Source organism: Megascapheus bottae, chromosome 6, assembly GCF_031878675.1.
Source record: "Megascapheus bottae isolate mThoBot1 chromosome 6, mThoBot2.hap1, whole genome shotgun sequence".
In the NCBI taxonomy this organism is placed as follows: Eukaryota; Metazoa; Chordata; class Mammalia; order Rodentia; family Geomyidae; genus Megascapheus; species Megascapheus bottae.
In genome coordinates, this window is record NC_143514.1 from 60,720,997 (window position 1) to 60,781,944 (window position 60,948).

The 60,948-nt window shown below is 46.6% G+C and overlaps 3 protein-coding genes, 1 long non-coding RNA gene and 1 pseudogene across 10 annotated transcripts in view; 3 read left to right on the forward strand and 2 right to left on the reverse strand.

Moving 5' to 3' along the window:
- LOC150062069 (uncharacterized) overlaps nt 1–1,859 on the forward strand; it is a 1,963-nt gene extending 104 nt beyond the window's left edge. Inside the window, exons 1-2 of the long non-coding RNA XR_016535863.1 lie at nt 1–765; nt 1,516–1,859. The exon at nt 1–765 is cut by the window's left edge and continues 104 nt beyond it. This is a non-coding gene — a long non-coding RNA (uncharacterized LOC150062069). The remainder of the gene's footprint in view (nt 766–1,515) is intronic.
- Nucleotides 1,860–10,190: 8,331 nt separating this feature from the next.
- Nucleotides 10,191–22,160, reverse strand: Utp11 (UTP11 small subunit processome component). Of its 3 annotated transcripts, none has more exons than XM_090335178.1 (8): nt 21,980–22,156; nt 18,157–18,218; nt 16,205–16,307; nt 15,492–15,605; nt 14,868–14,961; nt 14,639–14,769; nt 11,172–11,282; nt 10,191–10,452 (listed from the first exon to the last, which is right to left on the reverse strand). In XM_090335178.1, exons 1-8 carry the CDS (start codon nt 22,040–22,042, stop codon nt 10,369–10,371), a joined length of 762 nt encoding a protein of 253 aa, XP_090191304.1. In that variant the 5' UTR covers nt 22,043–22,156; the 3' UTR covers nt 10,191–10,368. The 3 variants fall into 3 exon arrangements, with proteins under 3 accessions (XP_090191304.1, XP_090191306.1, XP_090191305.1); XM_090335180.1 differs by lacking the exon at nt 21,980–22,156 and adding an exon at nt 21,645–21,825; XM_090335179.1 differs by lacking the exon at nt 15,492–15,605 and having other exon boundaries at nt 21,980–22,160.
- Nucleotides 22,161–26,543: 4,383 nt separating this feature from the next.
- Fhl3 (four and a half LIM domains 3) lies at nt 26,544–35,119 on the forward strand. 5 transcript variants are annotated; one of them, XR_016535864.1, is made up of 7 exons: nt 27,586–27,887; nt 32,314–32,489; nt 32,592–32,766; nt 33,796–33,965; nt 34,055–34,241; nt 34,345–34,655; nt 35,035–35,119. XR_016535864.1 is itself a non-coding variant. In XM_090333799.1 (6 exons), the coding sequence occupies exons 2-6, from the start codon at nt 32,334–32,336 to the stop codon at nt 34,497–34,499; spliced, it is 843 nt and encodes a 280-aa protein (XP_090189925.1). In that variant the 5' UTR covers nt 26,544–26,598; nt 32,314–32,333; the 3' UTR covers nt 34,500–35,119. The 5 variants fall into 5 exon arrangements, 4 of the variants coding, with proteins under 4 accessions (XP_090189925.1, XP_090189926.1, XP_090189924.1 ...); XM_090333799.1 differs by lacking the exon at nt 27,586–27,887 and adding an exon at nt 26,544–26,598 and having other exon boundaries at nt 34,345–35,119; XM_090333800.1 differs by lacking the exon at nt 27,586–27,887 and adding an exon at nt 27,032–27,218 and having other exon boundaries at nt 34,345–35,119.
- A 4,190-nt stretch (nt 35,120–39,309) lies between these two features.
- Nucleotides 39,310–60,739, forward strand: Sf3a3 (splicing factor 3a subunit 3). The gene is made up of 17 exons (XM_090335181.1): nt 39,310–40,142; nt 40,388–40,435; nt 41,666–41,718; nt 41,826–41,931; nt 45,030–45,102; nt 45,690–45,781; nt 46,807–46,889; nt 49,850–49,988; nt 51,222–51,290; nt 52,036–52,103; nt 52,249–52,356; nt 53,007–53,076; nt 55,954–56,118; nt 56,214–56,324; nt 56,789–56,879; nt 59,520–59,575; nt 60,431–60,739. Exons 1-17 carry the CDS (start codon nt 40,047–40,049, stop codon nt 60,506–60,508), a joined length of 1,506 nt encoding a protein of 501 aa, XP_090191307.1. The 5' UTR covers nt 39,310–40,046; the 3' UTR covers nt 60,509–60,739.
- On the reverse strand, nt 48,762–49,258 carry LOC150062073 (large ribosomal subunit protein uL24 pseudogene; annotated as a pseudogene).
- Nucleotides 60,740–60,948: the final 209 nt, after the last annotated feature.

Below are 60,948 nucleotides of genomic sequence, written 5' to 3' on the forward strand. Positions count from 1 at the left end.
TTCTGTCAAGACTAAAAGAGATGCCCGGCCATCCACCATTCTAGAAACTCAGCCTCAACTTTGAATCCCAGTTCTAACTTAACAGACTTAGCCTGATTGAATCCCATTCCCCAACCCAACCTATAGGGTCATACCAAGCCTCCAGCTCAGTCTAGGCCTCATCCCTTCTGGCTCATTGCTAAGGCTTATTCCTATACTGCCTCCCCCAGTGTCCATGGAGATTCCTAAGACTACATCTGGGGAGCCAAAATAGGGAAGAGAAGGAAAAGAGATGAGATGGTCCAGCAACATTCCCTAACCAAGTCATTGAAAGCTGTAATCTGAGAGATGTCCAGAGAAACTATGAAGCACATGTGCTGTTCCTTCTCGCTCAGCCTCTAGGGTGAACATCTGCCATCTCACCCCATCCCACCCCCCAAGACTGAGAAGGTAGCTTCCCTCCACATGTGCTTAGTATACAGGTGGCCCTATTGGAGAAAAAAAAATCTGTAGGACTTTAAGTAGGGGAGGCCGATCCAAAAACCTTCACAAGATGTTTATAATGAGGTGTGAAAAAGGTGAGTTCCATGGAGCTGAGTTAGAGGCTGCTTTCCAAAATACTCTAGCAAGTCACTTGGGCTGGCTTGTTCATCTATGAGGCCCTACACCTCAACCCCCTGGAGAGGTCAAGGGAAGATTGTCTCAAGGGAAGATTGTCTTTTTGCCATAGCCACTTAGCACTTTGGGAAGAAGGAAGAAAGACACAAACCCATTTAAGGATCACAGGTGTGTTTTTGTATCTAATTCACGTATACATGTATGTATGTACACACACATGCCTTACTTCCTCAATGGCCATTTTTAGTTATTTCATTGATTAAAATATTTATACAACTTCCAAAGCCTTTTTCCTTCTGTAAATAAATAAATAAATAAATAATGGCCAGAAGTTTGGCCTACTGGTAGAGTACTTGCCTAGCATGCATGAAGACCCAGGTTTGATTCCTCGGTATCACATATATAGAAAAGCCAGAAGTGGTGCTGTGGCTCCAATGGTCGAGAGCCAGCCTTGAGAAAGCCCAAGGACAGTGTTCAGGCCCTGAGTTCAAGCCCCAGGACTGGCAAAAAAAGAAGAAAAAGAAAAATTGAGACAGGGTTTCGCTTTGTAGGATAGCCTGAAATTCTCCCTCCATGTATTTTTTTCTTTTCATTTTGGTGCCAGTATTAGAACTTGAATTCAGGGCCTGTCCGTTAGCTTTTTTGCTCAAGACTGATGCCCTACCACTTGAGCTACAACTCCACTTTCAGCTTTCTGCTGATATACTGGAGATAAAGAGTGTCAAGGATTTTCTTGCCGTGGTCAGTTTTGAACTGCAGTCCTCAGATCTCAGCCTCCTGAGTAGCTAGGATTACAGGCGTGAGCCACTGGCACCTAGATTAGCCTAAACTCTTGACCTTCCTGTCTTAGTCTCTGGAGTACTGGGATTGCAGCATGCATCACCCTGTCTGACTTCTCCTTTTTGCTTTTGAAAATAGGATCAAAGGTCTGTCACCTTGAAGGTCATGGTTACAGCTTCAGCTTGAGCAGGAAAGTGTGATATCATCTCCAATCACTAGAGAATGATACAAGTCAAAGAACAAAGAAGAGGAGGGGACACTGGCCACCACATGAGCACCATGTGCAGAGACACACATTCTCATTCCTGGTGTCATCCCCGCAATGGAAGAAACAAGATCTTTATTCCTGTTTGGGAAAAACCCCTATAGGGGATTTCTTCTCATCCTGCCTTTCATCCTGTGTGTCTCGCTTCTTACACTTATAAAGATGTGCACAACTGTGCACAAAAACACACAATAAACACATAAATACTGACATATAATGGAGCAAAGGGGAAAGATGAAAAGTAGGTGGACGACAGGGTACATGTGGCCAGAGGGCAGTTCCTCGGGTGGGGTGGCAGGGTGCCCAGAGTACTGAGTGGGCAGGAGACTTCATGGCTTCCTCTCTTCCCTAGCCAATGACCAAAGGTCAGCCCAGGCAGTTTAGCCATGTGCAGTCCACCCACATCCCTAATCAGGTCATGTGAGATGAGGACCAACACACCATTGTCTTCCAGAGCCAGCCTGTGCTAAACTGAGCAAACCCCCTTCCAGCCCAGGCTTAGGCTGGTAGCTCTCCAGAACTTGATCACTTCCTAGTGGATCCCTCAGCCTTTACCTAGAGGACAAGAGGAGCAAGACTCGGGTGGATGGCATCTCTCTTCAGGACTTCACATCTTCTTCTGATAAATGGGGAGAGTTGCTGACAATGCCTAGCTGGGGACTGAAAACAAAGGACGGAGAACCCTTTCTCTCCTGTTCCCTGAGAGGCACATATGCCACCAGGCCACCCCCCCCCTCCATTCCCCAACTGCTCTAGGGGGAAAGAGTGAAGCAGAGAAGGCCAAATCGCACCCTGAAGGTCATCTTGCACGTCAGAACTGGGAGGGGCCCCAGAGCCCCTTGCGCCCTGGCTCTCAGCCTGGACCACAACACAGGCTCCATTGACTCCTGTGCACCCTCTTTTCCAAGATGCTCACAAAGCTGTGGGCTTAGGGCTCCTGCCCACAGGCTCTTGAATCCCAGAGGACCTACCCAACAAAGGAGGCCAGGATTGGTTGGCACACATTCCCAAGGGGCTGGCCTGTGCTGCACCTGAATAAAGAATCTTCTCTGTCTAGACCAAAGGCCCTCATAGACAGCCACTAAGCCCTTTCCTACAGAGCCTGGAACAGAGTAAAATGGAGACCCAAATCTCATATGTAAAGAAATAAGAACATCCCCACACCTGGTACCTGCCACTGAGAGTTGGGGCAAAGCCATTCTGACTCACCCTCTGTCTCCTACCAGGGAGTCAGAGAGGGAAGAAGGCTGTGCCTGGGGGAGGGGGCCTGGAGAAAGCAGGGCTGAGAAGCTCCAACCCCTCTGGGGGCTCCAGTAAGGGGAGGGCTGCCCCAGCAGGATGACAGAGAGATGATTAAACCCACAGAGAAGATTGATAAGGGAGCTAAACAGCTGCAACTCTGCAAGGTGGGCTGGGGACAAATCTCATCTTGTCCTGGCGGTGCTCAAAGCACTGGGGGGCTGGGCTAGCCTGGCTGAGCTTGTGACCTACACAAACTCCAGAGCAGGAAGGGGAGGGAGGGGGGGAGGGGGGAAACAGCACCCTGGAAGACTGCTCCTCCCTTCTCCCCCTCAGTGACCAGCCCTCATTCTTGCCACCCTTGAGAGCCCCCACATTCTTGACACCTGGGGGCAGCATGCCCCTTCTCACTGGTGCCCCCTCCAGTCACAGCATCTCTGTCTTAGCTCTGATTCTTGGTCTTATTAGATGTGATTTCTAGGGGAAACGCTGAGTCAGACTCCCCAGACAGAGATAGTAGGAGAGGGGTTCAGGGGAGACTGCCTGACAGGACCTCAGCTTCAAGAATGAGCAGGGAGTTCTTCTCCACTCTTTCTTCAGCTTTCCTGGGGCTTGGATCCTCACCCAGGACTCTGAACATTGGAATCCATTTTTGAACTCCCACACAACCTTTGGGCCTTAGTCCTCTCTGTCTCTGCCTCCTCTTGGGTAAGTTTGAGAGAAAGGCCCAGGAATCCTGAAACCTGGAAGTGAGGTGGTTCTGCTGGTGCCCATGTCCTCAGATGGGCAGGCTCAAGGCTCCAAAGGCAGAGGTAGGAAAAAATGCATTGCTGGGGTCCCAGCCCCCTACTTTACAGAAGACAACACAGTGTTCTCGTACAGATTCAAAGGCCCATGAACACAGGAAAGCACACATTTCTGCTTCCACCTTGTGCGGAAGATCACACAGGGCAGGTCCCTCTCTGCTCCCTGGGTCTCTGACTCCCTGGCAGGGAGGAACTGGGCATTGTTGCCAAAAATAAACGTTCCCTCTCCCGCTCCCTGGCTCCCGGCTCCCGCTCATTAAGATGCGTGGCGTTTGGCTGCAGTCCCACACCTTGCAGCTCATTATAAATATGCAGTCGCTGCTGGCGCTACCCCAATCATCTCTGCAATCAGAGCTTTTAATTAGGTTAATTAAATTGTATCAAATCTCGCAGGGACGCAGTTCACTGATGCTGATGAGGCAGCCAAAACAGACCCCAGCTCCTCCGCTAATGAAGGCCGCTGCCTGGCGGAGTGGTGAGGGAGCAGGAGCGCATAATAAACGGGCGTGTCCTCTGGGAGGAGCTGCTGCCCAGGCCCAGCTCTGGGGACCTGCAGAGGGTCTGCAGCTAGCAGGCCAGGCTGCAGCCCTCAACAGAGACTCCTACCTTAGGGACTATTCCCTTTTGTGGAGAACAGGATGACATCAAGACCCTGGGCAGGAAGGCAGTGTTAGAGCCCCAGGCACCTGCCACCCAAACTGAAATGTGTCCCCAAGATCACTGGTTTCCCTCTGGGGTCTTCTCCTTCCCTCTCTCCTAGAATGGCTTAAACAAGGCCAGGACTTGGCCTTTTGTACACACTCAGCCTTGTCACTGGCCCTCTTGGTTGTCTGATTAGCCAGAGGCCAGGCTGACACTAGATAGCCCATCCAGCCACTGCTGGCCTAGTCTCCATCTGCTGGGAAGACCATCTGCCCCTGGCAGGGGGTGGCTTATAATGCTACCAGCCAGTAACAGGAGGGGGTGCTACACCCCCCCCCCCAGCCTCCATGTGCCAGATGGATCCTGTATTTCCCTACCTACCACTTTACCTACAGAGCCTTTTCTCAGGGACACTTGTCCCAGACCCCCTGGGATCAAATTAGCTAGGGAACTGGCAGTCCCTTACTGTTCTCCCTCAGCTGACTGTCCCGCCCCCTGAAATCTATCACTGGGTACTACAGACAGCAGGGGTCCTACAAAAGTCCTTCCTGCAGGGAGGTAGGAGTTGCTACCTCCAAAGGGGCTTTCCTTAACACAGCCTGGCACCAGACCCTTCCTCTTAACCCTGCAGACTCTAGTCCCAGTGACAAAGCATGAAGAAATGGGGGGATTTTAACAGTTTCAGGACAAGTTGTTTCTGCTGTAAAAGCTGGGGGAAGTTTTTGGTATGGAAAGGGTTTTTACTTATTTTTTTCTTTTTCCACCCAGTAAGTGAAAACCTGAAACCTGAAACCAACCCCCCACATTTGTCACCTTGCAGAGAAGGCTTTGGGGTACTGGGAGAAAGCTGTAAATGAGTCAGGCAGGTTCAAGGGGGGGTGGGGAAGTGGGGGCTGCCTCTAGGCACTAGTTTCATTAACACTGATCTGAGCATGGCCATCAGGTGACAGATGATAGGGGACAGGAAAGGGCTTCCTTCCATCATTCTCTTACCTCTAAACACAGCAATGTCCTGTCTAGAAGTAGATAGGTCCTTGGTTCTGTTCTAGACCAGGCTTTTACCATGGCACAGAAAGAGAAGACTACAGATTCAGTGACTGCCCTGCACCAGTGTGTTCCTCACATGAGAGGAAACTGCCATTGCTCTGTCACTAACTAGAGCCGTGCAGGAGAGTGGATCAGGAGAGCTGACACAGCTGTGACAGGACCGCTCAACTATGATGAGGATGGACCAGGAACACAGAGCAGGGAGATTCCTTATTAAGGCAGTCTGAAGAAACAGGATAGTTTTCCTCTGACCAGGATAGTTTAAAAGAACAAGCACAAACATGAACTGGGTAGCCTCTTGTAGTTTTCTAAGTCTCAGAAATGGACTTCAATATACTTTACCTATTTATCATTTATTTATTCGCAATGCTGGGGATGGAACCCAGAGCCATGCACACGCTCCCTACGTGCTCTACCATAAAGCCACATGTCCAGTCATGTGCTTTGGAGCAAGCTCTGCTTCTCCTCATCTCACTGCTGCTCTCATCCTTCCCCACACATTCTGCTACAGACCCAGGAGCTTGTGGGAGTTCTGCCAGCAGGGAGGCCCATGACCTAGCAGCAAGAGAGAGAGAGTACACCCTTTGACCCCTTTGGGCAGCTACACGAGCCCAAGAAACCTGCCAGCTCAGCCTCAAGATGGGATTTCAGGGCCACCCCCCAATTCTACCACTCTGCTACTGCTTCAGGCTACGACTCCCACCCAAGGTTCTACCCACCCTTCCCCAACACCCAGTGCACAAGGCTCCAGGAACTGGCAAGCTGAGGGCTTGAGGAGGAAGGAGCCCAGCACCACACACCTACTTGCCTCACTGCTTCAAGTCCCAACAGGCCCTGGCCTCGCCAGCCCCCACAGGCAGGAGCAGCAGCCTGCATCTGTTGGCTGCCTTCCCTGCTGGAAGACGTGCAGCTCTAATTGTTCAGTGACCCACAGCCAGAAAGCAGCTCAGGGAGAGAACAAGCCACAAACATTCCACACTGCATGGAGGGGACCCCTACCACGTCCTGTAGAATCACCACTAGGGAAACCAAGGCTCTGACACAACTCCAAAGCAGACTAATGCTCCCTACACCATCCTCACCAGGTATAGGAAGGCAAAACTCACATTAATCACACTCAGGGAGAAGAAACTATTTCTTCAGGAGGGGTTTTCAAGGATGCATGGGTAGCTAGCTCACACTTATAATCCCAGCTACTCAAGAAACAGAGTTGAGATCATGGTTTGAGGACAGACAGAATAAAAAGTGAGGCCCTCTCTCCCCTCATTTCAAAATGTCAGTTGGGTATGGTGGTGCAAGCCTATGATCCCAACTACAGGGGAGGACACAGGTTAGGAAGTTTGTGGTTCAGGCTGGTTTCAGGCCAAACCCAAGACCCTGCCTGGAAAAAAAAAAAAAAAAAAAAAAGCAAAATTGGCTGGGGATGTGGTTCAAGTATAAAGAACTTACCTGCCTAGCAAGCACAAGGTTCTGAGTTCAAGCCCGGTATTATTCAGAGTAATAAAAAATAATAATAATGATACAAAGACCCCCCCTCCCCCCCTACACAGAGCTTCAGACAACACTGTGTCACAGTAGGTACCAGCTTTTCCGTGAGAACCAGTCCAGGAAAGGGGCAGCAGCTCCACCTGCTGGGGGCCTTTCCCAGCCTGTCACCAGGAACCAGTTCCTTCTACATAATAAAAGATTTTGTTTTATTCAAGAACAAAGTGAGAACTTAGCAAATGCTTCTGCTTGGTCAAAAAGATCCAAAAATATGAACATGAACTAAAGACTGAACCAGGGACTCAGGACAGTGATCGTCCTGGGCAGTCTCAGTGGTTCCACAGGTACCATGGGTAGCCCATGGAACTGTGCTTTGGAGACTTGGCTTATGCAGGATCCCTTAACCAGTGCCAATCCAAGAGAAGGTTCCCATTTCTGCAGTCTGTCTATAGCCCTTTGGCACAGCCAGTTATATGCCATGAATGACCCACACCACCCCGAGGCTGGAAAGGTAAGCACTAAGAAAACTCTCCCCAATGACCCAGAAATCTAGGGTCCCATTGAACCAAAGCATCAAAGCTGAAATCTATTCTCAGAACCCTTGAGGCAAAGCCTGTCAGGTATTACTTAGAATCCTTGGGCCTGAGGCAACCCTCTGTGTCAAAGCAATTCAGACACCTAGCCTCATTCTCTTGCTTCTGATTACCCCCAGGCTGAAACTCTTTTCAGGAGAGGTACTAGGATGGACTCTCTAGCTCCTTTTGGTGTGCACATGCATGTCCATTTGTGTCTGCATGCCAGATGTGTACCTATACCCATGCCTGCTTATGAGTCTCTGATTGGTGCCTTGTCTATCTGTGAAAGTGAGAGCCTAAGAGAACCTTTAAGTAGATGTAGATGTACACTTCATGAGAAGGCATTCAGGCATATTCCCAATCCTCTCCCACCCTCCTACCCAGCAATGGCAAGAACCAGAGCCGTGATAGACAGTTGTGGATCCAGAAACACATTCCTTGGCATCTAAGACAACAGAACCACTTTGATCAAAAACCACTTGAAAAGCCTCAACCTTCCCTTTCCCTTTGGCTTCTTGGAGCCTCCCGGGCCCTAACATCTCTGACGAGTCCGGGACTCCAATTAGGACTGACTGAGCTCAGGCACCTCTCCACAGTGGAGTGCATCTCCTTTTTCAAAGTAAAAGTTGCTCATTTCTGCTCCCCTACCCTTTATTTTCAGAACACAAGATATGAAATACAGTGTATCACCCTGAGGAAACAGGCTTTCATTTTAAGTTTTATACAGAAATCTAGCAGTCATGAGCACTTAATAAGTATTAACACTAATTCTTTCCAAAAGAAAATTCTTCATATCCATGTACAGCTGTTCCTCCTCCAGAGGGGAGGTGCAAGTAAGCTTCCCAGAACTGTTTTCCCTGTTCTCCCACACTTGCTCTAAGCATGCTCAGTCCTGTTCTGACTGGCCTTGGCCTACCATCCCTATAAGGAAGGGAAGGGTGGAACCCTGGGAAGAGAAAGAAGCAGCCCGGTAGAGTCTGGGGTCTGTATTCTCAAATGAGGCCATTTAGTTTTGGAACTAGCAGTTGGCAGGAAAAGTGTTCTGTGTTGTTTCGTTTTTGTGCTTGAATTCAGGCCTCACACTTTCACTTGGCTTTCTCCACTCAAGGATTGTGCTGTCACTTGAACCACACCTACACGTCTGGCTTTTTGATGATTACAGATAAGAGTCTCACAGAATTTCCGGTCTGGCCTGGCTTCAAACCATGATAAAGACCTTAACCTTCTAAGTAATTAGGATTACAGGTATAAGCCACTGGTGTCCAGTCTGTTATTTTTGTCAGTTGTGGGACTTGAACTCTGGGCCTGAGCATTGTCTCTGAGCTCTTCAGCTCAAGGCTACCGCCCTACCCCTTGAGCCACAGCTCCATTTCCAGTTTTCTGGTAGTTGAGATAAGAGTCTCAGGGACTTTAGCACCCAGGCTGGCTTTGAACTGCAATCGTCACATCTCAGTCTCCAGAGTAGCTAGAATTACAGGTGAGAGCCACCATACCCAGTTCTCTGTTCTGTTGGGGGGGGGGGGTTTGTTGTTGTTTTTTTCAGTGGGTCATGGGGTTTGAACTCTGGGTCTGGGTGCTGTCCCTGAGCTCTACAGCTCAAGGCTACCACCCCACTCCTGGGCCAGGGCACTGTCCCTGAGCTCTACAGCTCAAGGCTACTGCCCTGCCCCTAGAACCACAGCCCCACTTCCCGATTTCTGGTGATTAATTGGAGGTAAGAGTCTCAAGGTCTTCTGTGCCCAGGCTGCTTTGAACCTTGATCCTCAGATGCAGTGTCCTGAGTAGCTGGGATTACAGGTGTGAGTCACTGCCCCCAGCTCTCTGGCTCTCTGTTCTGATTGATGTCAGCTTCATTGATAAAAGAATAGGTGTGTCTAGTCCTAGAGTGTGGCTTAGTGAGTTTGATTCCTCAGTTCCACTTACATCCATACATACCTACATAGAAGCCAGAAGTAGTGTTGTAACTCAAGTGGTAGAGCATTAGCCTTAAGAAGGCTCAAGGACAGTGCCTACACCCTGAGTTCAGGCCCCATTAACTGGCAAAAAAAAAAAAAAGAAAAGGTATGTTCTATGAATTCCTAGTTCCATGAGTTTGTATCTTCAGATGTAAAAGAACAAGTTGAGCACCAAAGACTCATGCCTATAACCCTACTCAGGAGACAAAGATCAGAAAGACTATGATTTGAGGCCAGCCTGGGCATAAAAGTTCACTAGGTGCCATCTCCAAAACAGCCAATTGCAAACAAGGTTGGAGCTACAGCTAAATGGTAGAGCACCAACTAGCAGATCGCAAATCCTCATTCAAACCCTGGTATTACCAAAAAGAAAGAGAGAGAAAAAAATTATCCCTGGATAAAGGATTCTGAATAAATGGTGAATAAATTCAGTCTACCCACTGAATAGAACACCAATTACTAAAAACCATTATTTTAATTTCCACTATGAGCATATATTACTTTTGAAAAAGTCAGATATGTATCACAATGGGAAAGAGCTGATCTAATTAAAAACTAGGCTATAAAATATAACTGTAATTACAACTACAAAACACAAAAATACTAACAAAACCTGATGCCTAGCTTTACAAATGGAGGAAATAAAGCAAATTGTGCATAGTTGTTGTTCAGCTCATAGCTTTAGCTCCTAAAATCCGATAAATATTTGTTGCTCGTATAAGGATTGGGATTAAATATGAATTTTAAAAACTTTAGATGTTGTACACAGAAACAAGACTGATTTCTTAATCCACAACAATGCCATGGGGGAAAGTACTTTAATGTTCATAGAAAGGCATCGACTACCAGACTGACAAGAAACCATGCTCACAAACAGAAAATCCACACATTTGGACTAATGGAATCTGAAGTTACTTCAAAAACAACGTATTGCTGATGTGGAATGATACGGCTATTTTATGCTATTTTATAACACTTCAACGTTTTCGACAATGCTGAAATCTATAAATAGCTGGGGAGTTTACTGTTTCTTTCTTCACCTTCACCTTCTGAGTTTTATCCTGTAAAAGTAAAAAGATGATCAGTAAACAGAAAGAGAAAGCTTGTGAGACAGGAAAGCTGAAAAGTTTCCTCAGAAAAAGCCTTTAAGGTATCTCTTAAAATTGAGAAGACATGGAGCTCTCCTGCCCTGGGCAGCCAGTCTATGCAATGACTCGCCAGAACATCCAGACAGTACTGTACTGGGTATGTATAGCCTGCAGATCAACCTAGGAGAGTGCTCAAATAACTGTTGCATTTAAAATTCTAATTCTCATTCTCTCACGGAACCCCAGTTGAGAAAGGCTGACCTCAATGATCTGCAAGGCTAAAGAATTTGACATTTAGAAGAGTAATAATATGAAAGAGGCATCTTCTACTCCTTAGCTCTGCTATTTAACTACACAATGTTGTCTATTTTTAAACACCAATGAGTGACATGCACTGTTTTGTTAACCTGTTTAAATGTTACGGGAGCTGCTTATAAGCTATAAAGTTCATATGCTACCCGATCCTACCCTTTGCTGTTCCAAGGCACTGACTAATAACCCCCTTATTACCTTCTTAATCAAGGAACATTTCCACACTGTCAGAGCAAGAAACACTGGCTCAAACCACTGCCCCTGAGGAGCAGACATTTTCACTGGGCTTGATTTACACACAGCTGAAATTCAGTCTCAGTTAAGACCTTTACAAGGAGAGAGAGGGCTAGAGTATGTGCCAAAGGCTCTCTCGTACTCACCATGAGATCTTTGCGTGTTTGTATTTTCTGGGCAATAATGAACAATTTCTTCTCTCGTTCAATCCTCTGTGTCAAGCAGTTATACTGTTTTTCCCTTTCTTTAGCTATCCGCTAGAGAAGAAACACATATATTTTCGACAAAATAATTAACAGGCAAAAATGAATAAGGAACTGGTTCTTAGCCTATAAATCAAATCCAAATGCATAAATGGTTTCATAGACTCCCTTATTTTCATGGACTACCTTATTGAAACCTGTCATTTTACACATGTAGAATGAGGTCTAGAGAAGAAAAATGACTGCCTAAAAGACACACAGTTCAGGACTGTCAGAGCAGTCAGACTATGCTGATTCCTCTAAAACAAGAATTTTCCCATTGCTATGCTATGCTAAGCTTTTTCAAATACCGTGTAACCACCTCAGTTACCTAAGATGATTGTAGCAATGTACTGGAAATCCTACACAATGTGAGCAGGGAGCAACCGAAAGGCCACTGGCCATGGGTTGATACCTGAGACTCTTAGAACACAGATGGCAAAAGGTTATTTTTTCACGGAGCTGACCTGAGTATATGCTCAATGCTAATGCCTCAGAGGCCATTGGTTCCTCTAAGAAACTGATGATACACTGGGCTTTTCCTGAGATAACATGTCAGGTGACATATCCAAAATGCTTGGGATCAAGAGTGTTTAGGGATTTTGAATTTGGGGGGTTGGGGGACGTGGAATATTTGCATGTACATAGTACACATTTTAGACGTATCTGCAAGCAAAGTTATTCCATATATTCCTCTATACAGCTTGAAGGTAATCTTTCACATTTTCAGTATACCTGAATTCTGACTGTAACCCATCATATGAAATCAAGTATGGAATTTTCCACTTGTGGCATCACGTCAGCACTCAAAAAAGGTTTCCATTTCTGGAGCATTTTGGGTTAAGAATGCTCAACCTGTTAGAAGTATTTGCACAAAATTTCAGTGTGGGAGGTGAATGTTCATAGATCTCCTAAAGCCCATTCATGGATTGTTCACCCACTCCAAGTTCCAGACTTGCAATCCACCCACAAGCAGTCTCGTAACAAAATCTGAACAAAACAATACCAGACAGAAATGGCAAGATCTAAACCTTCATAACTTCTAAGAACTATGATGGTGAACTACTCTCCACAGGAGTTTGGAAAACTATTCTCTTTAAGGACTACCACCATACTTGGGAAACGTCAGCAACATAGCTAATTGAAAATACAACTAATTGACAAACAGGGTTATCACAAGAACACTAGTCAGCCGGCTCCTCAGCTGGAAGTGTTATCTTCATAAAGAAGAATATTACTGGGCTCCAGACTTCAACAACTCACCCATTCTAGCATAGTCTCACAGCAGTGGTTTCAGACAGCTTTTGTTTTCACTTTATTGCACAGACTGTCAAATTTATGGGATTACCCAATATAGTCAAACTAATTAGGGGTATTTATATTACTAAAGCAAGTTTAGCTGCCTCTGAGCGAGAGAAAACTGCTGTGAAATTAAACATTGGAAGCAAAACTGATGCAGTGTAAATGATTCAAATCAAAACAGAACAGCTGTCTGCTTGAAACACATTGACAGCATTTTTTTTTCCCGAATGAATCAGTCAGAAGTGAGAGTTCAACTCTAGAAAGCTTTGGGGAATGACATATCTGCCTCACAACCCTGTTAAGTAAATGGAAACCACCATAAAAAAAAAAAAGTCAAGGGCTGGGAGTGTAGCCTAGTAGTAGAGTGCTTGCCTAGCATGCATAAAAGCCCAGGGTTCAATTCGTTAGTAGTACATACGCAGAAAAAAATGGAAATGGTACTGTGGCTCAAGTGGTAGAGTATTAGCCCTGAGAAAGCTCAAGGACAGTGCCCAGGCCCTGAGTTCAAGCCCCAGGACTGGCAAAGAAAGGAAAGAAAGGAAAGAAAGAGAGAGAGAGAGAGAGAGAGAGAGAGAGAGAGAGAGAGAGAGAGAGAGAGAGAGAAAAGAGAAAGAAAGAAAGCGAGCGAGGAAGAGAGAAAGAGAGAAAGAGGGAAGGTGGGAAAATAAGATGGGGGGTGGGGGGAGGGAAATGGAGACCAAGACATGAGAGAGGGTATCAATGTTTGTGAAGTAATGCATCTTCTATCTGGTAAATATAATGTAACCCTTCTATTAATTACAATAAAAACTATATGAGGGGCCGGGAGTTTGGCCTAGTGGTAGAGTGCTTGCCTAGCATGCATGAAGACCCACGTTCAATTCCTTGGTACCACATACTTAGGAAAAGCCAGAAGTGGTGCTGAGGCTCAATTGCTAGAGTTCTAGCCTTGAGAAAAATCCAAGGACAGTCCTCTGGCCCTGAGCTTAAGCCCAGGATTGGTAAAAAAAAAAAAAAAAAAAAAAAAAAAAAAAAACTATATGGAAGAAGAAAGGAAGAAAGGAAGGAAGGAAGAAGAAGGAAGGAAGGAAGGAAGGAAGGAAGGAAGGAAGGAAGGAAGGGAAAGGAAAGGAGGGATGGTGATAGGTGGGTAGTGGTGGCTCATGCTTGTAATCCTGGCTACTCAAGAGGCTGAGATCTGAGGACCTCAGCCCAGGCAGGAAAAGTCTGTGAGACTCATATCTCCATTTAAACACTAAAAAGCTATAAGTAAAGCTGTGGTTCAAGTAGCAGAGCATTAGCCTTGAGCAAAAAAGCTTAGAGACAGTGCCCAAGCCCTGAGTTCAAGCCCCAATACTGGGATGCGTGCATGCATGCATACATACACACACACACACACATGCGTGCATACACATACACACACACACACACACACATGCGTGCATACACACACACACACACACTCCACAAAGCACAGGATCAGAGTTGGATTCAAACCAAGAACCTAAGCTCCTGACCATTGACTGGATCACAAAGTAGGCATACTGGAAAGTGCACTTGGAGTAATCAAAGTCTAGCTTACAAACAGCATCTGACAAGCCGAGCACAGTGATTCACTCTGTAATCCTAGCTACTCAGGAGGCTGAGATCCCAGGATTGGGGCTCAAAGCCACCCCGGGTACTAAAGTCTGTGAGACTTATCTCCAATTAACCACTAGAAAACTAGAAGTGGCAATACGGTTCCACCAGGAGTACAGCTGTAGCCTTGAGCTGAAGAGCTCAGAGGCAGTGCCTAGGCCCAGAGTTCAAGCCCTGAGACCAAAAAAAAGCGCATCTGACTTACACTCAGAAAATTTCAAAATTTTGAATACTCTGAACCATTTCCTAGCCTACAAATGCCTTAAGATTCTGAGGAACCCTTCCGCACTTTCACCCCAATCACCAAGTCCTCCTTCCACTATGCTAAGACAGTGGTAAACTCTGGTTTCCTTTAACTATTGAATACAATGGCCAAGAAAAATTTTTAAATAAATGAATAAAAGACTCAAGAGTCTTCCAAATTCCCATGTGAGCAAAACGGGGAAAATTACCTTAAGTCGAGTCTGACGAGTAACTCCTTTCACTTTTTCCTTCTGTAAAGTCTCTATCCTGGGTCTATTAAATACTCTGTCGACTAGTTCCGGGGCTGTTTGCAGGTGAGTAGCAATATCAAACTGTTCAACTAAAAGTGAAGACAAACTTTAAGACACTGTCCATCTCTAACACTGGCCCACAATAATAATATGGCAGGTTGTCCCAGAAACCTTCAACATTTCATACCTTCCTTTTTGGTGTCAAAAAAGAACACATGCTTATTTTGCTGCTTCCCCTGGAAATCCAGCAGATGGAGCTCTGATTTTAGTCTTTCAATTTTCTAGAATATAGAATATGTATGGTCTTTAATATGAGTTCTTCTGTACTCTGATATGAATTACAGACACTTAGAACATTTCACGTTATTATTATTATTATTATTATTATTATTATTAACAGCTAATCAAGAATTCATTTGACTCTTCAAAAGGAGAAGAGAACCAAAATTTATCAAGAAGCAACCAATTTACCAGACACCAGGCTAGATATTCCACAAAACTCAATCTTTATAACAGAGCTATAAAATATCAATGAACAAACCCTGGGGCTTACAAATGACAGAGTCTGAATCTACCTTTCATTTGTCTCATTCTCAAATTTGAACTGTACTTTCCAAATGTTTACTTTTAAATCTTAACAGAGTCAAGCATACTCTACAGTATGCCACAATACCACTTAAGCCATACCATTTTCCCAATAAAGCACACTACAAGACTATAAATGCCAGAAGAAATCAATTGGTAACTTGAGATTAATGGATTTCTTCCGTTTCTCAGCCAAGAATCCTATGTCAGAACAAAGAGTTGTTACCTTAGCTTCCGCAATCCTTTTCATTTCTATGTATTTGACATCCTGTGTTCTCATCAGCTTTAGCTGTTCCGGAGTTACTTCTTCCTTAGTCTCCTTAATAATATGAACTCCATCCTAAAATCCAAATTTAAAACATACCTTCCCTATTAGAATATGATCATTAGTAAGCTATTGGTTAGAACAAATGCAACCCAGTCAATGCTGCCTCACACACAGTAACACAAGGTACTGGTTCTCTTAAGAAGTAGGTTCACTGCATCCCCTCTAATCATCTACTACTCTCAGAAAACTCTAAGTGGAAGACAACTTGCACACAGAAGCAGAAATGCACCCTATTCAAGCAGGGGCAGGTCTGCCTTAGATAACAGCACCTGGACCAACTGCAGAAGGGCTAAAGCCAAGGATCCTTCCTCTCCATTGCCTCCCTTACCTTTATTTTTTCTTCCCTCCTTCCTTCCTCTGTCTCTGTCTCTTTCCTTCTTGCCAGTCCTGGGGCTTGAACTCAGGGCCTGGGCACCATCCCGGAGCTTCTCTTTGTTCAAGGCTAACACTCTACCACTTGAGCCAAGCTTTTCTTATTGATGTTGTACTAAAGAATCAAACCCAGGGCTTCATGCATGCTAGGACACTCTACCAAGTCACATTCCCAGCTTCACCTTTATTTTCAAGAAATTAAGAATCAAAACACCAACTTTAATATACTTTGTACCCACCTGGAGTTTAACCCGAGTCATTTTATAATAGAATTCATCTGGATTTTTTTCAAGAGCCTTCTTCCGAAGAGCTCTGAGGAATTCTTGTTTTTTATGATAGTCACTTAAAAAAAAAAAGAAAGAAAAAAGTTAAATGAGATTCACTGTGGATGGAGGGCAACAATACATACATACACACACACACACACACACACACTGGGCAGACTTCATGGGCATTTAAAATTTGATGTAAGCTGGGAATGGTGGAGCACTTTTAGGAGATTAAGGTAGGAGAATCACAAGTTGGAGACATCAGCCTGGACTACAAAGCAGAATATTTTGTCTTAAAAGTAAAAAAAAAAAAAAAACAACCTGTAAAAGTTCACACAAAAATGATTACTTGCTCCTCTAATCTATATCCCACTGAGTTAGGCTGGGTCCTCTGGAGAGTCCATAATCCTTCTTTTCCAATCATATCTAAAATGAACCATTCCGATCCCACATAACTCTTTGTTATGGAGACCAAAAGAAGCCCCAGCTCTCCTTGGATGGGGTTCTGGTACAAGTTCTAGCACCAAATAACCAGTATGTTTGAGAAACTACATATTGCCTGAGCCAAATGACTAGAGTGGTAGATTCTGAAGCAATACAATGTAGGTTTGAATCTGAGTTCCTCCTTCACTTCTAGCTGAGTAACTGTGGAACAATTAGTACACTGTTCTATATGCCAGTTTCATCTGTAAAATGCATATAAACAGTAACCTGGATGAATGTAAAAATGTAAATCTCTTAGAACACTGACACGCCAAGTCATAACACATGCTTATTAGGATTAGTTTCAAAAAAAGAAAAACCAGCCGGTACGGTGGCTCATACCTGTAATCCTAGCTATTCGGAAGGCTGAGGTCTGAGGATCAACCTTCAAAGTCAGCCCAGGCACAAAAGGATCTGAGACTCTTAAAAATGGAAGTGGGGCTTGGCTCAAAGGTAAGGCAATAGCCTTGAGCTGAAGAGCTCAGGGACAACACCCAGGCAGAGTTCAAGCCCCATGACCCACCCAAAAAAAAAAAAAAAAAAAAAAAAAAGGGGGAAGTGGAGGGTAAGGTGGTAGACTTGAGCTGAAGAGTTCAGGGACAACGCTCAAGCCCAGGGGTAGGGCGGTACAGTTCAAGCCCTATGACCCACAAAAAAGAAAAACCAGTACACTCTGGGACTTACACCAAGAGCATAAGAAAGACTTCTGCTGACACAAACAGCTAGCACATAACTATAAGCCCATTGTAAATGAAGTGCTATAGAAAGAGAAAAATGGTCATGGTTTGTTTTGGTTTGGTTTTTTGGATTTTCTTGTTGCTGTTTGGTTTTTTGTCAGTCTTGGGGCTTGAACTCAACACCTGCGCACTATTCTTAGGCTTTCTCAAGGCTAGCACTCTACTACTTGAGCCATGGTGCCACTTCCAGCTTTTTCTGTGTATGTGATACTGAAGAATCCTGCAAGCTAGGCAAGCATTCTACCACTAGGCCAAACTCCCAGCCCCACATAGTTGTTTTTAAAAGTGTTTTGTAAGTGTTTTCATCATCACCCATGGGCAGGCTCACAAATACATCTTTCATATCTCTTCATTCTGTTCCACACACAGTAATATAAGAGACTCAACAAAAGAAATTTTAGATCCTATCTCTTACTTCAGGAAAAGGGAAGGGAAAAAAAGGATTCACCATTTGGCTCAAGCACAAGGACAGAGGGTAAATCAAAACCAGTAAGAGAAAATGATCTGGAGTAACACAGTAAAAATTATTTATAATGTAGCTAGTTTAGAGAGAAGTTTGGGGAGAGAGAAAAATATCCAGTGGACTTCCAGAGCTCTGGCCATCTTATCAATGGCAGGAATTCCTTTCCAGTTGGATACCGGCACTCAGCTGCAGGGAAGTTGTAAGCTTTCTTGGCAGCACCCCTGCCAGACTAGACTTACTCTGCACGGAGTTTGTAATCTTTCTTTTTCTCCAGAAGACCCAGATGTTTTCGAAAGCCAGGCTAGAAGACAAAAAGAATACATTTAACCTTAGTTCTCCAGCAAACATATGTTCAAATCAGTGTAACAGCTGATGGGACCAAATCTGCAGGGCCCAGTAAATCTATGTCCTTGGAGCCGACCCATTGCTGTGTTCCTTCCCCTTCCCCCTAACTGGGCTCTGCCCAAGGATGAGAGGGACCAAGCAGGTGCCAAGTCACAAGCAAAGCACTGCCATAGTAAGTTTCTTGGCCTATTAAGGTCAGAGAAAGGCAACAATGACTCGGCACTAAGCAAGCAGTTGCCAGTTGTACTAAAATTACTACTAACTTAATCCAAGGGCTTAAAAACTACTATGAGAGAAAAACATAGTAACAGGATGCAACTGTGGTAAGGGAACTAAATTTAGAATCTGGAGAATTAGGTTCAAATGCAAGCTTTACCTCTTCACAGTCTGTGACCTTGACCAAGTCACTTAACTTCTCTGAGCTGCTATTTCCTAACTGTATAATGAGATGAGTAAAGCCAGGTATGGTGAACTCTAAGGCAGGAAGATGGCCAGCCTGAGCTACATGGTGAGATGCTGTCTCAAAAAGAGAAAAGGAGCCAGGCACCAGTGGTTCACATCTATAATCCTAATTACTTAGGAGGTTGAGATCTGAGAATCATGGTTCGAAGCCAGCCTGGGCAGGAAATTCTGTGAGACTTTTATCTCTAATTAATCCAAGAAACCAAAGGTAGAGCTGTGGTTCAAAGTGGTAGAGAGCAAAAGAAGCTCAGGGACAGTGCCCAGGCCCTGAGTTCAAGCCCCAGGATTGGTCCCTCAAAAAAATAGAGAAAGGGAAGAAGGGACCACGATCTCAGGGTTCAGTGGGCCCCTGTAAGTGGCAGAGCCTATATAAGGCATGTCACATGGAAGGTACTCAGTTTACATTTACAGTCATCCCTTGCTACATTACGGTTCACTTATTATGGTTCACTGTTATCGCAGTTTTGTTGTTGGATTTTGTTGTTCTTGTTGCTGTTTTGCCAATCTTGGGGCTTGAACTCAAGGCCTGAGCACTGTTCCTGAGCTTCTTTTGCTCAAGGATAGCACTACCACTTGAGCCACAATGCCACTTCCAGTTTTCTCTGTTTATGTAGTACCGAGGAATCAAACCCAGGGCTTCATGCATGCTAGACAAGCACTCTACCACTAAGCTACATTCCCAGCCCTACTGAAGGTCTTTTTAAAAAATATGTAAATAGTGATTGCTAACCTATGAAAGGAGTTACAATCCAGAGAACCCCATGATAGATGAAAATCCATGAAGTAGCAATAAGTGAACCTCAATAAAGGAAGGGACTATATAATACTGCAACTTTACAGATTTTCACCTATCCTAGGAGTCTCTGGAATGTAACTACCCCTTGGGCCATAGGTCCACTTCCTGTTTTCTAGTGGTTAATTGGAGTTAAGAGTCTCACGGTCTTTAGTGCCCAGGCTGGCTTTGAACTTCGATCCTCAGATCTCAGCCTCCTGTGTAGCTAGGATTACAGGCATGAGCCACCGCACCCAGCTAAAGTAGAATTCTCAACAGTCACCTTCACCACCTTTTTTCTTTCAAGAGATACAACTCCACACCTCTTCAACAGAAGATAGCATTTATTTTAAATACAGCCAAGGGAGTTTGACAGAAAGGAAACTTAAGGGTCAAAAGAACAATATAAAAGGGCTGAGAGCATGGCCTAGTGGTAGAGTGCTCACCTAGCATGCATGAAGCCTTAGATTCGATTCCCCAGAACCACACACACAGAAAAAACTGGAAGTGGCACTGTGGCTCAAGTGGCAGAGTACTAGCCTTGAGCAAAAAGTGTTCAAGGACAATGCCCAAGCCCTGAGTTCAAACCCCAGGATTGGCAAAAAAAAAAAAAAAAAAAAGGACAACATAAAGCAGAAATCTTAAAATCTCTGGCACAGTAACTCACACCTGGACCCAGTTCTAAGAAGGTAGAGAGGCAGAGAGAGGTCTGAGCCTGACCCCAAGGCCAAAATGAATGACTATCTGGGGACTACCTAAAGCAAAAAGGACTGGAACATGGGTAAGGTCCTGAGCTCAAGTCCAGAATTTCATCATCCCTCCTAACAAAAAAATTTTAAGACCTGTCATATTGCTTGAATGTACATGTGTTGGTCCAGAGAGAAAAGGAAACCTGACATCACCTATGTAGTCTATTTATCCCCTGCATATAAGGTATCTTCAGTTGCTCCCCAACTGCCTCACTAAAGGAAGAACAGGATAAAATTTGGAGTATCTAAACAGGAAGTATTGTAGTCAATATGCTCATCCATCTTTTCACCAAGGCCCTTTCCTCTCCCTTCCCACTAAATAGCCTTCAATTCCTGCAGACACACTGCCATGACCACCAGCCTTCAAAGCCACTCTGTTACTTCAAATCTTCTTACAACAATACACCAATCTCTGTAAGTATCAGTTCCCACTTGCAACATCATACATCACAGGGATATGATATTACCACCTTGTAGAGCATGTAGGGATGTGCATTGTATATTGCAATGTTCAAGATATGCACCTTTATGTGGGGAACGGCCAGTCTGGGCTACACAGAACTTCTCCCAACCAATCAAGTGATGGCTTTGCCTTAACAGGCAAACCGTTCTCCAAGTCCACCAAATTTAACCATGAGGTGCTCTCATCATCTCAACCCCTTTCCACACATATTCCAAGTTCGCAATCTTTCATGTGCTCTTATGAAGTTCTATTATTATATATCTCCTAGTAGTCTCTGGATTCAAAACACCTGGAGGTAACGTTTTGCTTTGCCACTTGCCAGCTTTAGCTTTGTCTTTGAGCGAAATACTTAACCTGTTCAAGCCCTTGTTTCCTCATCTGTTAACATGAGCTACTTCTAAATAGTTTTTGTGAGTTCAATGGTAATGAATATAAAATACTCTTCATTTTTTGTGCACTCCTAGACATTATTAATTTTAGATCAATCTGCCTATACCCTCCTATACAAAATGGCAAATTATACTGTGGTTCCAACACATCACTGAGCACATAGCAAGTGCACAATAAATGCTAATAAGCAGACTGTCTCGTGTCTTAAGTCAAGTGAACTTGAGATATATCCTTCCCCTGCTGCTCCCATCTAAAATGAGGTTGAACTTAAGATATCCATAAGGATCCTTCTGATGTGATTTCTGACAACAGCCATGTGGAGAAATGAATTCTACGTAGGCACGTGCTTATTTCTATTCAACCTTCTCACACAGACATCCTTCTGGGAGACCTGGTATCTACCCATCTATCCTGCCTGAGTTGAGTGTCTGTAAATGGTAATTATCTATTTGTTCTATCTGATTTTAGTGTCTGTCAATGGTCAAGTCAATCTCTGGATCTGTTTCACAGGCATAAACCATGGAAGATCCCATGCTTGGTACCGACCCATGTATTCCGCAGGCAGAGCTCAGTGTCGGGTATGGGTTCCAATTCTAGCTTCGGCCTCAACTTCCCAAGGGAAGGCTGGGCACTTGGCACACACCATCTCGCTTAATTACCCACGGAAACCTCCGCAGAGCGGGTCAGACTGTCCCCAAGGGGAAGGTGGGGACAAGGAAACTGCGCCCGGCCTCGGCCCCGCAGCCCCGGTCCAGCGACCGGGCGTCACCGTCAACACTTCCCTCTGTTACGCGACCCGGACCCCTGAGAGGTGAGGGAGTCAGGGCGGGAGCGGCTCGTAGAGCAACCCGCCAGCGCTCGTGAGGCCGATGAGATCCTACCTGACTTCGCTCTCGGTGTTCCCGCTGGCGGGACTTAGCCGCTTTGCGAAAAGCCGCCGCCATTGCCGCTGATTGCTGGAAAACCTCCGACGACAAGGATACCACACCGCCTGGATCACAACGTCGGTCTAGGCTACCGGAAGCGGGCCCGGCCGCCTAGAGGCTTGGAACCGCCCACTTCCGCCAGGCAGCCTATCGGAAGTCTGCTTTTCAGGAAATACGTCGCCAAGCTTGGAGCTCTCGACAAGCTGCTCCTGGGAGATGTAGTTTTCTCCGTCTAGTCTTGTGACTCCACCTAAGCCAGCTCCCTCCCCGAGGCTGGTCCACGAGTCCGGAGACCTGGCCTCAGCGCTCTGCCGCGCGTTGGCACCTGGGAACACGTGGTCTGGGCATTGCCTCCGGCTGTGGCTGGCTTGTGTGTGCTTATGTCGTCACCTGCAATTCTGCCCTAGTTGCATTATTCATGCTGTACATTGAAAGCTAGGATCAGTGTGAATCTTACAGTTTACCTGTAAAATGCACTCTGTGAAGAGTCTTAAAACCAAACCTGGCTCTGCCACTGTCTTACTGGCTCTATGACACTGAGCGAGTTTCTTGACTTTAATGAGCATCGTTCGTCTCACCCATAAAAGGCGGATAATAATAGCATGCACTCTGCCTCTTAGGGCTGTGGAGAGCACAGAACTGAAGAAGTGTGTCTATGACCCGCATAGAGGAGAATCACCTAATTGCAGTCGTTTCAAAGTTCTAAAGTCACTAACACTGAACACTCAGGAGGGAATGGCTGGTAGATTACCTGGCAAAACCTGTGTTAGAGTACAGTGTTAAGACTGGAACCATGGAATATTATTATTCTGATCCTAACTCTGACACTAGCCAAAGAAAAGTTAGTTTTGCTGAACCTCAAACTCTTCATCTGTAAAACGGTATGATACTATAACTACATGATTGTTGTGAAAGTTAAATGAAGTATGTTTGACATGCTTAATGCTGTGTTAACCTGTTAGTAGGTTCATGAGAAAAATGAAGCTATCATTGTTTTGTTGTTTTTTGTTTGTTGTTGTGTGTGTGTGTGTGTGTGTGTGTGTGTGTGCCAACACTGGGATTTGAACTTAGAGTCTAGGCCCTGTCACTTAGATTTTTATTTTTTATTTTTATTTTTTGCCAGTCCTGGGCTTAGGCTCAGGGCCTGAGCACTGTCCTTGGACTTTCTCAAGGCTAGAACTCTACCACTTGAGCCTCAGCACCACTTCTGGCTTTTTTCTATATATGTGCTGCCAAGGAATTGAACCTGGGTCTTCGTGCATGCTAGGCAAGCACTCTACCACTAGGCCAAACTCCCTGCCCCGTCGCTTAGATTGTTTTCTCAAGACTAGTACTCTACCACTTGAGCCACAGCTCTACTTCTAGCTTTCAGATGATTAATTGGAGAAAGGAGTCTCATGGACTTTCCTGCCCAGGCTGGCTTTGAATCCCAATCCTCAGACATCAGCCTCCTGAGTAGCTAAGAATTTCAGGTATGAGCCACTGTATCCAGCTATCTTTAAAAAAAAAAATCATTACTGACCCTGCCTCAAATCAAGGGTGGGGGGGGGGGCACCAGTGCAAAGCATCCTGAGGCATTTAATTTCTTTTCCACTACGTTCTGTAATTGCATCCATTTCTCACAACAGTAGTCATTTCTTCAGCTGAAAAGAAGAAAATCCTCTTTTTTCCCTTCTGGGGAAATCCTCTTTTCAGAGTCCCCAGAAATGCCAAGTTCAGGAGACCAGTGGGCATGAAAGAAGTGAAAGTAGCTTAAATCTACTATGTGACAGCTCTTTTCTACTCCTGCACTGGATCCTATCCCAACAAGGGCATAGATACCACATGCATCAACAAAACTCCATCTTGTCACCTGCCATTTGAAGACAAGCTTCATCATCCGGTCTGGGTCCACCTTTCTAGCCTCATGTCACTTAAGAAACTCAGCAAGCAGGCAAAGTCATCAGACAGTCGACAGTTCAGGTGGCAGCCCCAGGCACACATCTGAAGTCTCAGCCACTTCCTCTTAAGAAGTATTGACCAAGAGAGGCAGAAGAAGCTGTCACCCCAGAGATGGGGGACTCTGGTGTCAGCCCCATATTGAAATTGCAGTTGCACAACTCTCACCTATTGACTTGTTAAAGCCATGTTGTCAAGATCTCTGCGCCTTATGTCTCTTCCTCATCTTCTCTGTAAAATGATAGCAATAACCACCTCACTTGGTTTTTGTAAAGACTAAAGGAAGTTAAGACTAGTGGAAACATGATATCCTGTGTAGTTAGCAATTAACCATGTTCTCTCTGTGTTCCTCTTTCCCATGCTCTATGAAAATCACTAATTTCAATGTCTACATCCCTGAAGGCTTGGGGTCACAAGGAAAGTATCTGAACAATTTGAAAGAGGGTATTTGTTAAGCCTTGAGATCTCCAAAGGCTCTAGGCATTGCCGTGGTAAGGGTGAGCAATACACCAAGGAAGAAAGGGTATTTGCTCACAGGAGGAAGGAGGGCTTGTGGTTTGCAGGCACCAGAGAGTGATTCAGCACCCAGAGGAAACCATGAGAGGCCTGTCAGCACTGACCCAAGGCTTGCTTTTGAAAATTCTTGCAAGATGAGAAGACAAGCTGAGGGCCTTTGAGCATGAGATAGGGAAGAGCATGCTGTCCAGATACCACTTACCAAAGACTCACTATCCAGCACCCAGGCCCTGCTTCCAACTCTTGCTCAGCCACACCTGTTTCCTAAGGAGGGGGAGAGGACAGATTGGGGACAGGAACAGGGAGTCCATGTGGCTGATCCTTGAACTCCCTGGGGCACATCTTCCTGGGCCAATGGAAATAAAGTGAGCAGGGAAATGTGAGCCCACTGGGGAGGTAGAAATAGAGAGGGGAGGAAAGGGCATAGTCCCCCTGCCCCAGGCTCCTCCTGGTTGGCTGAGCCAAAGGTCTCCTAACTTTCTGTGACCTCTAGATTCCAAGTTTAAGCAGCAGGACCTTAATACTTGATCCTGAAAGAGAATGGAATCTTCACATACTGAAGACCCATTGTGGTGCCTTGGCTCCATCCTGAGAGCAGTGTCAGGAGCCAGAGTCAACCTCTGAACAGATGAACAGACAGAGGCTTACAGAGGTAAAATGACTACAGAGGACATAGAGCCTAATAAGCTCAATGTTGCCATAAAGGGCTTTGACAGTTGCCAGTATGGGTTTGACTAACTTTTCCATTATTAGCTAGCTGTGTGATTTTGGCAAGTTAATCTCTCTGTGCCCTCCACCATTTTGTCATCTCTGAATATGTATATATATATAATTAAATGTATTAATGTTTATCAAGTGTTTAGAGACAGGTACAAAGTAAGAACTCAGGAAATACAGGCTCTCATTAAGGCTGTTCAGCAGAGATTCAGGGCATGAATGAAGAACAGTGATTCCAAGACTCTGCCTTTCATCCAGCACCTTTATTGCTCACTTATAAACCATCCCTTTTTGATGACTCCCCATTTTTGCTCTCCCCTTACTGCAGAACAAACTCCTTCTGTCTGCTACAAGCAGCGTCTTCTCTGGATCACCCTGGACTGAGTCTCCTGTGTGTGCAAGGCAAAATCTCAGAAAAAAAAAAAAGTCCATACATGGGCTGCCTGTACATTTATTAAACTCAATAGCCGAGGCTTATGGTCCTAACTGGGGAAGTAGGGATCCAAACTGAAATAGTATCCATCCATCCATCCATTCACTCATTCCTTCCTTCCTTACATGCCAGGCATTGGTTGTGCCCCCAACTGGGAGTGCACCTCGAAATCCCTGTCCTCATGCCACTTACAGTTGAGTCATCAATAAGAAGCCAGTCATTAGTTTTGAAAAGAAACCAGGTCCAGGTCCGGAGGCTTACTGGGGACCTAGAGAACAGATACAGAGGGGAGGGTCCTTAGGATCCTCAGCTTCCCAAGGTCCCTGTATTTCGCCCTGCATTGGGAGCTTGGGGTGTTGGGGTGGAGGGGAGCCTCCACGGGCATGTGCATCTCCCCTAGACGCCGATGTGGTTTCCAGGGATAGTTTGTTGTTTTGCAAACAGAACAGCAGAACCTCCTCTTTTCCTCCCCCAGCCTTCCAGACTGAAGCTATTTATTCCTAGTGACAAGCCTGAGGATCCCAGGGGGGGTGGCCTCAAAGACCTGGAGGGGCCTTCTGTCCCTGGCAGGCGCCAGTCCTCTCTCCCAGGCACGCTGACAAGCCAGAGGGTCAGAAGTTACCGAGGGTTCCTTCCCTTCTTTGCCGCCTTGCAGGGCCCCAGCCCCTCACACACTCCTCACACCCCTCCGGAGAAGGGCCAGGGATCTTAGGGTCTCCCTGAGCCGCAAAAGGTCCCCACGACCCCAGACGTGCGCTTTGGAAACAGAGGCAGGACCTGCCCGCCCGCCCTCCGAGCCGGGGTGAGGCCGGAGGTGGGAAGGTGGTTATCCAGGCTATTTATTGTCACTCGGTTACCGAATAAAGCCCTTTCAAGGTCAGGTCCTAGGCGTTTGGTCCCCGTTTGGTCCCCACTGACAGGGCCATGAAAGTAAAATAAAAACACCCCTTGTCGAGCATCACACTCGGGGGTAAGCTGGGGTGGGGGTGAGGGAGGAACGCGAGGGCGCGGGAGGACTCTGAGTCCCCAGAGGGGTCCCGTCCCGCCGGGTGCAGGAGGGGGGCCCTGGGGGGATGGAGTACCAGGGTCCCCGGCTGCAGCTGGGGGAAGGGGACGCGGAGAGAGACAGAGACGGAGGGAGAGAGAGAGGGACGGAGAGAGAGCGCGCTGGCGCGGCTGCAGGGGGCCGGGGTAGGGGGGAGTGGGGGGCCTGGGGGCGGCGCGGGGCGCTGGCTGTCGGGAAGGTCGGGGCGCCTGGTTCGGCCGGGCCCGAGGGGGGCTGGCTGGGGCGGGCCGGCGGCCGGCGGGGAGGGGGCGGGGTCTGGCCCCCGCCCGCGGGCTGGGGGGCCGGGGGCGGGGGCCGGGGGCGGGGCGGGCCCGCGCTCACTTCCTCGGAGCCTCGGGGCCGCGCGCCCACTCGCCCGCACCGCCCGAGGTCGCCAGTGCCTTGGCCGCGGCTTGCGCGGCCCCGCTCGGCCCCGCTCGGCCCCGCTCGGCCCCGGCCCCGGCCCGGCAGGTAGGAGCCGCCGAGGGACCCGGCTGCCCGCCCCACCCGCACCGCGCGCGCCCCGATCCCGCGCCCGCTTCGAGGTGAGCAGCCCCCCCATCCCCGCCCGACCCCGCTCCCAGCCCCAGGGCCACTGCAGGCAGAGGGACCCCGCGGGCGGCGGCGCCCCACACCCCGGCCGCGGGCTCCCTCCCGGGCACGCAGAGCCCAGGAGCGCGCCCTTCTCCGACCGCACGGCTGGGCGGGAGCCGCGGCCGGAGAGTTGGGCGGGGGAGGGGATCAAGTTTAAAATGGAACGTTCTAGGGGGACGTTGTCGGGTTAGAGAAACTGAGGCTTCTAGAAAGCCTGTCGAGGAGAGAGACCGGGCGGACGGGGACGCACCGGGGGCCGGAGACCATTCAAACAGGGGAGGGAGCTGGACGGACGGAGACCCAAGGCGAGGGCTGCACCGGGGTAGGAGGAGCGTTGAAGAAGCAGCAAGACGTGTGCTCCCTGAGAACACATAGCTGGACGTTTCCCAGGGACGCGGAGGGCCTGGGGCTGGAGCTTCCTTAGCCCCGTGCTAAATCCGCCTCCGGCCTTAAGAGACCTTGCCTGAGACAGATACTCCTGGCTGGCAGATGTGCAAAGAGATCAAGAACTGGACGTAGAGACAGATCGAGGGGTTGGTGGAAACCAGACGTTCAGCCCTTTGGGGACACTGAGCGATCAAGACGTGGAATGTATAGAAATGGAGATCTCCAGAGTGGAGGTAGAAGCTCTTTAGAGATTCAAAGAGACCTGAACATAAAGACAGCAGCCCAAGTGTGCAGAATGGGTGGAGGTCTGAGATAGACCTCCAGGAGAGACCCAGGCTTGAATAAGGTGTGGGGGTGGGGTGGGCTTACAAATCTATGGGGAGACAGGACTTTTAGATCATCCAGAAAGCAGTGGGCCTGAGACTGTAAGAGAGATTAAAAAAAAAAAAAAAGTAGCTCCATGCACAAAACTCAACCACCAAGACTAGCTTATTTTTAAACTCAAATCTTGGAAGAGCTGCTTCAGCCCTAAGGGACCCAGGGTGAATGAACTGTTCCTCTCCCATCCCTAGAGCAGCTGCCAGGTCTGCTCCCCACCCCCTTTTCCCTAAACTGCTTGGACTTCCAAGCCTTGTTGGGGAGGAAGAATGAGAGCAAAGTAGAGTTTGAGGTTAATGCCTGGTAGTGGGGATGCCCCCCCCCCCCACCTTGCAGGACTTCTATTTCTCTCCTTAAGTCTTCTGTCAACTCCTAGTAGTTGGGGGAGGGGTCTACTATGATTCTGACTCACAGCTGTGGGGCCTGGCCTGGGTCCTCTTAGAGGTGGTATGGTGGTGGGGTGGTGAGGAGGGAGGGAGGGGGGAGTGGGAGTAGACAAAAGGGTCGAGCAGTTGGCATGGGTAATTGGGAAGGCTTCTGGGTATCTTCCAATCACAGGACTGACAGGAGGAAAGCCAAGCTCTGATGTTTCTCTTGTCCTTTTCCACCGAAAAGCTCACCACCCCTTCCACCACCACTGAAGCATCTCCAAGGAGAGGACTTCAGGTTTTAAGGCACAGGACACATCATCTGATACCTAAGCAACCTTGGTCATGTCCTTGCCTGATCAGTGGCCTCTTTGTGTTCTGCCTGCCTTTTGTGAGATCTGATGAGATGATAGTGGGAATGTAGTTTGTGAGGGCAGAACAGCAAGCAGGTGTATACACCTGAGTACCTCTACCAGACCTCTTATAGCTGTACTCACTGGAGTCAGGCTACCTGGGCTGAAGTCACCACCGGTCCCAGTATTCTTCTCCGCCAGACACATGGGCCTCCAACCTCCACTATTCTCTCTAGGTCTGCTCTGAGAATGTCCAGCACACATCCCAGGCCAGCTCCCTGATCCAGGCCTGCTAAAGAGACCTCCTGTCAGACTCCAGCTAGGGGCTCATAACGAAAATACAATGGCCACAATCTCCTAAGGAGTTACCTGCCAGGTGCTTTGCAAGGATTCTCACATTTAAGCCTGAAAACCACTCTAGGAGGTAGGAGATAGTATCATCTCACTTAGTTAGATACACTAGTGAGCTCAGGGCATGTGACTTGTCCAAGGTCACAGGATGCCAAATCAGGTTTATATTTCACACTATGGCACTGTACAGATATGCGGCTATTCTGAGCTTCAGGAGGTTTACTGGGGTGGGAGAGGGATTACATGTTGTGTCTAGGTCCAGGTGTAGTTGTGTAGGCACAGGGGATGCAAGCCATTTGGCAGATCCCATCTTCCATAAAGCCTGCCCTTATCAACCAGAAAGAAATACAAGACTGTTCTTCCCCCCCCCCCCCACCTCCACCCCAAGTCCTCCAGCCTTGCCAGGGAAAGGGGGAGGGACAGGAACAGGCAGAAACAGGTGGGCTTTATGGTGCCCTTCACTGTCCTCATCAGAGTCCAGCTGGATAGAGGAAGAGATCTGGGGATTCTGGGAAGGAAGCAGAAGCCACACCCATTCCCTATTTGGGGTAACTAGTGTCAGAGCCCAGACTCCCAGAGGGCGGATCCAGGGCTAGCCTGGGCCTGGGAAGGTGGCTGCTGCTGCTGCTGCTGCTGGCCAAACTGGGAAGGAAAAGACCTAGGGCATATGGCTGCACTCCATCTGCATGCCCCCCTGCTGTCCTGTGGCTGACAGCCTGGGCAATCCTCAGATACTAGGCCAGAGGAAACCTAGACCTAGTGTCAGGGAGGGTACTCTACACCCTACAGCCTAGACCTTACCCTAGAAGTTTCTGCTTTGAAGACCCCAGCTCAGGTCATCGCATGCTCCCCCTGGAGTGTTAACTGGGTGTTCTTCCATTGGACAGAAGGGAGTTTTCAAACTCATCAGCCCCAAAGATTGAAGCCCTCTAGGCTTAGGGTGTCTGTTGGCGCCTGAAGTCTGAACTCCAGGCCAGAGCACCAGTGTTGGTGAGCGTTTCCCGTTGGGGGTGGCTGAGAAGAAGAGGGCTTTTTCCTTCAACTCCAGCCAGGGCAGGCTCTGGGGACTGCTAGTCCAAGGAATCTACTAGGGAGGGAAAGGGGGTTGGTGGGTTCCTTTGTACTTTCCCCAGGCCCATAGTGCAGGGTGAGAACATCCACTTCCTGTGGGTCCTCATGGTTCCCTTCACCACCCAGTTCTCAAGGAGCTTCATGGTGAAGGGAGCCAGAGCTAGGGAGCTTGGACTTTGGAGCCAGAGACTGAAATCGGGCTGTAGAAGGGACTGGGAACCCCACTTTCCACACACATACACATGCACACCCCTGTTCCTCACACTCCTGTTCCACAGGCAGCTGTGGGGATGACCTCATCCCACAAACATGCTTTGTTCCTGAGAAAATGGAAAGTGTCTGAGGTTTGGTGGGGGGCTGGGTGTCTGTAGCAATAACTCTCAGGACTCCCCTACATCCTACTCCCCACCAGAGAAGGGGTCCAGATTGGGGAAGACAGGTCTCCAGTGCCTCATGCTCTTCCATCCTTCACTCTCAGTCTCAGATTCGAAGGACTCAGAAATGGTGGGCAGAGGCTGTTCTGCCTGAAGCAGGGGAATATAAGTCATGACCCAGAGAGAAAAAGGATCTTAGAGACTTTGAGATGCACCCAGGAGAGATGTCTGGCACGAGGTGCCCAGGGGGGCACACTGGTCTTGTCGCCAATTCCTTTCTGCTTCCCCTGGCATCTCATTTTCCCTTTTTCTCCCTCTTGCTGGCAAAATCTGACATCTGGCTGTCTGTGCCAGCACAGCTGTGGCAACTGTTTGCAGCCAAGGCTGCCCGGGCTGGTATAATCAGAGAGACACAGCAAGGGTGGAAGGGGATGAAGGCAGAGGGTCCAGCTGGGGACACTTAGCTGTGTCCAGCTTGCAGGATTTCCTTCCTGCCTAAACTTACACGGAACGTCTCAAATTCCTCTTGCTTGGCTGATCCTCCTGGGAGGGGAGGCCCCATTTCTGACACCACCCTCCACGATTCACCAGTCCAGCATCTCTCTAGCATTCCGCCGTTTCCTGGATCAGGATGGGGCCTGAACTGCCCCTTCTCATTCACTAACTTCGCAGTTCAGAGCTGTAGGTAAAGGTTCCTTTATACCCCTCGGGCTCAGGGGCAGGTGAAAAGCCTGTCCATCTGGTGAAGGGTAGGGGGCTTCCTGTCCCTGCTATCCTGGGACAGTAGGGACAGTAAAGGCTAAACTAAGGCTGGGCAGGAAATGAGTCACTGACCCAGGAAAAGCCCCTTCCCCCCTCCCAAGATCTGCCAAGGCCAAGATAAGAAAACAACCCTGCTTCCTGATTTTATTTTTCCTGACCCTTTTCCACTTTTTTACAGAAATAAATATGTAGGACTCTTGGATTTCCATAAGCACCCCTTCCCTAGCCGTCTTCCCTTCCCTAGCACCTGCTGCCATCTGGCTCATCTGATATTTCTGGTGCCTGGTTCTTCTTGTATTCATTTGTTTGTTTGTTTTTGTGTGGTACTGGGGCTTGAATTCAGGGCCTGGATACAATACCTTAGGGTTTTTGTTGTTGTTGTTTTTTTTACTCAAAGCTAATGCTCTAGCTGGGCACAGGTGACTCTGCTTGTAAATCCTAGCTACTGAGGAGGCTGAGATCTGAGGATCGTGGTTCAAAGCCAGTCCAGGGGACCAAGAATTTGACCTAGTGGTAGAGTGCTTGCGTAGCATACATAAAGACCTGGGTTCAACTCCTTGGTACCACATACACAGAAAAGCTGGAAGTGGATGCTGTGGCTCAAGTGGTAGAGCCACTGTGGTTCAAGTAGTAGAGTGCTAGCTTCCAGGGTCAGTGCCTGGGCTCCTGAGTTCAAGCTCTAGGACTGGTGCATGCGCGTGCGTGCGCGCACGCACACACACACACACACACAAAGTTAGTGGTCTGCCTACTTAAGATACATTTCTACTTCCAGCTTTTTACTGGGTAATTGGACATAAGAGTTTTATGAATATTTCTGCCCAGGCTGGCTTTGAATCACAATCCTCCAACCTCAGTAGCTTGGATTGCAAGAGGCAGCCACCCACACATCTAGCTTTCCTGCTCTTTTTTTTTTAATGCAAATTGCTTTTTGCCACAGGATTAAGTTAGAGCCATTCTGGATGACCCATACCTCATGTTCCCACTTTCCATTCCTAACAGGGCTCACTCACACTGCCACAATGAGCGAGACATTCGACTGTGCCAAATGCTGTGAGTCCCTGTATGGCTGCAAGTACATCCAAACAGACAATGGCCCCTACTGCGTGCCCTGTTACGATGACACCTTTGCCAACACCTGTGCCGAGTGCCAGAAGCTTATTGGGCATGACTGCAGGGTAAGACCAGACAAGGCAGGGCAGAAAGAGGGTGGACCCTGACAGGAGGAGGCAGAGGATGGGTCCACCTCTCCCGGGTACCAGTATCCCTGCCCCCTGCAGGAGCTATTCTATGAGGACCGCCACTTCCACGAGGGCTGTTTCCGCTGCTGCCGCTGCCAGCGCTCACTGGCCGATGAGCCCTTCACCTGCCAGGAGAGCGAGTTGCTCTGCAATACCTGCTACTGCAGCGCTTTCTCCTCACAGTGCTCTTCCTGCGGAGAGACTGTCATGCCTGGTATGTCCCATGCCTGGCACCACTGTCAGGCCTTCACATGTGCCCCGTACATAGATGGAGGCACAGTATGGGTAGCAAACACAGCATGATCCTAGAAATCTGGCGTGCCTGTGACTTCCGGGGAGCTTGGGGTGCATAGGGATTGGTATGCCGAGTCTGCATAAGAAAGCTGGGCAGTTGCAAAAACTGATGCCTGCCTAGGAGCTAGGCATGTGTGGTATGTGAACCTGAAAGGTGTGCTAAAACTTGTGCTTGGTGCATTGGAACTTTGTGGGAGGAGAAATTAAACCAAGTATATGTAGAGACCCACAAGCTTGCCTGACAGACATGTAAAGACCTAGCATGTGTGGAGAGTGACGCGTTAGGAACATGGAGGAGCATAACATGAAGCCCAGCACTGGTGGCTGACACCTGTAATCCTTGCTACTCAGGAGGCTGAGATCTGAGGATTACTGTTTCAGCCAAAGCAGGAAAGTTCATAAGACTCCCATTAACCAGCAAAAATTCCGAAGTGGAGCTGTGACTCAAGTGGTAAAGCACTACTAACCTTGAGTGAAAAAGCTAAGGGACAGTGTCCATGCCCTGACTTCAAGCCCCCAGTACAGACACCAAAAAAAAAAGTACATAACATGTACTACACATAACATGCTTGGGACATTAGTAGTTAGTGTAGGAAGAGATTTGCTTGTGTGATATATGTGGGATCGTGTGTGTGTGTGTGTGCACGCATAAGGGCTTAGCATGTACTAGTTCACATGCTGATTACATGGGGGATGTTCAGATAATCTTATCAGACATATAGAGGAGGATTAACACATGTCCCTAACATGTGTGGAACACAGTGTTCAGTGTTTGGGGAGAGGCTAGCATGTACAGTATATATGGTGGTGGTCTTGCTGCATGCATGTGTGTGGACACCATCCTGTTGAGGCTGTAGAAACAGTAGGGATGACCGGGGAGGGTGATTAGTAGAGAGTGGCCCCCAGGACGTGGGACACAGCACCTAAATGGGACCCCTATTCCCCACAGGATCCCGGAAGCTGGAATATGGAGGCCAGACGTGGCATGAGCACTGCTTCCTGTGCAGTGGCTGTGAGCAGCCGCTGGGCTCCTGCTCCTTTGTGCCCGACAAGGGCGCTCACTACTGCGTGCCCTGCTATGAGAACAAGTTTGCTCCTCGCTGTGCCCGCTGCAGCAAGGTGGGGGCTGGGCCAGCGGGCTAGGGGTAAGGCCTGCTGTGTGGGATGGGAATGCCCACTCCCCCTGCTGATGGATGCTACCCCTGCAGACGCTGACCCAGGGGGGAGTGACCTACCGTGACCAGCCCTGGCATCGAGAATGCCTGGTCTGCACCGGGTGTCAGGCGCCCCTGGCAGGACAGCAGTTCACCTCTCGGGATGAAGATCCTTATTGCGTGGCCTGTTTTGGAGAACTCTTTGCACCCAAGTGCAGCAGCTGCAAGAGCCCCATCACAGGTGGGACAGGTGGAGGGGGGGTGCAGGCAAGGGCTGGGTGTGGTAGTGGGTACTGCTGTGGGGTAGGAGTCACCCCAGATCTGCAGCACTAACCTCTCTTCAGGACTTGGTGGAGGCAAGTACGTGTCCTTTGAAGACCGACACTGGCACCACAGCTGCTTCTGCTGCGCCCGCTGCTCCACCTCCCTGGTGGGCCAAGGCTTTGTGCCTGATGGAGAGCAAGTGCTGTGCCAGGGCTGCAGCCAGGGAGGGCCCTGAGCCAGGGTTCCTGGCCTGGGCTTTCCCAAACCAGGGCTCCAGGACTCCAGGACTCTGGCTCCTTTCCTGAACCATCTCTGGGACCCAGCCCCTCCCCAGAAAGAGGCTTCTCCTGAGCTTCAAGATTGTCTCCCCTATTCCATCACACTCCAACGGGTACTCACTGACCCTGGACCCCCAAACTCAGGCTCTTTGGGATTCAAGGCGTGCTACCCCAAATCTGGGTTCCAGAACTGAGCACTCTCTTCATAGTTTGAATTGCAAGATCAAGCTCCCTTACCCCAAATCAGGGCTCTAGATCCTCAGGCCTCGGAATCTAGACTCTGGGGCCCAGGTGCCCTTCAATCTAGACTTCCCTGCATCCTCCTTAAATTTCCTATCCGTGTCTGAGAAGTCCTCAAACATCATCAGTATGTTTTTTTTTTTTAATTCCATCCTCAAGAGCAGCGAGGGGGCGGGGAGGGGCCTCACTGTTAGAAGGTCCTAAGGTACAGGGGGCAGCCCACCTTATTTCCATCTTCTCATTTTATTTCAGCTCCATCTAGCCCAGAGATGGGCAGAGAGGGGTGGGGGCTAGCTCACCCCGTTCCAGATTCTGCAATAAAGCAGTGTGAGGAGGCCCCGGCCTTTGCGTGTTGGTCTATCCCGGAGGGTGACAAAGCTTTTCTTTGCAGACTGAAGCTCTTCTAGACTTCTGTGGGATGGGAAGCCTCTCCCCACCCCCGAGGAAGGGGATCCCCCTCATCAGCTACCGGGCTGTTCCTAACTCGGCCTGCCAACCTCCTGCTGGCAGAGGGCTCAAGCTCCCAGTAGAGAAGGGAGGTCCCAGACTGGAGCCAGGAGACAGTGGGGTTCTCCTCCCCTAACGGCTCCGCCCCAGTCCCCCCCTCCGCCCACCTCCGGGCGGGCGCCCAGATTCCCCAGCCAGGCAGACCCCTCAGCCTTTTAACCACCACCCCCACCCCCTTCCCGAGGATTAGTGGGGGCGGCCCGGGATCGGCTCTCTCGCTTGCCCGCCGCACGTTTTTTTGCCAAAAAAGGCAAGGATGCGGCCGCACGCGCCGCGGGAACATCTGGATCCGATTCCCAGCATGAATGGGTCACGGCCCCGCCCCCCGTGATTCAAGGGCGGGGGCGGGAATAAGTGGGGAGGAGAGGGGGGCTGTCTCCCGAAGTGGGGCGATGGGGCGGGGCGTGCGCCCCCGCCCGGAGCCTCCGGTTCCCCCTCCCCCGGCGGCTGCGCCTTCTGGCTGGGAGCGCAGGTTGGTGCGCTCCGGGGCCTCCGCGGCCTGCGGCTGGGCAGGGAGGGGCAGATTCAGCCCCGGGAAGGCGGGGCCCCACCACCGGGCGGAAACCGCGACGGGCACCGCCCGCCTCGAAGCTGCTGGGGTGAAGTCACGCATGGAGTCAGCGGTGCCTCCGGCATTGGAATCCCTCTGGGCCCCCATGCAAAGCCTCAGCCTTCTGAAGCCCGGGTGGAGGGACGATGTCGACACGAGTGCTTCCAGTGAATAACTGGTCGGGTTAGGTTTTTCTCCCGGGCTCACACCTCCTGCTCAGCTCCCAGCACGCATGCTCAATGAATACTTGTTGAGGGAGAGCAGGCCCAGCATAGAACCCAAGCTGGTCGAAGGGCTGGAGGCCCAGGAAACGTGCTATGGAGAAGCAGCCAGTCGTTGCATTTCAGAGTGGCCGGGAGACTCAAATGGCATGGCAGAGCCCAGCTCTTGAGAAGTCAGGGGCCAGGTTAAACAGATCTTCTCTCACCCTGGGGGGCAAAGCAGCCCTTGGAAATACAAGTCGAGTCGTGAGAGAAGATGGGCCGGAGAAGATCACTCTGACTGTGCATGAATAATGAATGGATCGGAGGGGTAAGATGAGCAGGCTGTCTGGGACACTTGCGCAGTGGGCAGTAATCCAGGAGAAAAAGACAAGCCTTGGAGACCCGTTTGTGTCGGTGTGGAATGGAAGGCTTCAGTTTGGGGGCTGAATGACGGAGTAGATGCTTGGGTGCTCTACCTCCCTAACAGAAGAGAAGGGGACCCTCAGCTACAAACTGTACTCTGTATTTCTTTTTTTCTTTTCTTTTGCCAGTCCTGGGCTTGAGCTCAGGGCCTGAGCGCTGTCCTTGGACTTTCTCAAGGCTAGAGCTCTACCACTTGAGCCTCAGCACCACTTCCGGGTTTTTCTATATATGTGGTACCAAGGAATCGAACCCGGGTCTTCGTGCATGCTAAGCAAGCACTTTAACCACTAGGCCAAATTCCTGGCCATCTGTGTATTTCTTAATTGGTAGTTAATTGCATATGAGTCTCACAGGCTCTTTTGCCTGAGCTGGCTTGGAACCACACTCCTCAGATGTCAGCCTCCTGAGTAGGTGAGATCACAGGCAGGAGCACCCAACTTTCATTTATTTCTGTATAAATATATATTTCATTAGAGGGATGGAGTTTGAATCTAGGCCTTGAACTTGCTAAGCAAGCACTTCACCATTGGAGACAGGCCCAAAGTCCAAATATATAAACATTTTAGATTGAATATCTTACATGCAATTTATTATTTATTTATTTTGTGTGAGTCATAGAGCTTGAACTCCACCTGGGCGGTGTTCCTGAGCTTTTTCAGCTCAAGGCTACCACTTGGGCTGGCTTTGAAACTTGATCCTCAGATCTCAGCCTCCTGAGTAGCTAGGATCACAGACATGAGCCACCATGCCAGCTCACATGCAATTTATTTTTAAATTTGATAAGTAATGCCTGAAATTGGGGCCTGTCACAAGAAAGAAAGAAAGTGTGGTAGATAAGAAAGAAAGGAAAGTCCAGTGCTGTAATTCTAGTGATTCAGCAGGCTGATATCTGAACATCCTGGTTCAAAGCCAGCCCATGCAGAAAGTTCATAGACTATTTTTTTGTCTGTTGTGGGGCTTGATCTCAAGGCCTGAGCGCTGTCCCTACACCTCTTTAGGTTAAAGGCTAGTGCTCTACCACACGACCCACAGTTCCACTTCAGGTTTTGGGGACTTTTCTGCCGAGGCTGGTTTCAAACCACAATTCCCAGATTTCAGCCTCCTGAGTAACTAGGGTTATAGATGTGAGGCACCAGCACCTGCCTCCATAGATTCTTAGGTCCAATAACCACCAGAAAACTGGAAGTGGTGCTGTGGCTCAAAGTGGTAGAGCACTAACCTTGAAGGAAGAAGCTCAGGAACAGCGCCCAGGCCACCCTGATTTCAAGAGCTACAACCAACTAAAGAGAGAGAGAGAGGAAGAAAGAAAAGGTGTATAGCTAAAAATCAACTCCACCAGGTGCCAGTGGCTTGAACCTGTAACCCAGATCTCAGGAGGCTGAGATCTGAGGATCGTGGTTCAAAGCCAGCCAAGACAGGAAATCCTTATCTCCAATAAACTACTCAGAAAAGCTGGAAGTGGCTCTGTGGCTCAAGTGGCAGAGTTTTGTGCTTTTTTGGGTACAAAGAGGTTGAGGGACAATGCCAAGGTCTTGAGGCAAACTCCAGATCAGAGGGAAAATCCTTAAATAACTTTCATGCTGTACTTGTGGTATATACAAAAAAATTTCTTACCATACCAGATTCTAAGACTGTCTCCTCAGGAACAACCACTTTGCTGTTACTTGGATATCTTTACAGGAGTAATCTTTCTGCCTACTTTTTTTTCTTTTTTGCCAGTCCTGGGGACTGAACTCAGGGTCAAGCACTGACTGTCCTTGGGCTTTCCTCAAGGGTACTGCTCTACCACTTGAGCCACAGCACCACTTTCAGCTTTTTTATGTATGTGATACTGAGGAATCTAACCCAGGTCTTTGTGCATGCTAGGCAAACACTCTACCACTAGGCCAAACTCCCGGCCCCTCTCTGCCTTTTTTTTGGGCGGGGGAGGGAGTTATGGGGCTTGAACTAGGCCTGGGTGGTGTCCTTGTACTCTTCAGCTCAAGGCTACCACCTTACCCTTAAGCCAATCCCCACTTCTCATTTTTCTAGAGGTTAATTGGAGATAAAGAGTCTCTCAGGTCCTTTCATGGCCAGGCTGGCATTGAACCTTGATCCTCAAATCTCAGCTTCCTGAGTAGCTAGGATTACAGGTGTGAGCCACCTAGCCCGGCTTCTGCCTATTTTTATACACTGCTGGGAATCTAGCCTTTTTCACTTTGTGTGGCCATTTTTCATACTCATCATTTCAGTTCATACAGATTTTATAACAGTTCTATGGAGGCATAACATATATCATAAAATTCATTCATTTAAAGTGTACAATTAATTTAAGCAAATTTAAAAGTTACTCAACCATTACCACAACTCAATTTCAGAATATCCTTCTTACCGCCAAAAGAATTCCTTGTGACTGTAGTCATTGCCAGTTGCAAGAAATCACTCATCTACTCTGTCTCCATGAACTTGCCTTTCTGCACACATACAGTGTAATTTTTCCATCTGACTTCTGTATGTAGCAATGGTGCTTTTCAGGGTTCACGCCTAGAATTCTTGAATAAAATAGTACTATATAGATGTGCCATGTTATGCTTATCTGTTCACCAGCTGATAGATCCTAGTGGCATCTAGTTTTTGTTGACTATGGATAATCTCATATATCACATGTTTTTATTTTACTCCCTAGAAGTGAACATACACACGTTATCAACTTCCTAGCCCTTCCCTATGCTGGGAATGAAATAATGGCTTTCACATGCAAGGCAAGGTTTTTACTATTGAATTACATCTCTAACCTTGACTTCATTTTTCAAGACTATTAGTGCTTCACTGTTAAGATGCACCATACTTCGAATCCCTTGCTGATAAAACAAATGAAGTTGTTTCCATATGTGAATCTTGTTAAAAACAAAAGCACTGCCAGGCACCAGTGGCTCACATTTGTATCCCCGCTATTCAGGAGGCTGACAGTTCAAAGCCACCTGGACAAGAAAGTCCATGAGACACTCATCTCCAATTAATCACCAAAGAGCCAGAAGTGAAGCTGTGCCTCAAGTGGTATAGCACTTTCCTTAAGCATAAATGCTCGGGGACAGCTCCTAGGCCCAGAGTTTAAGCCCCAAGGCTTACATAATAATAACGATAGTGGTAATAATTAGAGGAAGAAGCATCACTATATTAGAAGATATCGAGGAACAGAGAAAGGAAACAAGGTTTCTGAAGTCACAAAGCATGATAGAGATTGAAATTCCAGTTTCCCAATTCCCAATCATACTCAACTACTCAGCCTACTCAAGTATGTATGCCCTCACAGCGGACCCCAGGGAACCCCAGGAAACCAAGGGCCCACTTATCCCACTTTTGGGTCAAGAACGTACGGGATGGCGCCGCCACACCTCCGACCAGCAGGGGGCGCTGTGGCCATCCCGGTAACGTAGTCCAGCTCGCCCTGTGTTCCTTTTCCCTGGGTCCCCGAGGCACTTCCGGCCCGCGCGGAACTTTGGTGCAGCCGACGGCGTGAGGGACGCGCAGGCGGACAGGCGGCAGGAGCTGCTTCCGGCCTTGTCGGTTGTGTGAATTGAGAGTTCCGTGGCGGAGAGAAGATGGAGACAATCCTGGAGCAGCAGCGGCGGTACCACGAGGAGAAGGAAAGGCTCATGGACGTCATGGCCAAAGAGATGCTCACTAAGAAATCTACGGTGAGTGCGGCGTGCTCAGGACCGCGGCCGAGCCCGTACCCCGGTGATCCCCCGGTGACGCTTTCCCGGGCGCAGCCCCTGCGTGCGCCCAGGCTCCACGGGTCACGTCCTGCCGGGGTCTCCGCACCCCAGAGCCCCCCTGCTTCCGCCGCGGAGACCGACGCGGGAAAGCCCCGCCCTCGGGCCGCCTCCCCAGCCCCAGGACTCAAGTAACGGCGTCTGTGTCTCTGTTTGCCTTTCTGCAGCTCCGGGACCAGATCAACTCCGACCACCGCACTCGGGCCATGCAGGATGTGAGTGCCCCGCGGTCTGTCTCTCCCTGGGTCCGGGTGGGCGGGAAAAGCTGGCCTGAGAGGGCGGGGCCTCGACGGGAGCCCTGGCCACAGGTAAGTGGGCTGGCCGTCCTCAGCTGTCTGATGTGAAGGAGCCACGCTGCCCTTCCTCGCCCCTCTTGAATGGGGGAGCCATGTGGACCCTGGATGCATCTTAACATCCCTTGGACGCACACAGAAGGTTCGCTATATTTGAAATGAGGGAACATTAAATATTAGTGTCTTTCTTCCAGGATACGGTTTGGAAGCGGGTTTTTAGCTACTGAGCCATATCTCCCTGAGAATAATTTGACTTCTTCTCTTCCTCCTTTGCCTGCCCACCTTTCTGCTTTCTCTTCTCTTCCCTCTCCTCCTTTTCCTTCTACACCTCTTTTCTCTTCTTCTAGTACTTGGGACTTGAACTCCAGGCTTCAGCACTGCCCCTTAGGTTTTTTTCACTCAAGGTTGGCACACTACCTCTTTGGGTTTTTAGTGGTTAATTGGAGCTAACAGTGCCATACACTTTCCTCCCTGGACTAGCTGAACCTTGATCTTCACTCAGATCTCAGCCTCCTGAGTGGCTGGGATTACAGGCATGAGCCACTAGAGCCTAGACTGAGTTCTTATTTTCAAAGAAACTAAGCAAAAGCAGTATAATTTTTTTCTCCACACATATTTTAAGGTATATTGATTTTGCAAATGAGTTTTATTGTGCTTTAAGATATTTTAGGAAGCTGGGTGCAGTGGCTCACTCCTGTAATCCTAGCTACTCAGGAGGCTTGAGATTTGAGGATCGAGGTTCAAAGCCAGCCCAGGCACTGTAACCACTAGCAAACCAGAAATAATGCTGTGGCTCAAGGTATAGGGTAGAAGCTTTGAGTTGAAGAGCTCAGGGACCACTCCTAGGCCCAGAGTTCAAGTTCCTTGACTGACCAAAAAAAAAGATATTTTAGGAAAGATTAGCTCTTCGTAATATATAAGCATAGAATCATTCTGCCAGTCCTAATTATATCACTTAGATAATCAAGACATCAACTTGTTTTGGATAATATCCTGGAGCTATGCTATCTCTTAAAGGTTCCAAAAGCATAGGAATTTTTAAGGCATACCCCATGAGGTTTCTTTGGTCTTTGACCAGAGGGCCTTTATTGATTGTTAGCTCTACAGTTGTACCAATTACTTCATTTTGACGAGTTTGTGTTTGCCTTTCAGAGGTATATGGAGGTCAGTGGGAACCTGCGGGATTTATATGATGATAAGGATGGGTAAGTTGACATGCATAGCCGTCTAGGAGTAAGGGCTTCTGAGGGACCATGTGATTAAAGAACTGACATTATACACTGTGCTATTCGGATTTTTCCTGAAATTGCAGGTTACGAAAAGAGGAGCTCAATGCCATTTCAGGACCCAATGAGTTTGCTGAATTCTATAATAGACTCAAGCAAATAAAGGAATTCCATCGAAAGCACCCAAATGAGGTATGGCCCGAGAGAACATGTTTCTTCCAAACCTACCTAAAGACCATACTAAAAGATACAAGGACAAAGGAAAGGAAGGAGGGGAGTTTTTTTTTCATGTAGGTGTTTTTTGTTTTTGTTTTTGTTTTTTTGCCAGTCCTGGGCTTGAGCTCAGGGTCTGAGCACTGTCCTTGGGCTTTCCTCAAGGCTAGTATTCTACCCTGAGCCACTGCACCACTTCTGGCTTTTTCTATGTATGTGGTCCTGAGGAATCGAATCGGGGTCTTCGTGCATGCTAGGTAAGCACTCTACCACTAGGCCAAACTCCCAGCCTGTTGTTTTGTTTTTTGTTTGCCATTCCTGGGGCTTAAACTCAGGACCTTGGGCTTCCTCAAGGCTAGCACTCTACCACTTGAGCCACAGCACTACTTCTGATGCTACCAAGGAATTGAACCCAGGGATTTGCGCATGCTAGGCAAACAAGCACTCTACCACTAGGTCACCCTCTTGGTCCTGGATTTTTTTTTTTTTTTTTTTTTTGAGGGGGTGGGTGGGTGAAGTGTCTCAGGAGCAATTGGAGTTAGGTAACAGGTTAATGCAAGAAATGAAAGTTTTCATTTGGATTTTGTATCATCACATGTACTTTCAGGTAAAGCTAGAAGCCATAGAGTTGTAGGAGACATAAAGTGTAAAAAGAGGCCAGTCTCTCATCTCTCGGTGGCTCACACCTGTGATCCTAACTACTCAGGAGGCTGAGATCTGAGGATCAAGGTTCAAAGCCAGCCCGGGAACAAAAGGACCGAGACTCTTATCTAACCTCTAGAAAAAGGGCAGTGGGGCTTGGCTCAAGGGTAGGGCAGTAACCTTGAACTGAAGAGCTCAGGGACACCCCCCAGGACCAGGAGTAGGGTGGTTGTCTTGAGCTGAAGAGCTCAGGGACAGTGCCCCAGCCAAGTTCAAGCTCCATGACCTACAAAAAAAAAAAAAATGTAAAAAGAGACTGTCAGAATTTTATTTTTCTTTTTTAATGCTCACCTTGGGGTTTGAAGGCAGTGCCTGGGCAATGTCCCTGGGCTTGTTTGTTCAAGGCTAGTGCCCTATCACAGCCACAGCTGTGCTACAACTACACTTCTGGCACTTTTGGCAGTAAAATGAAGATAAGATACTCAGACTTTCCTGCTGGAACTGGCTGTAAGCATGATCCTCGGATCTTAGCCTCCTAAGTAGTGAGGATTACAGGTGTGAGCCACCAGCACCCAGCCTGTCAGAATTTTTCCGTGTACTTTTTTGGCACACTTAGGGCAATGTACTTAACAGAAAAGCTACCTAGGAAGACTTGTATCACAAAGGCTCAAAAAGATGGTCATGGTATCAGCTGTTGTTGATTGGTAATTGCCAGGATTACTGTTTCAGTGAAGTAGTGGAAATGAAATCTGGTTACTAGGGTAAGGTGAGTAATAAGTAAGTAAAAGTATGGACTTGGGTGGGGCGCAGTGGCTCCCGCCTGTAATCCTAGCTACTTAGGAGGCTGCGATTTGAGGATCAAGGTTGAAAGCCAGCCCAGGCACAAAAGGACCTGAGACTCTTAACTCCAATTAACCTCTAGAAAATGGGAAGTGGGGCTTGACTCAAGGGTAGGGTGGTTGCCTTGAGCTGAAGAGCTCAGGGACAATGCCCAGGCCAAGTTTAAGCCTTGGGACCCACAAACAATAAAGGCTAGCAGAAGCTCAGCATGATGGCTTACACCTGCAAGCCCTACTCTGGATGGAAGTGGAAGCAGGAGGATTTTGAATTCAAGGCTAGCCCAGGCAAAGTTAGTAAGCCCAGTCTCAACACCCATGCACACACACACACACACACACACACGCGCGCGCGCGAGGCTAGAGTGTATTGCTCAATTGCAGAATACTTACTTGCATCCTCAAGGCCCTGGCAGCCTTAAAGACCAGCAAGGAGAAGCTCACTACTACCACGGAGTGCTACGTGCCCTCGTTTTGATTTAATCAAAGGCAAGTACCATACACACATACACACACACAAACTCACACTGCTACCAGAGGTTGAACTCATGGCCCTGGTTCTTCCTGGGCATACTTGCTCATGGTTGTTACTCTGCCGTCTGTGCCTCCCATTCAGCATTTTTCTGGTTAACTAGAGATGGCTTCTTGAAGGCTGTTCTGCCTGGACTGGCTTCTAATCTTCATCCTCCAGGTCTCAGATTCCTGAATAGTTCTACAGCATGAGTTACTGGCTCCCACACATAAGGAACTATTATTATTATTATTACTATTTTTGCCAGTCCTGGGGCTTGGGCTTAGGGCCTGAGCACTGTCCTTCAGCTTTTTCCTCAAGGCTAGCACTCTACCACTTGAGCCACAGCACCACTTTCGGCTTTTCTATGTATGTGGTACTCAGGAATCGAACCTGGGTCTTCGTGCATGCTAGGCAAGCACTCTACCACTAGGAGAAACTCCTGGCCCCAAGGAGTTTTACTTAATTTTATTCTTTTATTTTTTCGTGGGTCATGGGGCTTAAACTTGGCTTGGGCACTGTCCCTGAGATCTTCAGCTCAAGGCTACTGCCCTACCCTTGGGCCTGGGTGTTGTCCCAGAGCTCCTCAGCTCAAGGCTACCGCCCTACCCTTGAGCCAAGCCCCACTTCCCTTTTCTAGAGGTAATTGGAGATAAGAGTCTCAAGTCCTTTTGTGCTGGGGCTGGCTTTGATCTTTGATCCTCAGTTCTCAGCCTCCTGAGTAGCGAGGATTACAGGTATGAACCACTGCACCAGCCCAAGGAATTTGTTAATACTCCCCCAGGTAATGCTAATGTGCAGCAAAGTTTGGGGACCAGTAGTGTAGAAAAAGGTGTCATAATAGTGGCTACTTTCAGAAGAATAAATGAAGGAGGACTTCCATCCTTTTATGTTACTTGAAGTTTGCTTGTGTGCTATTGAGCATGTATGTTTGGACGATATATGAATAAAATAGAAAAGTAATTAGTTCTCTTGAAAAAAAAATTAAGGCCAAGTAATGCCATCAGTGCAACTTTATGTATGCATCATTTTTATGACATTCAGTTTCACATCAGCAAACCCACCTGAGCATTTCTCTTGTCTCTTAGATCTGTGTGCCAATGTCAGTGGAATTTGAGGAGCTCCTGAAGGCTCGAGAGAATCCAAGTGAAGAGGCACAGAGTAAGTTGGATTGAACGTTCCCCTCCATTAGAAACATGGGAGTTAATGACAACTCAGATTTGTCTACCAGGCCTCAAAAAACTTAGAGCTGGGTTTTGTTTTTTTTTTTTGTTTTTGTTTTTTTTTGCTGGTTTTGCATTCACAGTTTTTTAGATTAGATTAATATCCTGAGCTAGATTTTTACAAAATGTTCATTTTAGGCTGGGAATGGGGCTTAGTGGTAGAGTACTTGCCAGCATACATGAAGCCCTAGGTTTGATTCCTTGGTACCACATAAACGAAGCCAGCAGTTGTGCTGTAGCTCAAGTGTTAGAGGGCTAGACTTGAGCAAAAGAGCTGAGGGACAGTGCCCAGGTCCTAAGTTCACCTCAGGTCTGTCAAAAAAAAAAAAAAAAAAAGTTCGTAGTTCATATTCTGCTGTTCTTGCTTGAGTTCACTGGCTTGGAAAGCTGGTCTATTGACTTTGAGGATAGGAAAAACATTGGGAAAAGAGTTGCCTCATGGAGTTGGAAACAGGCAGTCCATTGGAAAAAGCAAGTCCAGGAAATGTCTAATGTCTGAATCACTGCTATGTCTGATTCCTTCAGACTTGGTAGAGTTCACCGATGAAGAGGGATATGGTCGTTACCTTGATCTCCATGACTGTTACCTCAAATACATTAACCTGAAGGCATCTGAGGTAAGGATGGGGTGAGGGGAGATAGGGTCCAATTGTTGGGCTATGTCATGACACTGAGCCAAAACTATTAGACATGGAACCACAACAGAGTATTTTTACTGTGCTTAGTAACTGGTGCATACATACTAAAGAGGTAATTTACTTTAATCAGTGAAACTATTCAAAGTGAAAATCAGGTTTTTACAGTGACTACAACAAGCATATTTTATGTATTAATATGTTCTATTATTTTGTCGATATAACAAGCACATTTATTTTTGGGAAAATAAACACTTTTGCTTGGTGCTGGGTGGCTCACGCCTGTAATCCTACCTGCTCAGGAGGGAGTTTGAAGCCAATCAGGGCAAAAAAGTCTGAGACACATCTGTAATTAATCACCAGAAACCAGAAGTAGAGCTGTTGCTCAAAGTGTTAGAAAGCTAGCTTGAGACAAAAAAAAGAAACAAACTCAGGGACAGCACCCAGGCCCTGAGTTCAAGCCCTAGCACCAACCAAAAGATAAATGAATAAATAAACATTTTTGTTTAAACCCACAGAACCCTACTCTGGGGTAGGGACATATGGAACTAAGCATTGAGAGGCACAAAATGAGCCTTTCCAGCAAAGGTCTATGCACTGTCTTTTCTAAAAGATACCTCGTAGGAGGTAAAGTTTAACATGACTGTCTCAGGAAGTCCACAGGAAGTTTATGATTGTTTCTTACAGAATTACGAGGAAATATCTCCAGAATGCAGTGACTAAACTTTGAGCTCTGAGGGCAGATTACTTGTTCATTTTGTTCTTTTCTGGATCTCTCTACTTAGAAAGATACTCAGTAAGTGCTAGTATGAATGAGCGGATGGCACCTTTCAGGACTTTATTTTAGTATGTTATAGTTTAGCCAAGAGTCTGGCATATGCAGCAAATATTTCTTTTATATTTATTACTGCTCATCAATGTGATATTTTTTTAATGATGTATCTGATATCCCCCTACTTGATTCAGCAGAATCACCCAACTTTTTTGTCTTCATTTTCTCCTTTTAGAAGTTGGATTATATCACATACCTGTCCATCTTTGACCAGCTCTTTGACATTCCTAAAGAAAGAAAGAATGCAGAATATAAGAGGTAGGTATTAATAGCTTCTAGAGGCTTCACTAAATTGGATTAGAGAGAAACGTGAAGGTGAAGTGCCAGTGGGTCATGCCTGTAATCTAGCTACCTAGAAGACTGAGATCTGAGGATGACAGTTCAAAGCCAGCCTGGGCAAAGAAAGTCTATGAGACATCTCCACTAAACTACCAAAAAGCCAGAAGTGGAGCTGTGGCTCAAGTGGTAGAGCACTAGATGTGGAAAAAGAAGCTCAGGGATACTCCCCAGGCACTGACTTCAGACCCCAGGACTGGCACCAAAACATAAATAAATAAATAAATAAATAAATAAATAAATAAATAAGAAAATAATAGGAAATTTGAGGGAAAAGTTCTGAAATTTGATGACTAAAAGGTATTCATGAATGACTTCCATGGCTTGTTGGGTCTAAGAGCTATGAATGAAGTAGTTTTTGTTCGTTTTGCCAATACTGGGCTTGAACTCGAGGCCTCTTAGTTTCACTCAATTCAGTGTTTTTAGGGAGATGAAATCTCTCAGGGTGTTCTCCAGCTGGCGTCTTGAGCGTCTCCAGTCTCTGCCACCTGAGTAATTAGGATTACAGGCTTGAGCCACTAGTGCCTACCTTAAACGATGGAATATTTGTAATTCTGTGACTTTTGACAAGGTGAATCTGTAAGCATGTCTTCCATCTTTTCTTTTTTTTTTTTTTTTTTGCCAGTCCTGGGCTTGAGCTCAGGGCCTGAGCACTGTCCTTGGACTTTCTCAAGCTAGAGCTCTACCACTTGAGCCTCAGCACCACTTCCAGCTTTTTTCTATGCATGTGGTACCGAGGAATCGAACCGGGGTCTTCGTGCATGCTAGGCAAGCACTCTACCACTAGGCCAAACTCCCGGCCCCTTTTCTTTTATTTTTAATTGTAATTAACAGAAGGGTTACAGTTATATTTGCCAGATAGAAGGTACATTACTTCACAGACATTGATACCCCTTCTCATGTTTTTGTTCTCATTTCCCTCCCCTCATCTTGTTTTCCCCCCTTCCCTTTCCTATTTCAAATAAATAAATAAACATATATACAATATGCCAGATACAAGGTAAGATTCTGTAACAATATGAGAATAACCAAGGGACAACAAAAGAGATGAGAAATAACATAGTACATTAAGAACAACAATCACACATTATATGGCTCTTGTTTCCATATCCTGGAGGTCCTTTCATTTAGCCTCATCCTATATGGCCTTATGTATCTAGGTTTTAAGCTATTGTAATCCTCTGCTAGGAGAGTCCAAGGTTGTACTAATTATGACAAATGAGGGAAACCATTGAACCTATGTTCCTGTGTCTGGCTTACTTCATTTAATATGATTTTTTCCAAGTCTTTCCATTTCTTTGCCAGTCCTGGGCTTGAGCTCAGGGCCTGAGCACTGTCCTTGGACTTTCTCAAGGCTAGAGCTCTACCACTTGAGCCTCAGCACCACTTCCGGCTTTTTTCTATGTATGTGGTACCGAGGAATCGAACCCGGGTCTTCATGCATGCTAGGCAAGCACTTTAACCACTAGGCCAAACTCCCAGCCCCGTCTTTCCATTTCTTTACAAATGGGGTGATGTCGTTGTTTCTGATGGCAGCATAGAATTCCATTGTGTACAAATACCACATCTTGTTGATCCAATCATCTACTGAGGAGCATCTAGGTTGGTTCCATATCTGCTATGGTAAATAGTGCTGCAGTGAACATCGTTGTGCTAGTCGAGCAGGTCTTCAGTCTTAATGCCCATACCATTTTTGAATTTGCATAATTTGTAGAAGGAAGTCTCCCATTCAGGGACATCAGTGTTTTTAGAATTTAAGTTTTTTAAATGAAAGGTATATATAAGATTACTTCATTAGTGCATCTTCTCAATTGTTTCTTCCTTCTATTTGCCCTTTTCCTTTCCTACTTGGCAGGATTTGGTTTTCCATTCCAGGATCTTTTTGCGGTCTTTGTCCAGTTTCAGCCTGGTAATAACCACCTTGCTGGGGTGAATGCCCCATGGACAGTGGTGCCATGGCCTTTTCAGTGTAGATGACACTTCTTCCTGTAAACCTGCACCACTTTGCCAGTCTGCTGACCTTTATAGTGCCCTCGTACAACCTGCACCTCATCATCCTTTCAGATGGGCATGGACCGCATGTTGTACCTTTGTCTCAGCTCTTTGGAAGGAGGGGAAGACATAATCATTCTGCGAATGTGGGAAGGTGCATTGAAATGCCTTTTCCGGTTCTTGCTTCGGTCAGAAGTGACAAAGGGATTGAACTTCATTTTGGCCACTCCTGCTTCAGCGATGGCCTAAAAGGGTGTTTTAACTTTGCTTAGATTGTGGCAAATTGAAGTGGCTGGATCTGATGTTAAACCCAAAGATTTGTGTTGATCCTTCTCCTAGTTAGTGGTCCTGTACTCCTAACTTCCTTGCTTTTTCTCACTTAATTTTTACCTGAAATATTTATTTGTGAGTTAATTAAGACATTAGAATTTGGCATTATGTTATGAGGATAAAAGGAGTGAGAAGCTGGGTGTTGGTAGCTCATACCTATAATCCTAGCTGCTTAGAAGGCTGAAAGTATAAGATCACTGTTTGAAGTCAGCCTGGGGAGGAAAGTCTATGAGACTCATCTCCAGTTAACAAGTATAAATCAGGACTCAAGTGCAACTTCACCAGCCTTGTTTGAAAAAGCCAAGCAAGAGTGTAAGGCCTGGAGTTCAAGTTCTAGTACTAGCACAATATGGTGGGGGGAGGGGTCCTTGAATGAGGTTGGGGTGAAAATAAGCTCACTGAAAAATGCCACTCAGAAAACCCTGGGATCTAAAAATAAGTGACTGTTATTTGCGGGGGTTGACTACTACTACTAATTATAAGTGAAATTTATAAAGCAAAACAGCATATCAACGGTAGAAACCCTATTTTCTCTCTGTGTACTATGTGTTCCTTTGTAGGTACCTAGAGATGCTGCTTGAGTACCTTCAGGATTATACAGACAGAGTGAAACCCCTTCAAGATCAAAATGAACTTTTTGGGAAGATTCAGAACGATTTTGAGAAGAAATGGGAAAATGGTACCTTCCCCGGATGGCCGGTAAGCTTTTGTGGAGTGTGGGTGGAGGTCATGCCGGGGGCTTGAATTGGCTATTTTATTTCACTCTTGGGCCTCTGCTTCAGGCATTAGTTGGTGTTCCTTCAGTATCAGCTCTGACCATGAGATGTCCTCTGTCAGGTATGCTACATTTTCTTTGTATTCTTTGGAACAAGACTGTGCCCAGGATTTTTGTTGCCTGCTTTATGGCTGTTGTGTGGTTCCCGCTAACAAAAAAAAGCGGATCCAATTATGCTGTAGAAATAGATAGATAGATAGATAGATAGGTAGGTAGGTAGGTAGATAGGTAGATAGATTTTTTTTTCAGTCCCAGGGCATGAACTCAGGGCCTGAGCATTGTCCTTGGGCTTTCTCAAGGCTAGAACTCTACCACTTGAGCCACAGCACCACTTCTGGCCTTTCTATGTATGTGGTACCGAGGAATCGAACCTGGATCTTCGTGCATGCTAGGCAAGCAGTCTACCACTAGGCCAAACTTGCAGCCCTATATATTTTTATTTCTAATGGTAAATTTAAATTTATTGTGAAATTTGATGACTTATCAGTCATTTAGGTGGTTTTTTGTTGTTATTTAGTGCTGGCACTAGGGATTGAACTCAGCCTGAGTGCTACTCCTTAGCTTTTTTTACTCAAGGCTCACACTCTACCACTTGAGCCATAGCTCTTTTTCTAGATTTTTGCTAGTTAATTGGAGATAAGAGTCAGATTTGTCTGCCTGGGCTGGTTTCTAGGAATGATCCTAAGATCTAAGCCTCCTGACTAGTTAGGATTATAGGCTGAGCCACCAGTGCCTGGCTTGATTTTTCTTTTGCTTTTGCTTTCTTGAGACTGAGTCTTGCTTTGTACCTGAGCTGGCTTGAACCTTCTGCCTTCCTTAGCTTCCTGAGTGTTTGAATAGCAGTTATACACTACCACACACCTGGATCATGTCATCTGGTCTTTTACCCCATTCCTGTAGGAATTTGATCCTTACTTACAAGTGTGTGTAATAAAAGAGCCAACCATACCTGATAATTTGGATGAGTCCTTTACCTTCATTTGAATAAGCTTGGGTTTTTATTTATTTATTTTAATTTTTGTCACTAGTGGGGCTTGAACTGGAAGCCTGGGTGCTGTCCCTGAACTCTCTAAGCTCTTTTGCTGAAAGCTAGCACCATTTTGAACCATAACAGCACTTCCAAACTTCGATTTTAATAAGCATCTTCTTCTTTCCAGAAAGAAACAAGCAGTGCCCTGACCCATGCTGGAGCCCATCTTGACCTCTCTGCATTCTCCTCCTGGGAGGTATGTTTTCCACAGTAGTACTAGTACTGGTCTTGCTATGCATCCTTTTTTTTTTTTTTTTTTTTTTTTTTTTTTTATGCCAGTCCTGGGCTTGAACTCAGGGCCTGAGCACTGTCCTTTGGCTTTCCTCAAGTCTAGAGCTCTACCACTTGAACCACAGTACCACTTCTGGCTTTTTCTATTTATGTGGTACCAAGGAATTGAACCTGGGTCTTCATATATGGTAGGCAAGTACTCTACTGCTAGGCCAAACTTACAGCCCCCTGGTCTGGCTTTGAACCATGATCCTCAGATCTCAGCCTCCTCAGCTAGGATTTACAAGCATGAGCCTTTTTGTTCACCTATCTTTATACCTTGGACCTAGAATAATAAGACACCATTTCCTGGGAAGAGATATATACAAAGAATGTGGGAATATAAGGAAATTTAGCTGATAGCTAGATGTAACTTATTGGTAGAGTACTGAATTGCATACACAAGGTCTTGGATTTGATTCTCAGCACTCCAAAACCAAAGACAAATAGCAAACAAAAACCCATATCCAACTATGAAAACTGGCAAATAATAATTCCAGTTACAGTTAAGCAGTGATGGAGGTATTAGAACCCTACCAGGTATGACTTGAGTCTGAACATGACTCTGTGGAGAGTTTGAACTTCCCTGTCACAGCCTAGGAACCACCACATACTAACCTGCATTGTCTATTTCCCCAAATCATGTGATACTGTAATTTGTTTGTTAACAGGAGTTGGCTTCCTTGGGTCTTGACAGATTGAAATCTGCACTCTTAGCTTTAGGCCTGAAATGTGGCGGGTAAGGACTGCTTTTTCCATTGAAACTACTCCACTTATTGAATGTTTGTGTGATCCTCTACGTGGCTGTGGTTACATTTTTCTGTCACCTATACTGCCTGTGTAGTAAGTTACTCTGAAATCTGATGCCTCTTCTTTCTGTTCAGGACTCTAGAAGAACGAGCCCAGAGGCTGTTCAGCACCAAAGGAAAGTCCCTGGAGTCCCTTGATACCTCTCTGTTTGCCAAAAATCCCAAAACAAAGGGCACTAAGCGGTGAGTGGCTGGGCAGCACCCCTGCTGTGGTTTTCTTGTTGTCTGTTGTGGGGCTTGAGCTCTGGCCTGGACGCTGTCCCTGAGCTCCTCAGCTCAAGGCTACCATCCTACCCCTTGAGCCACAGCACAACTTCCCGTTTTCTAGTATTAATTGGAGATAAGAGTCTCAGGTTCTTTAGTGCCTAGGCTGGCTTTGAATCGAGAGATGTTCAGATCTCAGCCTCCTGAGTAGCTAGGATTACAGCGTGAGCCGCCACTCCTGGCTTCAAATACCTTTTTTTTAATTATTTTTATTTTTTGCCAGTCCTGGGCTTGAGCTCAGGACCTGAGCACTGTCCCTGGGCTTTCTCAAGGCTAGAGGTCTACCACTTGAGCCTCACAGTACCACTGTTTTTTTTCTATGTATGTGGTACTGAGGAATCAAACCCGGGTCTTCGTGCATGCTAGGCAAGCACTCTACCACTAGGCCAAACTCCCGGCCTCGTGTAATTTTTTTTTTTTTTTGTGGGTCATGGGGCTTGAACTCGGCCTGGGCGCTGTCGCTCATGTGTAATTATTAATGCAGTTATGGAATAAGTATTATTAGAACTGGGAGCCAAGATTGCGTGAGTTCAAGCATCTTGAATGACAGTTTTATTTCTTGTTCTCAGAGACACTGAGAGGAACAAAGACATTGCTTTCCTAGAAGCCCAAATCTATGAATACGTAGAGATTCTTGGGGTAAGTAACAACTCTACGGATGGTTGTAAATACTATAAATGGGAGAGTAAAAGAGACTGGAACTCAGGAGTTTTTTTCAGTTTTCAAAGATGGAAGAGTAGGTGATACAATAGTGTAGCATTGAATACAGTTCTGTTGAAGTCTTTGGTCCTTTAGGAGGTTCCTATTCTGTTGTTAGGTGATATTTTCAAGGCTGCCCAATGTCCATAAAGGACTCTTTCTGTCCACAATTGATCCAATTAGTGTCTGAGCATCCACTGAGACCAGAGAGTCACCCGGGAATCAGATACTCAAAAAAGCAAATAAGAGAAACACTCCTCTCACATCAAGTTTTCGGGTATGATTCATTATGAAAGGGAGTTGCTTACAAGTTGAGAAAATTGGGAGAAATTTAGTAGGGCTAGGACAGTAATACAACTCTGCTCATGTGATAGTAAACATTCTCCTTGCTGAGATATGAATAGAAAATTAAAAAAAAAAAGTTGGTTGCCTCCAATGTTTTTTTTTTTTTTTTGGCCAATCCTGGGCTTGAGCTCAGGGCCTGAGCACTGTCCTTGGACTTTCTCAAGGCTAGAGCTCTACCACTTGAGCCACAACACCACTTCCGGCTTTTTTCTATGTATGTGGTGCTGAGGAATTGAACCTGCGTCTTCGTGCATGCTAGGCAAGCACTCTACTACTAGGCCAAACTCCCGGCCCACTCCAATGCTTATTATATTAGAGAGAAAGGAAGGGAAGGAAAAGTCTATTGCCTCTCCAGGTGCAATACTCACCCAGAGAAGATAGACAAGGTCTCAGAATTCTCCAGACTACCAGCTTCTGATTTGTCTGTGTGAACAGTTGGTAGCTCTCAGCATTTCCTGGATATAGGGGCTGAGAGAGATGGCTTGAACAACTGATTCTTCCACTCTGTCACTGGCTACATATGACGGTTCTGCTATGTGTGAGGACCCACCCTTATAGCTGGAAACCTACAGCTACCTAGAGTTTCTCTTCTGTGCTTTCATTGAAAGGCTAGTCATACAGACAATAGGACATATGTTCTTCACAGAGAACATGGATTGTAGTAGTATGGGCAGCAGTCTAGACTGCTAGTCCACTAGATTGCTAGTCCTCTGAAGATGGCTGAGAAGTCTTTGGCATTATATACCCTTGGCCTGGTCTTCCCACTACTTTCTCCCTTTTCTGAGACCTTCTTGCTTTTCTGCCAGTAGGTGGCAGCTTTCTGTGGTTACCCTATGGTATCCAGAAGTTGCTCTTGTGTACTGATAAGATTTTTTTTTTTAGCTTGAACTCAGGGCCTGAGCACCTTTCTTGGGCTTTCTCAAGGCTAGAGCTCTACCACTTGAGCTACAGCACCACTTCTGTAAATTTGGACAAAGCCCAAATGTTCTATAAATAGTGGGGGGTAGGTAAGGGCTCAGTAGTAGATAGCTTGCTTGGTATAAAAACCCTGCATTTGATCCCCAGCACAGAGAAAAAAATTCTTGGAACAGGAAATATGCCATTAAACTTGGTTTTATAAGCCAGGTACCATTGTCTCACACATGTAATCCTAGCTACTCAGGAGGCTAAGATCGGGATATCCTTGTTCAAAGCCAGCTTAGGCAGAAAAGTCTGTGAGGCTCTTTATCTCTACTTAGTTACCAAGAAGCTGAAAGTGGAGCTATGGCTCAAGTGTTAGAGCCCTAGCCTTGAACAGAAAAGCTCAGGGACTTTGCCCAGGCCCTGAGTTCAAACCCCAATACTGGCACAGAGGAAGGAGTCAGAGCAAGTGAGAGAGAAGAGGGAGAGATTTTGTTTTTTGGGTTTTTTTTTTGTTTTTTGTTTTTTGTTTTTTTTGATAGTCCTAGGCTTAGACTCAGGGCCTGAGCACTGTCCTTGGGTTTTTCTCAAGGCTAGAGCTCTACCACTTGAGCCACAGCACCACTTCTGGTTTTTTTTCTATGTATGTGGTACCAGGAATCGAACCCAGGTCTTCTTGCATGCTAGGCAAGCACTCTTACCATTAGGCCAAATTCCCGGCTCTGAGATTTGGTTTTATGAACAGAAATTATCTGATAGCAAAATGAAGAGTGGACTGGATCAGGGTGGCACAGGAAAGTTAAAAAGTAGTGGTTAGCCTAGTGGTAGAGTGCTTGCCTAGCATGCACAAAGACCTGGGTTCGATTCCTCAGTACCACATACATAGAAAAAAAAAAAGGCCAGAAATGGTGTTGTGGCTCAAGTGGTTGAACTCTAGCCATGAGAAAGCCCAAGGGCAGTGCCCAGGCCCTGAGTTCAAGGCCCAGGACTGGCAAAAAAAAAAAAAAAAGTTGTGTTGGATGTCAGTGACAACACAAAGGAGAAGGGAAAATGTCCAGGAAATGCTTGAGAACAGATGAGACTGTTTTCTGATGGTCTGCAGCTCCAGATAAACTATTTAGGCAGGTAATAGACAATCTTGTTTATTTTGGCAGTTGTGGGGCTTGAACTCAGAGACTGGGCACTCTCCATAAGCTTCTTTGCTCAAGGCTACCACCTTGAGCCACAGCTCTACTTGTGGTTAATTGGAGATTAGTCTTATAGACTTTTCTGCCTAGCTTGGCTTTGAACTGTAGTCTTCAGATCTCAGTCTCCTGAGTGACTAGGGTTACAGGCATGAACCACCAGTGCCCAGATCAACAGTTTTTGACTTTTTCTTCAGGAGCAAGCAAATCCTGCTGGTAGGATGTTGTAGTATGAAGATAAGATTTTTTTTGTATTCTACCAAAAAAAAAATACTTTCCCTTGGAAGTGAAGGATTAGCTAGCTAGTTTCTGGACAATAGGAAAACTGCCTTTTTGTGTTTTGTGTTACTTTGCTCTGACATTCCTTTTTATTTATGACCTACTTCAGGAACAGCGACAACTTACTCATGAAAATGTACAACGCAAGCAAGCCAGGACAGGAGAGGAGCGGGAAGAGGAGGAGGAAGAACAGATTAGTGAGAGTGAAAGTGAAGATGAGGAGAATGAGATCATTTATAATCCCAAAAATCTGCCTCTGGGCTGGGATGGCAAAGTGAGTCTCCCACCCCCCCTTCCTCCCTGTTCCCCTTTGGGAAGCATATGCAGACCGAAGAAGACTAACATCATTTCTTATTTACTTTCTTTTAGCCCATTCCCTACTGGCTATATAAACTTCATGGCCTAAATATCAACTACAACTGTGAGATTTGTGGGAACTACACCTACCGAGGACCTAAGGCCTTCCAGCGGCACTTTGCTGTAAGGGAACTCAGAGCTTATTGACTTGACATCCAAGACCCAAAGTTGTCACAACTTCAGTGTCTCTCCCTCTTACATCCTCTCTTCCCCAGTTAGCAGTTTCCTTACAAAGATGACAGCAATGTACTACCATACCCTTAATGCTGGTTGTAGAGATTGCTGGGGTCTGTCAGCTTCTCCCACTGCATGGGAGGCATCAGATTTGATTGTAGAGATACTGACCTAGAAATTGTGTCTATAATACAACTGAATCAAGAATCCAAACCTGAGAGAATACAGTTTGCTCTTTAATGTCAACCATTTATTAGTTACTGCAAACTTTACAAGCATAAACCACAAAAGAATACTGCCTTTTGTTGGATTGTTTTGCAGAGGGTTCAGGTTAGGACTTGTGAATAGAATGAAGTGAGTACTTTGATTCAGCTGTTCCTGTTTCCCATTGTCCATTTGCTTCTCTCCCCCAGGAATGGCGTCATGCTCATGGAATGAGGTGCTTGGGTATACCAAACACTGCTCATTTTGCTAATGTGACACAGATTGAAGATGCTGTCTCCTGTAAGTAACTTGTTGACTGTTCACTAGCTCAGCCAAGTAGCCATTCCTTCCCCAGCCACTGTCCCAATAATCTGGTGTATATGGGCCCAAGAGCAGTAGATTGTGGGTATAAAAAAAAAGAGCAGGGCTAGGAGCAAGGCCTACTGGTAGTGTGCCTACTTAGTATGCACAAAGCCCTGGGTTCGATTTCTTGAAACCACATACACAGAAAAGGCCGGAAGTGGCACTGTGGCTCAAGTGGCAGAGTGCTAGCCTTGAACAAAAAAAGTGTCCAAGGACAGTGTCCAGGCCTTGAGTTCAAGCCTCAGGACTGTCCCCCCCCCCCAAAAAAAAGAACTAGACCCTATAATCAGTACATATTTGAGGGGAGAGATCGGCAGTACCGGTTGCCAATTGCATCTCCTCTGAGAAGAGCCTTGTGCTAGGTAAGCACTCTACCTCTAAGCCTCATTTCCAATCCTGCATGGAAGATTTTGAGGGAAGAATTACATATTTTTCTGAGTTGATTTTTAATGTGTTAGAACCACTAATATAAACGAAGAAAGAAGAAGCTGGGCGCAGTGGCTCAGCTACACAGGAGGCTAGGATCTGAGGATCAAGGTTCAAAGCCAGCCCGGATACTAAAGACCAGAGACTCTTATCTCTAATCACTAGAAAAGGGGAAGTGGGGCTGTGGCTCAAGGGATAGGGTGGTGGCCTTGGGCTGAAGAGCTTAAGGACAATGTCCTTGTTCAGGGGTAGGGTGGTAGTCCCTTGAGCTGAAGAGCTCAGGGACGCACCTAGGCTGAGTTCAAGCCCCATGATCCACAAAAAATAAAATAAAGGAAGAAAGAAGAATAACATCAGCTTATTTCTGAGGCAACAGGGCAGGGATACTGAAACACAGCAACAAAATACCTCATGGAGAAAGAGTGAATAGACAGGGTACATATAGTTGTCAGAGAATTTGCTAATGAGCACAAGGGGACTGTAGTCAGAGGTCTCCAGTTTTCCTGGCAGTGGAAACATTTTCTGTCACTATCATCTTCCTGGTAAACTCATTTTCTTTCTGATTTGTCTCTTCTCTGTTATGTTTCATTTTTCTACTTCCCTTTGTTAAGTAACAGACACTTTTTTTTTTTTTTGGTCCATCATAGGACTTGAACTCTAGGCCTTAGCGTTGCTCCTGAGCTCTTCAGTTCAAGGCTACCACCCTATCACTTGAGCCATAGTACCACTTCTGGTTTTCTGGTGGTTAACTGGAAATAAAAGTCTCATGATCTTTAGTGCCCAGGCTGGCTTTGGACTGTGACCCTCAGATCTCACTATCCAGAGTAGCTAGGATTATAGTCGTGAGCCACCCCACCCAGCCAGACACTCCTTTCTCATCTATACTTACCCTATTCTCTGGCTTAGTCAGCTAATTTTTTTTGGTTTCTATGTCTGCTTCTCAGATCTTCCATTGCACAGCTAAATAAAAGGGACCTTTCAGATGGGGAGTTGGGCCTACTGATAGAGTGCTTCCCTAGCATGCACAAAGACCTGGATTCTATTCCTCAGTACTTCATACATAGAAAAAAGCCAGAAGTGGTACTGTGGCTCAAGTGGTAGAGTTCTATCCTTGAAAAAACCCAAGGACAGTGCTCAGGCCAAATCCCCCCAAAAAGGGGATCTTTCAACACGTTGCCTTTTGTTCACTATATAGGCCAGATACTCTACCAGTTGAGCTACACAGCTTCATTTCCAGCTTTTTTGGTGGGTGTTATGGGCTTTCCTGCCCAAGGTGGCTTCAAATCTCAGCCTTCTGAGTAGCTAATATTACAGGTGTGAGCTGCTAGTGCCTGGCCTATTAAGAACTTGCAAACCTTTTTCTTTACTTTTTTTTCTGTTGGTTATGGGTCTTGAACTCAGGGCTTAGACACTGCTTAAGCTTTTTTGCTCAAGGCTAGTGCTCTGCCACTTTGAGACACAGCTGCACTTCAAGTTTTTAGGTATTTAATTGGAGATAATAGTCTCCTGAGCTCACTTGGCTGGCATTGAACCACAATTCTCAGATCTGTGTCCTGAATAGCATTATAGGCATAAGCCACTAGCTCCTGACCTTAAGAACTTTTCAAACATTACTTTATCCTGTAATTTCTGTAGGTTGTTTCTTTCTTTTTTTTTTTTTTTTGCCAGTCCTGGGCTTGAGCTCAGGGCCTGAGCACTGTCCTTGGACTTTCTCAAGACTAGAGCTCTACCACTTGAGCCTCAGCACCACTTCCAGCTTTTTTCTATGTATGTGGTACCGAGGAATCGAACCCGGGTCTTCATGCATGCTAGGCAAGCACTTTAACCACTAGGCCAAACTCCCGGTCCCTGTAGGTTGTTTCTTATTTCATCCTTTGATAGTATCAGTTCTATATTCTAAGGAGTCTTTTGTTATGTTTGGTTGACCATTTCTTTCTCAGCAAAACAGGGTCATGGTAAATTTTACAGTAGAAGTTTTTTGTCTATAGGTAGTCAAAAACCAAAATTCAGTTTGGGGCAGGCTTGAGTGTCAGAAGCTGACACTTGGGGGAGCCTGCTAGCGGTGGGTACCTGCAGGTAGGGAATGTTGCAGGAATGTAGATCCACTGGATAGCTAATCAGTCCTCGTGATGCTCATTTCTCATCCTACAGTGTGGGCCAAGCTGAAACTGCAGAAGGCTTCAGAGCGATGGCAGCCTGACACGGAGGTGAGTGCTGATAATGCAGAGCATTGGAAGCAGATCAAGGAGCAGCCTGCCTTACTTACCAAGTTGAAGGGAGACAGAGCTAGGTCCTGGTTTATCAGTGATATGCTCTGTGTGACAGTATCTACAAACTGACTTGACTAGAAGCCTCGTAGCTTTAACTATCTTAAGGCACATTGTGTTCTCCTGCTGAAATTCTGAAGTGACAAGTAGGAATAGCCAGTATCTTGTCCTGCCATGGTGGCTCAGTCTTTGTCACACCAGATCTGCTTTGAGGCCAGCATGTATGAGAAAGGGTTGAAGCAGAGATGATCATCTCCAGGCTGCAGGTCTCAGAGATGAGGAACGACTAGGGTATGAGTTGTGATGACAACAGACCTTGGGCCCCACAGGGACTGGAAGCAGTAGCTTGCAGTATTTATTTATTTATTTATTTAGCAGCAAAATACTTCCAAGCTAGAACGTTGGACTCCAGTATATAAAACAAAATCAAGCAGAGCTGCCCTGGAAGTGGAGAAACAGCCTTCTCCACCTTCTGGGGTAGAAACAGAGGCTTCTTGGTAGCCCTTTGAAAACGGCCGCCTTTAGTCAGGCTTTCTCCGCCAGGGTTCCTTATCTTAAACCTCAGAAATTATTTAAATGAACTTTCTCAGGTACCCTAAAGGTACCATTCTGTATGTTAGAAGTTCATTCTCTTGTGGAATCCTATTTGAGGAAGGCTGTGCTAGATAAATGGCGATGTCATGACAGCCAGGGACTGCCATGGGACTGTACCAGGGGAATCCAGGTGCTCAGAGACTGGTTCTGGATGTTTCTCCTAGGGAGTATAGCTAACCAGGTATACTCCTTCCATTTTAGGAAGAGTATGAAGACTCCAGTGGAAATGTTGTGAACAAGAAGACATATGAGGATCTGAAGAGACAAGGGCTGCTCTAGTGTTCAGAGATGTCACTCAACTTTGGGTTTGCCTAGGCTTCCCAAGATCTTTTTCTATTTCTCCCAACCAAATGCTCTTATTAAAGACTGTTTGCTACGTAGTCACAGTCTAGCAGGAGTCTTGTAGAAACAAGACATGCTGGGATATTGTAGGGTTGAGATGTTGTTTTATCTTCATTTTATATTAAAAAAACAATTCCATGAGAAAATAAAACCAGCCCTTATTATTAATGTGTCTTTTTCTGAAGTCCAGGACTGAAAACTAATGCAATCTTTTAGTTCTTAATGCCTCCCTACCTCGTTCTCACCAGCTTGAGTAGCAGCTAAGATTCTGCTTTTTTTTATTAGTGCATATAAGTTAGTTATACAAGGGTTCCATTGTGACATTCCCACACATGTCTACAATGTATCCTGGTCCGCCTCACCCCTTTAGCACAATC

What these genes read in the sequence shown, in the direction of transcription:
- Sf3a3 (XM_090335181.1), top strand. Translation starts at nt 40,047, where the DNA reads ATGGAGACAATCCTGGAGCAGCAGCGGCGGTACCACGAGGAGAAGGAA. An exon ending in GCACTCGGGCCATGCAGGAT is followed by an intron (nt 40,436 to 41,665) that starts GTGAGTGCCCCG and finishes TTTGCCTTTCAG; the next exon opens with AGGTATATGGAGGTCAGTGG. An exon ending in ATCGAAAGCACCCAAATGAG is followed by an intron (nt 41,932 to 45,029) that starts GTATGGCCCGAG and finishes CTTGTCTCTTAG; the next exon opens with ATCTGTGTGCCAATGTCAGT.
- Fhl3 (XM_090333798.1), top strand. Translation starts at nt 27,857, where the DNA reads ATGTATAGAAATGGAGATCTCCAGAGTGGAG. An exon ending in TGGAGATCTCCAGAGTGGAG is followed by an intron (nt 27,888 to 32,313) that starts GTAGAAGCTCTT and finishes CATTCCTAACAG; the next exon opens with GGCTCACTCACACTGCCACA. An exon ending in CGGAGAGACTGTCATGCCTG is followed by an intron (nt 32,767 to 33,795) that starts GTATGTCCCATG and finishes TATTCCCCACAG; the next exon opens with GATCCCGGAAGCTGGAATAT.
- Utp11 (XM_090335178.1), bottom strand. Translation starts at nt 22,042, where the DNA reads ATGGCGGCGGCTTTTCGCAAAGCGGCTAAGTCCCGCCAGCGGGAACAC. An exon ending in GATTACAAACTCCGTGCAGA is followed by an intron (nt 16,308 to 18,156) that starts GTAAGTCTAGTC and finishes TTTTTTTTTAAG; the next exon opens with TGACTATCATAAAAAACAAG. An exon ending in CTCGTCAGACTCGACTTAAG is followed by an intron (nt 11,283 to 14,638) that starts GTAATTTTCCCC and finishes TTTCTTCTCTAG; the next exon opens with CGGATAGCTAAAGAAAGGGA.